Source organism: Polypterus senegalus, chromosome 13 (assembly GCF_016835505.1).
Source record: "Polypterus senegalus isolate Bchr_013 chromosome 13, ASM1683550v1, whole genome shotgun sequence".
NCBI classification, from domain to species: Eukaryota; Metazoa; Chordata; class Cladistia; order Polypteriformes; family Polypteridae; genus Polypterus; species Polypterus senegalus.
Genome location: NC_053166.1, coordinates 4,912,056 through 4,974,647, shown reverse-complemented (window position 1 = coordinate 4,974,647; position 62,592 = coordinate 4,912,056). Strand labels below are relative to the sequence as shown.

The following is a 62,592-nucleotide window of genomic DNA, read 5'->3' as shown; positions in this document are numbered from 1 at the left end:
GGTGAGCCCGACACCTCGGACACCGGAGAGTCAGGTCAGACTGTTTCTTTTTTTTTTTTGTTTGTTTTATTTCCTTTGCCAATTGTCTGCTCAGAAATGTGACCCCATGGTGGGCATCGCCAATCACCCTGTTGAAGTGGCCTGCGTGTGTGTGAGAGAGAGAGAGAGAGAGAGCTGTACGCTAATTAACGAGTCCTGGTGTCGTCACTAATACTGATGGCTGCCCTGCTCATGGAGAGGAGTATCGGTGACAGTCAGTGAGGGTTAGGGACTCCTCAGTGTAACGAGGTAAAGAGTCCCCCAGATGAGGTGCCACCGCTGCGCCCCGTTGTTTGACACTTTAACTTTATGAGGCCCGTCATTACAAGGCCCTCAACTGACCCCAAACCTCTTAATACACCAAAGGGCAGGCTGTGGGTGGCATACGTCACGCAGTACAGGCTTGGTGGCAACAGAGGAACAAAAGAGGGAACACAATGAGGAGTCGCAGTTCTGCCCGACAACACTTGTGGGTTTACTGAGCAAACAGCAATGGCTGGCCGAGATGTGCTATTGTGGTGGCCGGCCCACCAGCCTCTGCCCACTCCACCACACCGAGGCCACGGCGGGAAGTCGCTGCCTCAAAGAAGAAGAGCAGAAAGCGGAGAGGTGTGAGTGCCAGCGAAGGAGAAGGCATCCTGCTCGACTAGCTGCTCTAGAGCAGAATACGTCAAGTCCTCTAAAGCTCCGAGTCACGTGGAGCTCATGGTGGGCCATGCGGGTCGATGACGTCGAGGGGTCTGTGACTCGCTGGCCTGACGCGTCTCGCCCTCCCTTGGCAGGCCTTGGCGGTGGGCGTCATGAGGGGACAGCGTAGAGAGAAAGGCACTTCATGAATCCCGAGTGCAGCTTTAGATTTCACAGACGTGTTCAAACAAAGAGCGACGCCAACCCCTCGGATAAAACACAAGAATTACAAAAGAATCAAAAGAAACCGAATCCTCCGACTTGTCGAGGGTCCACGGGGTGCTGAGCCATCAGTGTGCTAAACGAGGGCTGCTGGTGGAGCGCCTGTCCCACCACCGATTCAGCTGACTGGCCGTCCCCGAACAGAGCCAAGGAACACATGGATGTGAGGAAGATGAAGAAGACTTCTAAGCAAAAAGAGCGTCTGCTCTGCCTCGGTGTTACCGGACCACCGACGTGGACCCCTGAGTGTGAATTGTGGGCCAGGCGTAGAGGCTCTCGGCTGCGATGAAAGTCCGCTCCACGGTTTGTGCCAACTGACCTCCGTGCGGCGCATCCCAGTCGTGCAGAATCGGAACTAAAGGTGGCCGCTGATGTCACCGAGTCTTTGACTTCTGTCAGTTGGCAGAGCACCACACTGGTGATGTCATCCATCCCGCTATATCCTAACTACAGGGTCACGGGGGGTCTGCTGGAGCCAATCCCAGCCAACACAGGAAGCAAGGCAGGAAACAAACCCCGGGCAGGGTGCCAGCCCACCGCAGGGCACACACTAGGGACAATTTAGAACTGGTGATGCCACTCCCGCCATATTCTTTGACTGCTCCCTTTAGAGTCTGAGCCCCCGTTTTTTAAGATGTCTTTCCCTGGAGCTGCGCTTTGATCTTTATGGCTTATTGTGTTTGCCACTTCCCATCTGCCCGCTACACGTGCGGCTCCTCCTGGCATTTGATGCTCTGTTTTCATCGTATTTGGCACGTCTGACACTGCATGGCGTGTTTGTCTGTCTGTGCGGCGTGGTGCTGCGTGCTGTTGATGGTGTCGGACACACTGGGCATGCGCGCTGTCGTGGACGGGCAGGAGATGTGCCCAGAACATCACCTCCCCCGGAACACTAGGTGGCAGCCACCCTGGGTGACCGCGGGACTCTGGTAAAGCCCTGTTGGGGTCCATGGGCACCACTAGGGGGGTTGTGGCAGACGCCGAGCCCTGGAGGGCAACACTTCTGCCACACCCAGAGCAGTTCTTGGGTGCCTCATATGAGGGGCCGATGGACGCTATTCAGTGAGGAAGAGGAGCAGGAGTGGAGAAGAAAAGAAAAGAGAGAGAGAGAGAGGGTTGTGCTTGCTGGAACTCGAAGGAAGGCGTTTCCCACAAAGGGAAAAAGAAAAATCTGTGTGCCTGGAGTTGTGCCTCCTGTGCCCATCTGTCTGTGCCAGGCCAGGTGGTCAGAGTGCCCCCTATGGGCCACAGTGCATCATACGCACTGACTGGGCTTCTTCATCTGCTGGCATTACGCAGTGCCTTTCACAAACCCGGTCGGGGATTCACGCAGTCCACTGAAGGTAGAGGGCCATCGTCATTGTCATCGTCATTGTCATCTTTTATCTGCTATTTCTTTTGTTTGTTTGTTTGGTTTTTAATAATTCTGTTTTTTTTTTTTTTTCTTACAGGTAATCCCAGCTCTCCTTGTGCTTTGGAGTCTCCCATGCAAGTTAAAAGGTGTATTTTAGTTTTTCTTTTTTCATTCTAAACTTTTTTTATGATTTATTTAAATAGCTAAACTGTATAAAACAATGGGTTGAACGCTCCGGTGTTCCCGAGGGTCTTCGTTCACGGCTGCCGGCCTTCCTTTTGACTGTTTGTCTGTTTGTGCCATGGATGTGAGGCTCCCTGTCTGTACTCTTCAGAGGCCCTGCTGCCCCTGCTGCCCACTGATGCCCGCTGCTGCCCTCTAAGTGCTGAGGGTTTGCTGTATTGTGTTCTCTTCTGTTGTTCATTATGACTTTTAGTGACGAGGAAAAATACGCCGAGCCACCGAATCCTGGGGCCCACCTTGTGACTGAAATTGTGTTGACTGAGAGGCGCATTCTGACCGTTGGCAGGCAAAATGAAACGTCCAGCAAATGTGCCTTTCCAGGGCTGCCAAACACTCCTGGGGTGACAGAGCTGTGACCCGGGAAGGCGCCTTGTCATCGTCTGAGCTCCTTTGTGTTACTCGCGTCTCCTGCTGGCTAAGACGTGACGTGCACTTCGACTGTGCAGAACTTCGCTCTTGACTACAGTGTGGTGGGAATATCCACGAGTGTCTGTCTGAGTTTTATATAGCGCCTTACAGCCCACCCAGGAATGCTGTCACGCGTGACCAGCCAGATGATTCCTCAGATACTCTGTGAACTTGACCCAGGACACAGGCAGACAGACATCGTTATTGCTCACCACACACTCGTTTTATTTACACTATTTACAGATTGTCCCGCGCTCAACTCCCCAGTGCCTCTTGTACCGATTCAACAACTCTAGGCCTTACAACGCCTCTGTCTCTCTTTCCAGGCCTTACAATGCCTCTTTCTCTCTTTTCTCTGGCCGCCTCCAGTCCTCCCGCTAGCTCCGTCCTCTTCCACCCGACTTCCGCTCCAGACTGAAGGGAGGCGGCCCCTTATATAGTGCTCCCGGATGAGCACCAGGTGTTTCCGGCATCCATTCCTTGGCCACGCCCCAGCGTGGCGGAAGTGCCGCTGTCCTCCCGGCAGCTCTCCGTCGCCACAATAAGTCTTCCCCCCAGCACTTCCTGGTGTGGCGGAAGTGTCGGGCTCCCGGGATAATTAGGTACTGGGGCGCCGCCTGGCGGTGGCCACGGGTCCCTGCAGGGCTGGGCTTCCATGCCCTGTAATCGAGGCCCCCTGCTTAACCAGGACGGACGCCCCACTCTGTCTGGAGGAGGCACTCGCCTCCTCACGCCCTCCAGCGCCCCGCCGGGCTCCAGCTCCGCCGGCGACTGCATGGGATCAACCGGCATCGGGCCGCCGCCTGGCGGTAACCACGGGCCCCTACAGGGTAGGGCTTCCATGCCCTCACCCGTGGCTCCCAACAAAACCAGGACGGACGCCTCGCGGTCTGGAGGAGGCACAAGCCCTCCTCACGCCCTCCTAGGCCCCGCCGGGCTCCAGCCCCTGCCGGGGGCCACAGTGCCCCACCGCTAGCGAGGACACGAGGGTCCGAACGGCGCAACCCGAAGGGCAGCACGCCCCGGAGAGGGTCCTACTATGTCCCCAGGGTCCATCACGGCACCCTGGGACATCTTCTTCGGCACCCCGCCGGCGAACGCGTTCTCCGCCTGCGCTGCTCGCCCCAGTTGTCCCCCAGCTGGGCCACCATTGGCCTCGGCGTGGAGCTCTCGCAGAGCGCCCGCTTCAGGAGGGCAGGTCCCTGACGACGCCGCCTCAGCGCCGCCGGGCTTCGACCTGTGGAAAAGAAAAAGAGGGCCAGAAGCACTGCCAGGACACTCATCCCAGCGCCCTGCCGGTCTCCGCACCGCAGTGCTCCCGCCCTTCCGACAGCCCCGACTTGCCTGCTGAAGTCCTCCGCCGCTGGTTCCGTGCCCGTCCGCCGTCCGCTGCACCGCTCTCACAGGCAGCTCGCCCAGCCGCCCAGGGGACTTCCTCTGCCCGCACAGAGGACGGCCTTTTTCCGGACGCGCGCACCCAGCGCAGCGTCCTCCCCTGTCCGAGGAACCGGCATTCACCCCTCGGTTCCTCCCTCTCTTCTTGGACGCCTTGACGGTCTGGGTCTGAGCATGGCAATAGCTCAAACCCAGCCCCGTCTGCGTCCCTGCAGAGCGACGGGAAACAGCCGCGGGCTTGGAGCGCAGGGCGCTAGGACCCGGGGCACTTTGCAGCCCTGATCCTCCCAGCCCCTGCGGGTAGCGACCTCCTCGCCTCGCCAGCCATCTGCACCACCGCGTCCGCTGTTGGGAAGTTGCCTACTTGAAGCCGGTCTTCCCGTGAACGGTCACGGCCATGTTCGCTAACCCCTACTTGCTTTACGGGGACGGCAACACTCACCACCCCCGCAGTGCTCCGCCGGCCTCCGGTTCCAGCGCCGCGCCGATCCTCCGTCTCACCCGACGCGACCGCCTTCCCCATCAGCTCCTCCAACTGAGCGGCGATAGCACTCAGCATCTGCATCATAGACGACTCGGCGGGCGAGGATTCCCCCGACACGCCGAGCCGCTGGTGGGAACAAAGAGACAGACGCCGGTGAGCCTACCTGTCGATCAGCTGCACTCGACGCCTGCCTCCTGTGGGCCACTCCTCCTGGCCCAATCGGGTCTCTTCTCCGCACGGGACTGGCTTTCCTTGGCCCCGCCTCTCTCCAATCATCGGCGGGCACGCAAGACACACCGGCCAATCCCGCCTGTCAGCGGGCGGGACCACCGGCCCGCGGCCATCTTGTCTCCCCTGCGCTGGGTACGGAGACGTGCCTCCTCACCGCGTTGTAGCTGCAGCGATTCCTCGAGCCGCAGCGGCTCCGATTCCGCAGCCTCCTTTGCTGCCTCCGTAGCCGCACTGCCGACAGCCCGTGGCCGGCGGCGCTCCTGCCACAGACGCTGATCCGGTCTGTCCCTCCCTGTGGAAAACAAGGTATGACCGACCCGGCGGGCCGATTATTGCAGGGCAGGGTACTCACCTCCCGGATCCCGTCTTGCCGAGGCCCCCACCTCGGTGTGGCCTTTGCGCCGCCACGCCGCCTGGCTGTCCGTGTCGACAGCGCGACTTTCGGAGCCCGCTGCGCTCCGGCGATGTCTATTCCTCCTCCGCACCCGGGGATATCCATGCCGCGGTCCGGCGGCGGTTTCCGGAGCAAAACGCACCCGCGGGGTTTTGCACGGGCCACACCTGCAACAAGCGTGTGGAGTCCCCTGCTGTGCCGGGTTATTCACAAAATATTTATCGTTATGGGGCCCCCGTCTTGCACCAGACGGATGGCCCCACGTTGGGCGCCATTGTGAACTTGACCCAGGACACAGGCAGACAGACATCGTTATTGCTCACCACACACTCGTTTTATTTACACTATTTACAGATTGTCCCGCGCTCAACTCCCCAGTGCCTCTTGTACCGATTCAACAACTCTAGGCCTTACAACGCCTCTGTCTCTCTTTTTCTCTAGCCCTCCAGTCCTCCCGCTAGCTCCGTCCTCTTCCACCCGACTTCCGCTCCAGACTGAAGGGAGGCGGCCCCTTATATAGTGCTCCCGGATGAGCACCAGGTGTTTCCGGCATCCATTCCTTGGCCACGCCCCAGCGTGGCGGAAGTGCCGCTGTCCTCCCGCAGCTCTCCGTCGCCACAATAAGTCTTCCCCAGCACTTCCTGGTGTGGCGGAAGTGTCGGGCTCCCGGGATAATTGGGTACTGGGGCGCCGCCTGGCGGTGGCCACGGGTCCCTGCAGGGCTGGGCTTCCATGCCCTGTAATCGAGGCCCCCTGCTTAACCAGGACGGACGCCCCCACTCTGTCTGGAGGAGGCACTCGCCCTCCTCCGCCTCCTCCAAAGCGTCCCGCCGGGCTCCAGCTCCGGCCGGCGACTGCATGGGATCAACCGGCATCGGGGCGCCGCCTGGCGGTAACCACGGGCCCCTACAGGGTAGGGCTTCCATGCCCTCACCCGTGGCTCCCAACAAAACCAGGACGGACGCCCCCTCGCGGTCTGGAGGAGGCACAAGCCCTCCTCACGTCCTCCTGGGCGTCCCGGCCGGGGGCCACAACTCGTATGTCATGTGCGTCCCCAGGACGCGCTGAGGGGGCCTAAACGCGTACCACCCAGTGATCGTCGTTACTCGAGGCTTATGTTTGTGGGGAGTGGAGCCCAGTGTGGCAGCCCCCTGCACAAGTCGGGTACCAGCCATGCATGCGGGCGGGCAGGCGGGCAGGCGTGCGGAGTGAGCTCATCTCACACACACACACGGCTCAGGCTGGCGACTAGAATGGTGACACGAAGCACAAGTCGACACTCCAACAAGCACGTGGGACACTAGAAGGGATTTTCTCCGGGCGGGTGTCCACTTCTCAGCCGCTCGCAGGACGCCAGACGTTCACACTGGTGATGCACAAGAAGGAGAAGGAGAAGAAGAGAGTATTTGTCTTGCGTGGTTTTAACGCACGTCCCTGTTTTGACATCAAGATGGAATTTGTGTCACCTGGTGATGAATAATTCTGAATTCCCATAGGAATGTCACCTTTACCGGTCTAATGACAGCCCCTCCGTATCGCTGATCCTAAGTGACGGATCATGAATCACAATGGCTTCAATTTCGAGATTTCATTGTCATCGGTACCCGAATGTCCCCTTTATTTTCGTATCCATCACACACATGGCACCTGGCAGTGTCACCATGTCCTCTCCTTCTGTGGGTGTAATTGTGGGACCTCCCTTTATGGTTTGCTGTCCACCGCATGACTTCTCCTAAGAGCGTTCACACTTTGGGTGGGGAAATCCTGAAAAGTAAATGATGACAAGAATTTAATAGAAGAAGAAGAAGAAATGTCAGATTAGCCAAAGTCATACACTGTCACGTAAAACAAAAGCCACAAGATGACAAGTGCTGATGCCACTGCGGTGCCTGCTGATGACAACTTCCTTCAGGACCACCAGCATAGCCCCCTGATTCTGATTATTCTCTTCATACTCGTCCCTCCGCCCCCTCCGTTTATTTGATGACATTACACTCACAAACGCGTTTAGTGTCCCATCTCATGACAGTGTGTGACAAAAGTCTACCGTGTAGCCTCTGCGTATGGCTGAGGGGTTTGTGTCCCTTGAGCGTCACAATGGCTCTGCTGCCTTGGCCTTTGCATCGGTCCTGGCCGGTGTTAGAATAGGTGACAAATGACAATGAGTGACAGGCCGCAGGTCTGCATGTATGACAGGAGCAGCCCCTGCAGGTCACCCGGCCTCCATTTAAAAGAGCCGGAAAGCTCCAAATGTATGACGGACAGTAAGGAGGATTTCAAGCAAGCAAACCAAACCCTGGTGCCCACTGGATTTTACCAAACCCCCGTTACTTGGCACTTCTCTTAGTCCCTGGCCGTGCTGCCTCCCTGCTCTCCATCAGACCTGGGGGTACCCGTGCAAATCCCACTTTGGGGGTCTTCTTTTAATTCCCTTCTGGGTTTAGCAGAAAGCCTTGATGTGCAGTGCCCTCTGGCGGACACTGGCGCCACTGCACCCTCGCGTCGGTCGGTCGGTCGGTCGGTGAGCAGCTCTGCCAACTTCCGCCTACTTTTGAGTAATGTCGGGCTCCGTGCCCGCTCCCCTCCTCCGCTGTCCTGTCGCTTCCCTCTGTCGCTGTCACTGTCAGGCACTTCATCACCGTCCGTCCTCATCTTCTAAAGACACCTTAGGTGGGCGCGCACTCCCAAATATTGGATTCTGTGTCGAGTTAAAAGTTCCAGCGGCAGCCCGCGATTGACATTTTCATTTTGTTTTGCAGTGCAGCTCAGATCGATGCTGCTGTAAAAAGAAATTACAGGCGAGTCGTCAACGGCGCCACAGGAGCTGTGCGGTGAAGCGGCTTGTCGCGTTTGACAAACATCGGCCTCTAGGTGGCATCGTGAGACCGCAGATTAATGGAGAGTCCGCGGCCGTGGGTAGGGGGGGGTCGGGTGGCTGCTTTCTTAATCTTTTGTCGGTTTACTTTTTAATTGTCCGTCGCTGCAGTCGTGCTCAGGTGGCGAAGGACTTGGCACTGCGGGTTTTGCCCTTTCTACGCTCGTCGTTGACGCACGTCACCTGTCCAGACGAGTCTTCGGGTGCCAACGGGACTGGAATTTAAGCCCCGCCCTGTTCCAGTTATCAATGCGCGACTACAGGAAGGCGCTATATAAAGTGAGTGAAGACAACGTGTGTTCTTTAAAATCCGACATGCAGATGTGAGGTTACGGACAGTAGCTTGTATTTTATGTGCTGTCATTTCTGGGTGGATGGCATTCGCCAAGTCAAGCGGCTGTGGCAGGTGTTGTGCCCAAATTCAACAGCCGCCCCCCACTTCGGTACACGTGTAAGTGCCAATGGTTGGTTCTGTCTTAATGTAAGGTGCCACTTCTTTATATTCTGCGTGTTTCAGCATTGAGCTTTATGGGCACTGATTATTAGACTGGAGCTGCAGCAGAATTTTAGGGTGGGGATGAAAAGTTCATTCGCTTCACCTCAACACACACACACTTAACTCTGAGTCAGGCCAGGACCCCTCTGCTGTCGCCTACTAACCTGTAGATGATGCCCCATTAATGCCATGGCCGCCACTTGGCACTCCCGCTCAGGACCCCCCATCTTTTGTCAGCACAGTTGTGAAGTAAAGACGACACGTCAGAGGGACTGCAGCGCCCAACGCGTCATTTCCTGCCAAGTGATGGCGTTTCGCTCCGACCGATTGATTGCATTGTCGTCCGCAAAAGGGTTGTTGTTTTTTTTTCGGTGAACCACAAAATTACGGAAAAGAATTAATTTAGGAAACGAAAAGATTAAAAAATAACCTCAAGTGATTGTAAAAAGCTATTCCCAATACGCTTTCCAGTTAGACTTGACTGGCTTATCGGAATAGAATTTCACTAAGAGTGTGCGGCCGACTTTAATATGCCAGGCCGGATCTACTTTAAGGGTGTCTTGGGTACGCACCCTGCCACCCTGCGCTTGCCTTACCATGTGTGACAGAAAAAGCCCAGCCGCCCCCAACGCACACCCGGTGCCCCTACACTCGGCCATAAAGAAGTGTGTGTGTGTGTGAATACGAGTCCGGTGGCTCCCCGCGAGCAGGTCACTCGTCTGACGTGTTAAAATACCACAAAATGAGAAAACGTCCGTAACTTGAGCGCACTGGTGCAGCGAAAAGAAAAGTAAAACGAGAAAGAAAACGGCCTGCTGTGCTGCAAACAATACCAGACATCCTCATCATCATCCTCCTCATCATCATCCTCATAAAATAACGATCTGAATACAAATCCCACTTGAGAGTGAAGAGAAGGACCTTACCGATAGTCTACTGACAGTCGCCACCATCTGCGGGGTCCTGAAGCCTGAACTGGTATGGTGGCCCCTTCGCCACCAGCACCAAGGTGTGGGCACCCACCGTTCCCTTCATCATACCAGCATGTGTTTTGTTTTAATTGACCACTACATTTTTAGACCCCCAACTCAATTCGTACTCACACTAAACCTTTAAGCAATGCGGATTGAAGCTGCCCCTCCAGGGTTTAGGGTCCCTAAAACTTAAGCTTCGTGATCTTCCACCACTGGTCGAGTGAGGGCTGGCAGTTCACTCCTGCATGTGGCACACCGCGGGGCGACATGCCAGCAGACGATACGACACACCAACGCCCCGTCACTTTGGTAGTACAAAGTGGCACAAGGTTTCTAAAATGTTTCACGAATGTCGTTGAACTGCGACACGAGAACGAAAGCCCAATTCCAGCGGAGTCCTCGCCCACCAGTCGGTCGTGCACATTCATACGCAGGAAGGTGAGGTGGAGCAGATCTGAAGTTGTGGACCCCTTTCTGCTTTAGGACTCCCACGGCTGAGGTTGGCCGTGTGTGACAGGAGAGCCATGAGAGTGAAGTCCCCGTCGCCTTCAGGGCAGCTGTCTGCTGGCACCGACCTTCTTATTAATAACTTGAACAGCTCGTTCTTGGGCTCCTATAAGTGAACACGTCACGTACACCCCAGAGATGTGCAAGTAGTTAACATTTAAAACACACAACGAATGGATATGAAGGTCGGCAAAATGACATTTTAAAAGAACAGCTGACCTGCGTTTGGGTGGCGAGAGGAGTGGGTGACGGAGGGGCACCTTACACTCTTGTGGGCGCCATTCTTTGGAAACCTTTTCATTGATTAATAGGGCAGAAATAAATCCAAAAAGCGCGCGAGCACGACACGTAAAGCTGAGACGCGCTCTTCGTCTTTTCTGGACCGGCGGGCACTTTTTATTTCTTGGTGACCGATTCAGAGCAGCGGGTCTCGAGGTGGAGTGTGGACTTTGGATGCGAATGTAACAATAGTTTTCGGATAGGATGATTAGGGAGTCCGCGATGGCCTGGCGCCCTGCCTTGTGCCCCGTGTTGGCTCCAGCAGACCCCCGTGACCCTGTAGTTCGGATATAGCGGGTCGGATAACAGATGGCCGATTAGGGAGTGGCGTACAGCGAAGTATTACAAAGGAAAAGTGGAAACGCAATCCAATGAATAGTATCGCCACCGTAACTCCAGTCCAAATCCACGAGCACTGAAAATCGAGTAAAAGTACATTACGTGTACGTGTTCACGATAAACGACCAGTTCAAGTCCCGCCATTACACAGATGTAAATGAACGTTCTCGCAGTGTCTTCGCTGTCCACATCGATGAATTGTTTCGATGCGCAGGACTATTTCACGACTGATTGGATTGTTGCATTGCCAAGTACTCGCCGGTCGGTCGGTCAGTCAGTCAGTCAGTCAGTCAGTCATCCAACCCGCCACATCCTAACGCAGGGTCACGGGGGGTCTGCTGGAGCCAATCCCAGCCAACAGGGCACAAGGCAGGAACAAACCCCGGGCAGGGCGCCAGCCCACCGCAGGACACACACACACACACACACACACCAGGGACAATTCAGGATGGCCAATACACCTGACCTGCATGTCTGTGGACTGTGGGAGGAAACCCACGCAGACACGAGGAGAACATGAAAACTCCACGCACGAACCCCGGTCTCCTACCACTGCGCCACCATGCCGCGCCCCAAATACTCGTGATGATGCAAATTCTAAATTTGCATAAGGATACACCCCCTTTGCAAATTCTCCCTTATAACCCCCCGACCCGATTCTTCGGCTTTGAGCGAAACCAACATTTAATTTTCTGGACGCTAAGGGTGTCGGTGCAGCCTGTCGGCTCTCTCGAAGTTTCTCACGCTGTGCGTCACCTGCGATAAACTGTCGCGACGTCTCCTTCTCCACGGGACTTGACGATGTTTAGAGAAAGTCCCATCCAGTGGCTCCAATTACTGTCCCTTGGCTAATTTGTCATATGTTAGCGTTCTTGTATGATGCTGGTCTTCGCTGACACGTTAGAGATTGGAGTGGTACTGGAGTTATACTGGAGGTGTACTGGAGTTTATACTGGAGGTGTATTAGAAGTTCAAAGTTACAAAAGTTGCCAAATTAAAACCCGATTAAAGCCGTTCAGTTTAATATTAATGAGGACACAATTAGAATTGCTATCTGAGTTGACTTCACGGTGACAAATCGCCCGTCGGCGCTCCTGACTGTTTTCTGACGATCTGAACTCCTCCTGTAAACTGAAGGAAGTCACACATGGCAGCCGTTGTACGTTTTTCTGAGCAATGACCACTCGCATGACCGTGAAATATTATAGGCTATAATTTAGTGAAATATTTAATTCCGACCGGCATGTGCCTGACTTTTGTAATCTAGTCAATCGTCCGTACATTTTCATGTATTTTCCATAATGAGAAGCTGAGTGGACAGGCAGGACAAGGGGACAAAACTGATGAGCACAAGTGAGGAGCTCCGCCACTTACACTTCCTTAGTTCCGAAACCCAATAGCGGCACCGTGATGGAGGTGGGCAGCTCGTTCACCCAGCCTGGAGCCACAGGCATGCACGTACAAAAAAAAAAGCCTCAAGTGAGACGTGATGCCATGCAGGGGTGGCATCGGCAGCAGGCCTCACCCTGCCTTCGTGTGCTTTACTGCTTATAGGACTGGAACTGAAAGGAGAGTTTCGCTAATGTCACCGCCAGTCCTGAATTTAAGGGGCACCATGCAGATTCGTACCCGCGCGTCACAACAACTTGGCTTCACTTTTGATGATTTAAGATGTGCTTTTAAACGTCTCGTGGAATTCTAGACCACCACCTGCAGCTCAGATCATTAAAAGGGCGGACACGCACGTCGGGCGATCAGAAGTGTCCGCGGCATTTTGATCAAATCGAGACACAGCCACACTTACCACTTCGGCCTCTCCGATTACTGCTAGGACTGTTTCTGAAATCGCACCAAGTGCTCGAATAGAGCAAGAACGCAGCGGCCATGCAGTGTCAATGTAACGCCAGCTGTCTATAACGTCGACAGGACTTGCCAACAGAATGCAGAAACCCACCTGACTCAGGGGGTCAACACAAACCAGATAACCGTCCACCTTGGGCATCACGTCAATTAATCGGGCGGGCGGGCGCGCGCCGGAGGAGCTGCTGTGCACGCGCCAATGGATGTGCGCTCGCGCCCGCTGCAACGAACTGAAAGGCGACACCATCTGCGTGTGAAAACATCCAGCCAAGGTGGGGAGGTGACAGCCGTGACAGGAGCCCGAGAGAGCGAGTGGGTGATTGATTGATTGAGTGAGTGAGTGAGTGTTTGCCGTTCACTTTCACCTCCGCAGTACCCGAAAGGGGGCGCACTTTTCCCGTCTGACAAATTTTACTTTCGCCCAAAAACGTGAAGCGTTCGTGCGCGGCGCCTCGCGGCTCTCGGCGTTTGGTGTTTGGTGCTGTGCCCTCTTAGTCATTATGGCACTTTTTATTGGCTAACTAGAAAGATGCCAGCGTGTAAAGCTGTCGAGGCCCCGGAGACCGGACGGCCCTGTGCTCACTTAACGGTTTTCCGATGCCCGGCTGAGTGTGCCCATTTGTGTCGATGCCTCTTTGAGTGGGACGGGCCGTCTTACCGGGCGCTGTGCTGGTCCCGTTTGTATAAACGCACTTTGTTCTTTTGTTTCCCTTACAGGTGCCAGCGCTTTAAAGGATTCCGGTCTTTGCTGGTAAGCCGGTGGAGTTTTCTCTTGCTTTGTAGAATGTGGCAGTCCGAGAGGTGCCAGCTGTGGCACTGGTGCTGTGGTGAGGGCTGCCTGCCACCTCTGCCTTAACTCGGGGTGAGGCCGTTCACTTTATAGCATAGAAGGGATTTATGAAGGGGTGCCCACCCAGTAAGTATTTCAATCCTCGGACCACCTCTTCACAGAGCTCTCATCCATTCAAATGATCACCGTGATCCCCCCTAGGCCACCCGGCCCCCCTTACACCCTTAAACAGTAAACTTGAGGAGTCGTTTGAAATTGAACTGCGGAGGGGCTTTTCCTTTTGCAGTCTGCAGCCCCATCTTTGCCCCCTCGGTGATGTTTTGGGCTTTCTACAACAACAACATTTATTTCTTTAGCACATTTTCATACAAACAGTAACTCAAAGTGCTTCTAGAGGTGCAGTCACAATCTTTTTTTCCCCATATGCCGTGTCCGAGGTGTCCTTTTTGCCATAACCGATTTGAAGTGAACTGCAGAGCACATATCAGAGATTGTAACCTTTTATCGTCACTTTTCTGAATCTTCCACTTTGTCTTTAATCCTCTGAGGGACCCCCCACCTCATTAGCACAGCTTCTTAATAGTAAAGGGTTAACCGGGCATCAGCCTTTCATACTGTCTTTGGAAAGTCCATTCTGAAAGCAATCCCATGCATAGCCTGCTTGATGCCCAATACTCGGTGCCACCTTACATGTCACCAGTCAAGTAGTGGCAAGCCCTGTGGCAGCTCACCCACATTTCTCCTGCTTCCATGATTTCTTATGTTTTTTGTTTTGTTTTTCCTTTCAATTGTGTTCTTATGCCACCGACCGTCACAGTGCCAGGAGGTGACCCTGGGTGTCTGTGTGCCCTGACTTGTCTAAACTTTATTTGTTTGTAGCCCAAGTTGATGTGCAGCAGTCCGAAAGTCGGCCCTCCTGTGAACAGAGAACGTCATCGAGAGCTGGGAGACCTGAGCAACAAAGAGAATGCAAGTGGTGTTTACTGGTGTTCAAGTGTGACAAGGTGGGGTTGGCAGGGGACGGGACACGAAAGTCACTTCAGCAGACAAAAGACAAAGAGCCTCACAATAGTGACGGGCGGTGCATCCGAGCTGGCCTCTGCTACTTGTGTTACTGTGCCCAGTTCACCAAAGCCTTCTGCGTAGAGTTATCGTAGACGTCCTAAATGTGGCGCTCCTTCTCCCCTCTAGGTGCCCTCTAGGTGCTTTGCGGCCTCGGCAGCGCTTTGTGACCAGGAGATGCAGACATGGGAGCAGGAGGCCAGTGCCATAGCGGTGAGTTTACAGGGCAGCAGACCCTCGCTGGCATTGCTCCTCTTCACTGTCTATGTGTACCCACTTCTTGTGTTGCCCTCAGTCATGTGGCGCTGGACCTCCCTTCTGTGGCAGTCATTGAGAGCAACAGAGCTGGGCACTCTATGTTGTGCAAGTCTTGTGCCCGCGACGCTGACCTTAGAGTGCACCCTCAGTAATACCTTATGAATGACTTCTATCTGTACATTATATGGCGCCTTTCACATTATCTGTCTATTAGATAAGGTGAAAGGCGCTATATAATGGATAAGGTGAAAGGCGCTATATATTATATACGCTATATATATATATATATATATATATATATATATATATAGGCGCTATATATTATATACTCTGTCTATCTATTATATGGCGCCTTTCACATTATCTATCTATTAGATAAGGTGAAAGGCGCTATATAATAGATAAGGTGAAAGGCGCTATATATTATATAGCGCCTTTCACTCTGTCTATTATATAGCGCCTTTCACATTATCTATTATATAGCGCCTTTCACTCTGCCTATCTATTATGGCGCCTTTCACATTATCAGTCTATTATATAGCGCCTTTCACCTTATCTATCTATCATATCTAATCCTTCCAACTATTCTATCCATCTATTATATAGCGCCTTTCACTCTGTCTATCTATTATATAGCGCTTTTCACTCTGTCTATCTATTATATAGCGCCTTTCACTCTGTCTATTATATAGCGCCTTTCACATTATCTATCTATATATATATATATATAATCTCCCCCATTTCTTTTTTCTCACCCTTAGCCTGCCATTCAAGTGACCCATTGTGACATGAGTCCCATCACACTGGAGCCATCCTCCCACATGGAGGTCTCTGCAGTCACAGACGGCTTCTCGGAGTTTCTCGGGGGCTACGAGGATGCGGTAAATTCTTCTTCTTCTTCTTCTTCTTCTTCTTCTTCTTCTTCTTCTTCTCTTTTGGTTCCTGAAGTCCCTAACCCTAATTTCTGTGTTCTTGTTTGGTGACCCGTAGGCAGGTACGAATGGGAGCATCTCTTCCAGCATGGCACTGCTGTTGTCGGACCCGCTGATGAGCCAGGGGACGGCTTGTGGCTCGGTGAGTGGGCTTTTTCTTGCCTTCAGAGTGTGGGTTTGTGCCGCTCCCTGACCCGAGCCTGATGTGTTTCCCCCCCTAAGGTGCTCAGACCTGCACGTCGAGTAAGGAAGGGTCTCTTCAGGTCTCCCTCCATGCCTGAAAAGCTCCACCGACCCCTGCTAAAGAGACCGGAGCGGGCAGACGAGCTGGAGACCCCTATGAGGGTGAAGCGCAGCCGGAGCACCAGCAGCCCCATTCGAGAAGAGGCAGATATTAAGACGCAGGTGATGCAAGACCCCCTGGCATCGTGTGGGCACTGGGTGCAGGTTTGTTTATCAGGCTCCTTTTTATGTCCATCTTCTGATCTGTAATATTGTCATCGTCCCCCACCCCCCCATTGTCCCCCTGCCTCCATGTAGAGAACTCTGAAGAAAACGCTCTCATGTGACATGGACATCCAGAACATTCTGGAGGAGGACATGGTGCCCTCTGAACTCATCGGCGACTTCTCAAAGGTCAGACGTTTCCCTTCCCCTTGTCCCGTTTCGCTTGCCTGTCATTTTGAGTGACCCTCGCCCTTTGGACCCCCTCTAACTCGCAGGTTCGGATCCTCCCTACGCTGAGCGGGAACCACCAAGACCTGCAGTACATCGGCGGCGAGACGGTGAGTCTGAAACTGTCTGGGCAGAGATGAACGAGCAGAGCCGGGCGGTGACGGCACTGATGGTGACGATGACATCATCGAGGCACTGCTGACCTCTGAGCCCAGAGTGATTCAGTGTGGCCCTGGCGCGTGGCAGGAGAGGCTGGCTGGCTGGCAGGTGGGTGGCGGGCGCACGCTCGCTCGCTCGTCTCGTCTCCTAATCTCGTTTCTCTGTTTTGCGTATTGATTTTGTAATAGATGGTGTCTCTGCTCTGCGGAGAATTCAACGGCCTCATCGAGAAATATTTCATCGTGGACTGCCGCTACCCCTACGAGTACGATGGAGGACACATCAAGGTCAGTTGGGCACGCGGCCCCTTGGAGACGCTTCACTTGTCTGTGTGTTTGCATTACGGCTTTGGGGTCCCCTATTAGCACTCGGGGGGGGGTAACCTTGGCTGGAATGGCCGCTTACTGGCACGGGTGGGGGGGCACCATGGAGGGCTTCGCTCGGTGGGTGGACAGCGTGGGGCTCGATTATTGTGCTCAGCTTTGAGAGCTTTCGATAAAGTTAGGAGGACGCGTCATTGGACCGTATGAAGGGTCAAAGGTCACAGAGCTCGGGGTCTGCTGCTGCTACCTGAGACCACTTTCAGGAAACTGGGAATACGTCAGAGTGCCAAAAAGACACTGAAATGTCCTAAATAGAAGAATATGGCCACCCTGTGACTGGGAGCGAGTGTGCGGGTGGCATCGCAGATTAGCCTTTTGCCCACCGCTGCCAGGCCGGCCCTCTAGTTCCTCTGGCAATTGCATTAAGTGAGTTTGAGTTGATAAAGTGAGAGTGGCGGCACCGGGCGCGTTGGCACTCTACACGTGACGGTAAAGGTGAGCTCTGCATAGACAGACAGACAGGTCGGCGGGTGGTCTTTATTGTAAAGTGAAGTCTGATGTGTAATCCACCGTTTGGCCACCAGGGGGCACTTAACCTGCACAAGGAAGACGACATCTGCAGCTTCTTCTTGGCTTCACCGGTGACCGCCAGCTCCGCAGAAAAGCGAATTGTCCTCGTCTTCCACTGTGAATTTTCCTCTGAAAGAGCACCCAAGATGTAAGGGCCTCGTTGACCACAATGCGGGCTGATGGGGGGGCTCTGCCAGGCTTCTGGGTGGGCTCACTCCTGCTCTCCGTCTTCCTCTCTCCAGGTGCAGGTTTCTAAGGCGTCAGGACCGCAGCGCCAATGACTACCCGGCTCTCCATTACCCCGAGCTGTACGTCCTCAAGGGGGGCTATAAAGAGTTCTTCCGCGAGTACAAGGTGAGGGTCCCCTCGTTGTGAGTGTGTGTGTGTGTGTGAGGGGCACAAACCAGTTGAGCACTGGTCACACCAGCTTCTCCGGTCACCCCCGCCCGCTGATGCCCTTAACGTGTGCTGTGTTCTCGATTGTCCAGATGTGGTGCGACCCCCAGGCCTACTGCCCAATGCATCACCAGGACCACAAGGAGGAGCTGCTCAAGTTCCGCTCCAGGAGTAAACTGCTGACTGGCGCGCGGCGCAGACGAGAGCAGATCTGCAAGATGATCAAGATGTGAGCCTGGCGCCTAAAACCCTTCATGGACCAGAATGTCTGCTGAAAATGTGCCAGCTGCGCCCCCCAATTAGAGACATTTGCCAAATGCACCCCCTGCCCACCTCGCCTCTAGCTAGGAGTAAATATGGGAGTGCAGCAGTTTGGGTCTGTGCACTTTCATGGTGGGCTTTAACTTTCTGGTGCCATCCCTATGGTGGGTATGCTGTCTGAAACTGTGGGCACAATGAGGACGTGCCTTTCATTCATTGGTTTGCTTTCAAGTGATACGGTGGTCTCCTGGGGGTAACGGGATGGGGGGATCGTGTGAGACCACCTGAGGGATGACTTTCTGTGCCTCGCTGTGTCCTTTCATTTTTTTTTTTTTTTAACATTTATGACATTCCATGCATTCCTTCATTGAACCTGATGAGTCTGTGATCTTCGTGTGCCCTCCCTGCACCCACAGTGCCCGTCTCGGTGGATTGTTGTACGTTTACAGCTGGTGCCCCCTCAAGTCTGACCTGCCAGGTGTTGGTGCCACTCTCTCCGCTGACGTGGCTATTAATTGTGCCTAATTGCCCTGCCGAATGGTGACGGGGCACCATTGTACGGGACTGGCATCCTATGGCTTCACGTGTGCCACGTCGCTTTGAGCGGACTCATTGACTCCGAAGGCAGCGCTAATTCCCATCGTCTCTGTTGGCACCTGATGATTGTCTTTGAGGCTCAAATTGGTCCTCAGCGGGTCTAATAGGAGCGGAGCGCCCAGGAACTTCATCTGCGGTGTGTGTTTGTGTTTACCGCACTCTGCCAATGCAGCCTGGCAGTGCCAGGTGTTTGTGGCGCGTGCAGAAGTGTGCTGTCCATGGTGAGAGGCAGATGATGTGGGGCTATATGGCATGACTGGGAGACTGGCTGCTCGGCAAAGGTGGGCATTGAGCCACCCACCCTTGCTTATTTCGGCGGGGGTCACTAGACTGCTGTCCACCCATGGCGCGTCTCTGCGACTTCAACTACATCGGTGGCAGGTGGCATGCTGCTGCTGTCCCTTTTCTTCCTCTCAAGGTTGGTGGCCATCGTCTGCCCTCCCAGCTCGACGCGCCTGCTTGGCTCCCGGCCCACCCTGGAGGTCTCCGCTGACTTCTGTACCCCCTTTAATTCCTTACTGTAGTGCTGGCACATTGAGAGAACGGCTCTGAGGTTTTAACAACGTGTACCTCACCTGCGGAGGAGATGATGCCCGCTGTGTGGCACATGTTGAATGATGACTTCTTGTATTAACTGATGGCTTCATTTTCTATTAAAGATGAAATGCAACCTTTATGTTGTGCAGAAGCTCTGATTTGGGGAAGAGGGTCCTGTCATGTCCTCCTTTAACGGGGGGGTTGGCACTTAACAGATATGTCAGCCCCCCTCCAGGTCTGGGAATGCCCCCCAATTGACGCTCACTTTCCATTTCTGAATCTCCAGATGGGTGACTCAGGTGGCTGCCACCATTTCAGTTGGTTCTCCTACAGTACGCCTTGGCATGTTTATGGTGCCTGCTGATGCCTTGTCACGTATGCTGAAGTGATCATCGTCACCTTTTGTCACGTCTCGAAAACCAGCGCATTGGCAGACATGATAACACGGGCATAAGCTTTGGTTTAGACTTGTGCATCTTAATGGTGAAATGCCAGGGGGCTCATGCCATGTGTGTGTCTGTGTCTGTCATGGCAGAGGTTTGTTTTTTGAACATTCAGGCACTAAACACGGGATGCCAGGACCAAAGACCTGTTCAAAAGCTGGCAGCCTCAGAGTGCCCACTCCTCAATCTATTTTTCTCTCATTGATTTTTTTTTTTTTGGCTCATCACTGCCACCCTGGCCCCCTGTGGTGCCAGCCCCTCATCTGCCACTGACAGACCTCCTGTGTTCCTGGGCTTTCCCCCCTTCGTCCAGCATTGTGTTCAATATGGCGCCTCATGAAAGCTGACTCCGCCAGCTGCCCCCGGGCACACGCCTGTCAAAGTACATAATAAGAAAATCAAATTCAGATGTCCTGTAGGAGTAAAATGAGATTGTGCTGTAAAAAGGAAAGTCTTTTGATTTAATACACCGGAGGTGGCCCAGTGCTGTCTGGACGGACCCCCGAGGACCAGCCTGAGTCCTCAGAAAGTCACCTCCGCGGGGCCTAACGACGACGACGAGCACACGGCGAGGACGGGCGGTCAAGCTTTGGCCCCTGGCACCGGGCGGAGACCACGTGGGACTAACGGTCGATATCTGAGCACAGAGGCGAGGAAGTGACGTCTTGGCACATCGTTGGCCGCTCGGGGGCTTCCTGACAGAGACTGGGCTCTTGCCTTCCCGGCAGCAGTTGGTCAATTTAAAATACCAGGCGAGTAACTCAATCAATCTGAACAGAATGAACGAACAAACGAACGCTGGCACACGTGGGCACGCAGGCCCCTAATCACAGATCAGCCACCCTGCTTATGTGCCAAATGTCAAACTGGACACTTTACAGTACAAGGACATGCCCTGGCACCCGGGGGTCTGAGATGTGGCAGTCTGAAACTGGGCATGTGACCACGGTCGTGAGTGAGGACCGCCTGGGGGTCTCTTGGCATCTGAAAGGGTCTCTCATGTAGTGTCCCTCCAGCTTTCCGTCTTTTTTCAGTTTTCATGGCCTCCCCAAGTGTCACAAATTGTGTGTTGGCGTGGCACAAGTGAAAATGGAAACAAGCAGCCCCTGGGGTGGTCCGGTCCTAAAAGTGCACAATTAACTGTCGTCTTGTTTGGGACGCAGTGGGCAATCCTCATCGATGTTCAGGGCACTGTGCCACCGTCGTGAACACAGCAATATAAAATGGTCAAAACAGAATCCACAAAATCCTGACCGAGACCCCCACTGGACCCCCAGACAGCTGCCCCTCCTCAATAAGGCCGGCACAGGTGAAAAACGGGGCCCTGGCTTTTAAAAGTCAAAGATACTTAAGGTATTAAAAAAGCACAAAAACACCCTTCAAGGGAAAGGATGCCCATAAAGCCCACAATGGCGCATATCAATAGCGGCTTTAATTAGCATAACAAAAGGAGATTAGAAAGGACAACATGAAGTCAAAGGGGAGACCAAAGCTAACGAGTCCAAAGCGACATCCACAACACTCGCCGGACCGAGGCTGGCCATCCAACGCACGGCCCTGAATGTAAAGGCGGGGAGGGGGCGGTGCCTCTGCAGTGAAGTCATGCTGGCCCCGCCTCCTGATGGCTCCACCCACAGAGAACTCAGATAGGCTCCTACACACAATGCATAACAGTGAAACAATACGTACAGAAAACAATAGGAGCAAAAATGACAAAGAGACACCCGAGGTTGGCATACCGACGACTTACGTAATGTGAACCAATCAGAGACAGTCGGCCCCCGAAGACAACTCGTCTGTGATTGGCTACGACAAAATCCGTCTGAGCGCTGACAACCAATGAATGCTCATCTGGAGCTCCAATGCACAGAACGTAACAGCGAGGAAGACGCGTGTTTTAAAGGGAGGCTCTCTGAGGTCTCGTGTTTGACCTCTTGATGAAGGGTCCGAGACTGCAGCTCCGCCCACCGCCGCTGTTAACCCTTCGAGGAGCGCCGGCTCTGCTTGGGTCATTTTCACCACCATTTTGGTTACTGACCTCATGGCCAGTTTTAGCAACCTGTCACTAGGCCACCTCTGCGTCTTCAGGGGGTGACACGACAGTTCAAAGGCTCGCCGGTTCAGCACTTCTTCATCGCGCTCGACGTTTCGACTTTGATTTGGCCTTGCTGAGGTGTCACCTGTTGCCCGGCTGCACTCGGGTCCCAATCCGGGTGGTCCGTTGTGTGGTGGGTGCGGCAATGCGCTCTAATCAGCACGAGCACCCAAACCAGAACCTGAGATGCGGGTGCCCATGTGCCAACTTTTCACATGAAATGAGAGGCCAACTTAAGGGGGTGCAGGTTAAGGAGTGCCTATCAAACAGGTCACCATGGCAACAGGCAGTCCCAGTAGTGGAGCCCACCTGCCAGGCTCTCGACTGAGTCCCAGAGCCGACCCCAACCACACCGGGTGCCAAAGCAGGGGCTCTGAAGAGCGTTGTGGCGCTGCCTGCGTATTGTGCCTTATAGGTTTAAGTGTCGCTGGGCGGGACTCACTTCAATGCCACATGCCACCTCGCCGGACCGCCGCCTTGCCCCCGATGTGGCAGCAGCATTGGGACTGCGAACAGAGCTCGTCTATAGAGTCAAAGCCCCTCACAAATGTCTGCCCAGAGACTTGGGTAAGAGAAGCACAGGGGGAGCACAAGGCAGTGTCCCCGTCACAGTTCTGACCCTAGAGGTCACGAGCCCACCCTCAGCTAGCTCAGCAGCCTCTTATTACAAATGGACACATTATTTCATATAGCGCCTTTCAAGCACACTTCAGGATGCCCAGGGTACTTCGGTCTGAAGGAAGGAGCACCAAGGTGTCCGTTAATCCAAATGACGAGGCTGAGTAGGGGTCCAGAGAGACGCTTTAAGCCCACCATAGGGAGGAGGCCAGCAGGCGATGACACGATGGTCACAAGGATGACAAGTCTGGATGACTGGTGGCAGCAGCCCCCCGGTGTCCCCAGGCTGTGTCCATTTCCGCTGGTGCAATGGCCTGGGTGCTTATAGCACCTTTCGTGGTGGGCACCGTCCTTTTAACTTTTCTTTTGACAGACTTGTCGCCATATGAGGGGGTCCTGGCCACACACCACGCACCACCTCAACCCAAGGGACGTGACGCCCACCTCCCAGGACCAAACGGCATTTAATTTCGGCGGGCAATGGAGGTGACGTGAGGGTCCGGGGCGGGCGATTCTTTCTGACAGGTGCGAGGTGGGTGGCGTCTGCCAGGAGACGCGTTCACCCCGTGACCTTCCTCTGCCCCGTTAGGCTGATGTGGTTTCTTCAGGGCTCGAGTCGAGTGCCGGGTATCGTGGCACAGCTGCAAACAGCTGGCAGCTTCTAAAATGTGCCGCTCTGGTTGCAGCTGGCGCTCAAGGGTAATAGCAGGGTGTCGGTAACTCGAGCGGATTAATGAGCCGCGCTTGTCGCCGTTTTGAAGGATTGTGTGGGAACGCTGCCTTTAATTGAGTTCACGGACGAGCTTGAGAGGCAGCAGCCGCAGCGCCGCGACCAGGGGAGGCATGGCAGACTGGCACCAATGAAGGTGGGCAAGCCATCTGATCAGGGATATTGTGGGGAGGCTAAGAGTGGCACCAGTCAGCTCTGGAAAGGGGAATGGAGGTGGGGCGGGGCATTAACAGCATGGCATCGGGGAGGGTGGGCCAGGGACAGAGACACTTGTCTCTTCAGCCTGTCATTGGTGGGGTAGAAACACAGAAATGAGGGAGCAATGGGGCCTGCGACATGACGGAAAGGCGCTATATGAAGCAAGTCCTTTATTAATCGGGACTGAAACGGTAGAAACACATAAATGAATTTGGCCGCTGGTGGCGTTTACTCATGAATGAAAGGCGCTATATGCCATCAAAGGACCCCAAAGTCAGCCCAGTGGCTCTCCTGGTGGTCCCTAATAAGTCATTCATTATCAGTGTAGAACCTGGGGGGCGGTCAGACCGCTAGCGCTGCTGTTCCCAGTGGAAAGGCGCTATATCAAATCACGGCAACAAAGAGTCAGGCTGGGCAGGGTCCCAAACGGGTCATTAATTCGAAATTCAGAAATAAACGGACCGCTATATGAAATCGCACCGCTGACTCACTGTGTGCCCACCTAAACACAGCAATTGTAATGCTGAAGTGCCAGCACAGTGGCTCAGTGATTGGCGGTGCTGACCCAGTGGGCTGTGTCGAGTTATGCTAATTGGTCAGCTGGCAGATGGGCCCTGCCTGGGCTGCCATCCATTCCAGGCTTGGTTCCTGACTTGTGGACTCCAACAGAAGGGATTCAGAAATCTGGATGTGGGCGTTTGTCGGGGCTCCGATCGGACTGCGCAGGCGTACGCGTTCTCGTGGGTGCGGCCGGCCGGGTGGACCGAAGGCTCTGTGCGCGTGCCAGTTCTCCCCTCCTGGAGGTGCGCAGGTGTGAGGCCAGGAGCGCGACGGCGGCGCGCAGACAGCGGTTGTCGGCCGGGTGAGGGAGCGAGCGCGCGCGCGCGTGCGTGTGCGTGTGTGTGTGTGTGTATGCGCGCAGGTGGTCTCGGGCTCGTGGGTCTGCGCATTGTCTGCCTGTCAGAGCTCCGATTGTGGAGGCGGCCGGTCGGCCAGGTGTGAATGCGGAGGCGCGCGCGCTCTCGCTCGCCCAGCACGTGCACGTCTGTCTTCAACAGGTGCGCTCGCAGCCCCCACTTATCGTAACTGACGACGTGGGCATTAGCGGAGTCCTTCAGATGCCAGGCGGGGGGTGGGCACAGTGGCCATTTCACTCGCGGGTGACGCGCTCAATTCCGTTAATTGCGCTCGGCTGTTTTCAATAAGCCGCCTGATTGCTGCGATTAATTAGCGCCGCCAGCTCTTCGAGCTCCACTCCGAGGCGACAGGCGACATGCGACGCGTCACAGAAACGGCCATTTGACGGCGCACCTGCTATGGGGTTGAAGTGTAACAATCTAACATGGTATATAGCGCCTTGCAGTTGAATCGTGTCTGGGGGTGGGGGCTTTCAGGAGAGTTTTTATTTTTCGGCTTCATGATGATGATGATGATGATGATGGTGGTGGTGGTGGTCCCTCTTCATGTCAGCACCCCCTTAGTGGCTGCTCACTGACTTGCCACGGTGGACAAGGTGCCTGTCTGGGCTGCTCAGAGGGCAGCCATCATCGCCTCTCACACTCCTCCTCCACCTCAGTGACCACAGCGTCTAAAACAAAAGGGGCACTCAGGCCAACCCGGGAACACAGGGCACCTCTGTGCTGTGGCCTCAGGAGCCCCTGGCACTCAAGGGTCCCGTTGTCTGCCCCATTCACACTGGAATGTCCCATCCCTCCTGACCCCATTTGGAATTTTGGGGGGCTGCCAGCTTCTGACGACGCATACCAATCAAACCCCTCTGACTCCTCGCTGAATGTCACTCTTGGAATGCGTCGCCTCGCTCGAAAGAATCGTCCCTTGTCATCCCTGCCATCGCCCCAGGGAGCTACCGTGACCCCTGCTGGAGCCCCCCAGTACACGATGTAAAGGGCTGCCTGCTGCTGGGATTGTGCGTGGACTGTGACCCAGTGTCCCCTCGCTGTCACACATGAGTTTTTGGTAGTTGTGCCCCTCCTGTCCCTCATGACGGACTTAGACAGCGCAGTGAATTGGGATCTGGGTGGGGGTCCGCTTCACTTCTGCTCATTCAGTGTGCTGTGCCCATGAGATGAGGCCTTGACGGGGTGCGACTGATTTGGGGTCTTGGCAGAGTGTTTCGGTGCCCGTCCTGCTCCTCTTCACCTTGTATTAAGAGCACATGAGTGGGGAGAGGGGTGCTCATCCCGAGGGTCCTACTGGTGATTGCCACTCCTTACATGGTGTCGTCTGGCCAGCGTGGGGGTCTCCTCTCATTATGCTGTCACAGGTCTGACAGTGGGGTGGCACCGCGAGGGGAGTCATCAGTGTGCCAAGGGAGGCTTACAGGTGGCCCACCAGATGTTATGAGGGCACCTCCTGGTGGGCACTCCAGCCATGAATTAACACAGAGACGAGTCCTGGTAAATTCCTCGATGAGGTCCACTTCACTTGTCCAGGTGCCCTTGGGATAACCAGAACTCACTGTTTCCTGGGCATACCAGCGTGGCAATGCCAAGGTGTTCCACAGTCATTCATGCTGATTCATTGTACCCAGTGTGCGGGTATGCAAATGCTACCACTTGGAGGCAGAATGAGATCTCTGTGACCCTTGCCACTTTGGGCACCCCCAACATGGCTCACAGCTGTAACCCTGTGTGTCAGGTTGGTTTTTCCTCCTTTCAGAGGGGCAATAAGGGGCACGGCCATGGGCACTGCTGCCTCCCAGCTTGGCGTGGTGTCTTCCTCCTGCGGTCTCCGATGTCCATGAGACGTGCGGTCACTCACGATGGGGTCTGAATGTTCCCCGGTGTCCCTTCCAGGACTGGTTTGTCACACGGTGTAGCGCCACAGCTTGGTGACAGTCCGCCGCTCGAGTCCGCGTAATGTCCTGACCCCCGGGTAGCTGACTGTCATGGCACCTTGTGATCTGACGGGAATCGCTCACTTTGGCTGGGACCCCAAGGGCATTGTGGGTTTCCCCGCTCACATGGTGGCTGCGGTGGGATACAGGAATGCGGCTGTCAATCCGTGTTTTTTTTAGATGCTCCTCAGGGACTTTCCTTGTGTTTCTCATCGGCTTCTGTGTGGGAGACGGGAAGCTGGACGCCGTCAAGGGGCCTTCCTCCTCCTCCTCCTCCTCATTGTCCTCGTCCCCTAATCGCTGCGTAAACTCTGACACGGTGCCACCAGCCACCGCTGAGGGTGTGTGCAGGTGTCGAGGACGCGGAGTGTGTCAATATTTGTCCTTCCAGTGCCTGACAATGTATGCCTTGTTTGCACAGCCACCTCGCTAGCTGGCGGCATCGTCACATCAGTGTCACGCCAGGCCTTGGCAGAGCCTTTCAGCGCCCCTTTGTTGTGTATTGAGAGAACGCAGGTGGCGGGGGGGGGGCATCTCGAGGGTCCTGACGGTGATTCCCACTCCTCAGATGGAGGCTCAGAGCTGCCCGCCATCTGCCCTGCAGTCACTTTGGCTCTCCACTGGCCCTCCGCCACAGTGCCACGTCTCCAGCCACCTCTGACTGGTTTGTGACGCGACTCGGAAACATCTGGGGGGGCCACAATGACAATAAGCTTTACTTTTATATAGCGTCTTTCACCGTGCACTAGAATTAAGTGACACCCTGCCGTGTGGGGGGGGCAGCACAGGTCCTAAAGGAAGGCCATGCCAACCCTGAACTGGCTGGGCAGAAGGCCGTCTGGACACATGGGCAAAAAAAATAAAAATCCAAGAGCCCCCTGGACTACCGGCAGAGTGGCAGGAAAACCAATCAGGACTAAATATGTAAAAAGAGCCTCTGTGGAGCCACCTATGTGGATGGCATGAGGGGCACCTTAAAACGAAAGAGACTGAGGCCAAGCCCCATGCCAACTCCTAAAGAGCTCAAGAGTAGGAGACCACTTGGGCAATCGCCCACCAGCTCAGAGTAGAAGGGAAGCCCCAGTGCTGACCCCCACGGAGTGCCAACAGAACCTCTGGCGAGCCCGACGATGTGGACCCACGCTGGCTCCTAAAGAGCTGCTGAGAGACCTGCAGACCTGGTGGACACGGGACAACCAAAGTGCCCCCTAAAATGCCAGGGAGATGACCAAAAAACACAAAAAAGAAACTCTGGGACCCACCTATGTGGACGAGAAGAGGGGCACCGTCAGCAGACCCTAACAAGACTGAGGAAATTAAAAAGATTAATTTACATAGCGGGGGGTGGCATCAGACAAAAAGTCCCTATGGAAGATGACAGATGGCACATGCGTTCATTGAGTGGTGCACCGTGACAGGCACAAAGTGAGGCGGAGGTAACATAAAACATGAAAGGCGCTATATGAGGTCCGATGTTATGTGATGTTACCCCTCCAACCTTCCACATGCATTTCAGGGCTGTTGGGGGTCCTGAGCCCACCCTGGCAGCCTCAGATGTGAAACAGGAATCAGCCATACACAGGGTGCCAGGCCACCACTCATGCCCCCTCCAGTTAACCTGCTGTACACACACACATCATTGAGAGGAGGACCACTGAGTGCCAACTCCCTATAGGCAACAGGGAATGATTTGCACCCGGGACACTGGCAGTGAGAAGCAGCAACCTGAACTGCTCTGGTGCCAACCGCATAAACTGCGGGTTTAAGGATTTCAGCTAAGGAAGTATTACCATGCAAGGCGCTATATGAAATTAAAATGCACTGCAATCTGTGGTTCCCTAAAAATCATCAGTGGTGGGATTATGAGGCAAGTTGCCTTCTCTGATGCCAGCTGGGCACCCTCACCTACTGGAGTTCACCAGCTGTCGTCAGAGGATGCCTGAGCCTTGTGGTCCTTGGCTTCTGCCCATCTGGCTGGCTTCTGTCCAGTGAGTCTGTGGCCACTGGCCTTGGCATCACACAGCATGGCAGGATCACTGTGCAAGGCGCTATATGAAACTAAGACTGATTGATGACGTGATTGTTCTTCAGCTGCACCTGCACTCTGCCAGGAGATGTTGTGACAGCTTTCAGATCCTGCAGTATTCTGGCACAGGTGGCATGAAGAATGACAGTGCCACCCGGTGCTGGCAGCAGGCAGTGGTAAGGACTAGTAAGAACAGCTGATCTTGTGCCCGCTGGCTGATGGATGCCCAGTGTCATTTGAGCCACAGTCCAGAGATGCCCATGCCAGTTTACTTTCTCTCAGGCTGGGCTCAGGTGATTGGTGACAGGACCGCCTTTGCCAGTCAGACCAGGATAACAAAGCAGTGCATTTTCATTGATGCCCATGTGTTACCACACAAACACACTTTAGAGCGCAGTACGCACACTGGTGTGCCACTTACACCCTGTGTCCCTTACACAGCTCCCTCCAGCAGCCCAAGGTGTCTCTACAACCCTGAGACCCCAGCCAGGGATCCCCCGCTATTGGTTGGGGGTCCTGCTGGTCATTCAGAAAGCCAACATGGCCTCTGTTGCCAAGGAGTTGTTTTATGCCCCTGCCAGGCCCTCCTGAGGCCTTGTCATGGCACACGCGCCCCCTTGTGTCCTGAAGGAGCACTGCACAGTCTCACACCCTGTTGCTATTTTGGGGGGCACCACAGCTGGAAGGGTCCAGAGGGCTTCTTAGCTTCCACCACCAGGCAAGACTGTCAGCTGTCCATTGAAGGTGCTGTGTGCCACCTCAGGTGGTGCCCTAACTTCAGCTGGGCAACTTCATACAACATTAAAGACTGATGCCCATTTTCTATTGGTAACACACACGCAGACCCCCTGGGTGTGCCCACAGCTGCCTCGGGTTGGTTGGGATGGCACAGGCCTCTGCCCGTATTCATCACTGGGGGTGACCCTGAGTAATGTGAGCCCCTCCTCCCCACTGACAGAGCGCCAGGGACCATTAAGTGGTACATTAAGTGTGACTCGCACGCTGGCGCTGAGGAGGCCCTGCCAGTCTTTAAGAGTCATAATTAAAGAAACGCCGACGGCGGGCGACATTCAAGCGACTCGCCGCTAATTTCCAGGAGGGCAGTGGGAGGGAGAATCCAGTGGAAAACAGATGACATAAGTAGCAGGCGCACGCCGTGCCACCAAAGACAGGTGTGGAGTGGGGGGGCCGGCGAGGAGAAAGCTGGCAAGCAAAGTTACCGGGTCACTGTGTGGGCAAAAAGGTGTCTTGAGACATTCAGCACTGGCACTGTCCCATCAGGTGGCATCCAGCACTGGTGTGAGCTCACCGGACAGAAAGGGTACAACATCAGGGCTTTGGGGGCGTCACCCCACCCCAGTGCCCACCTCAGCCATTTCTATCAGTGAATGAGGAGAAGAGCAGAAAACGAGAAGAACAAAAAGAAAAGCACAGCAGCAGCGGCCCCCAAAGGTCCAGGGCATCAGAGTGGCGGGTACAGAAGCAAAAGCAAGGAGCCAGCGAGGGACCGAAGGATGCGGACCACCGGCACACTGAGGTCCACCAGGCCAGTGCGACAGCAGGGGGCACATTCAGCACAGAAGGAGGCAGGGACGAGCACAGGGAGAGCACAAAAGGTACCAGCGAAGTTGAACCGAGACCCGCGACTCACCTGGGGTCCCACTGTGTCCTTTCTGGCCACCATTCCTCCCAGTAGTTGAGCTCCTGCTGACTGGAGACTGAGTGGTAAGCGTTGAGCGCCATCTTCATTCTGTCTGTAGCTATTATATAGTGCCTTTCACCTTTCTCTATCTATCTATGCCATGCCATAGCATTTTCTAAGCCCCCTTAATCCTGAGCAGGGTGCAGGGGGGCTGGAGCCTGTCCCAGTGAGCATCGGGCACAAGGCAGGAACAATCTGCAGACTGGACGCCTGTGCACCACATACCTACAGTATCTATCTGCGATATAGCGCCTTTCATGCCATCTATCACATGAATGAATGGCGCTGAATGGGTGGCAGTATTATTGATGCCATATGACTCTACAGATTGCCCTTTGAACCAGATGGCAGTGTGATAAGGTCGAGGATGTCCCAGATGTTTCACTGTTGCCTGCCGCTCGGTGCCCAATGTAATTTCTTGCTTTTTTTTCTGAATAAGGAATTCATCCACACTGGCATAGCTGGCCCTTCCTGCTCTCCCTCCTGCCCCCTTCTCTCCACTCGAGAACCCCCAGTTCAGAGCCACTCTTGGCCAGGTGGCATCGACCTGGACATCTGGTCCAGTGAACTGAACAGATGGATGGGCCCTGGCGACGGGGAGCTTTCCTGCACGTGCGGCCTTGGGCAGCGCCCTCAAGTGGCCGGGGCCTGGCACCCAGCTGGCACGCCTGCTCTCTTGCCAGTGATTACCTCTGGCCTTCATCTGCTTGGCTGTCACACAACCTGGAAGAAAGAAAGATGGGCGGCTCAAGACGCATATCCATAATCAGCACAAAAATCAAATTCAATAAGCGCGTCCATTAGGCCCGGCGATGTGCGCGCCAGCCTTTCTGCTTAATAGGCAAGTCCCTAAATTAGGGGCGAGGGGCGCCGCGAGTGATGAGCCAGCAGGGCCGTAAATCTGCGTTATCTTCATCTGCTGCCACCGGAGCGTGTCGGAGTGGCGCGCGCCTCACACCATGAATCCTCCTCCTGCCATCCTCTGCCACGTCTGAGGGGAGCCGCGTATGCATGGAGCTGCTGACCTTCAAGGGCTAGGGGCCGCTGCCAAGCTGCCCAAACGCCACCCCAAACCGGCGGAGCTCCAGAGCAACTGCAATCAGCGGACAGCATGGAAAAGAGACCCACAGCGGTGTCACTAAAACACCCCGGGTGACACCTGGGGTGAGAAAAGGGCATAAAGGGGGCAGATGAAGAGAGCGCCCAGGAGAAGATGCCCCTCTGCCAGTCTACATATGACAAGCTCACAGTGCAGGTGAACTGCTGACACCACCCTCCATATGTAGCGCTTTACCACCCCAAGTACCACCAACCGTGTCAGCTGTGCTCTGGGTCATGCCATCGCGCCGCTGTAACTGATGGTGTTATATAGCGCCTTTCAATTTGGCTTCCATTGCTCTGGGTGGGCTGCCAACACTGGGTTACATGCAAAGTGTCCTTGTGGGTCATCACTCTGAGACTGAAGATACTGGGCACCGCAGGGGTGCTTTAGTCCAAAAGAAAACCTACACAAGTGTGTACAAGTGTGGGACCACCAGGCAGAGAAAGGGGCTCACTGGCATGGGGGGAGGAGCATCAACATGGATACCATTGGCATATGGCAGTGAAAGTGGAAGGAGAATGAGGAGGATGAGGCATCCAGACCCACAGAGAGGACATGCAAACACCCCAAAGCCCTGCTAAACACTGCGCCACCGAGTCACCTGAGCTGGCACACTTTCAATAACAGCTGAGCAGGTGCCAGTTTGTGTTGCACTGCACTGCGCCATCCTAAACGTCTTTGTTATGAACCACAAAGAGAAGCCCCAGGCCTTTCAGGGGTCTGGTCAATCTGTCCACAACTGGGACAGCGGGCAGAGACAGGACGGGGTGCTGGTTAGTCACAGGACTGTGGCCAAAGTGGCACTTACAGGGCAGTTTGTGGTGAGGGAAAGAATAAAATCTGTCACCTTGGGACCACCCAGCACCAAGGGAATGACCAGCCCAGCGACCAGGGCCACATCCAGTGGCTTTCACTCCAGGCCTGAGCGCAGCCCAGTTCACCCACCCAGGTGACATACTGTGAAGGGTGACAAAGGGGGCCAAAAATGATGACAACGCTCCAGAAGCAATCTGAGGTGACAGTGACATCAGAAGGCCATCGACCTTCATTCATCCACTCCCTAAACTTCCTTTTCATTCCTAAGACCCCCTAAAGTTACTGTCCTTCTGATGATGTGCACCCAGACCTGCTTCTGTGATAACATCTGGAGAACACTCAGCCATCTGTCATGTGTCACTTTCGGTGACATGTGTGAATGTTAACGAGAACGCGCCTCACTCACGTGCGCCCCCTCCAGGCAGACCTCGGGGGCACCACAGTACCCGAAAAAGCGACAAAGCTCCCCGAGCCAATGACAGGGCTGGAAAGGGCCAAGTGCTGCGTCACCGCACACTGAGCCACCGGACGGCGACAATGAACAAGAAGAAGACAACGACGAAAAATACAAATAATAAAAGTGACCGAGGAAGAGCCTTTCATGCCAGGGCAACGAGCGGCTGTAAAACGGATGGCCCGACCGAGTCGACTCTTGAACCGGCAGGCCACTCACCTTTGACGACCACCAGACGAGCGAACTGGGGTGGTCGCGGTCCGCCATCTCCGAATCTCATCGATTGCGTTGAATGGCCAGCGCGCAGTTGCTCTCTACGAGGGGCTGCTCCGGTGGTCTTCCCTGGTCTCTTGCGGCTTTGGCGTCCCGATGGGCTGAGGACTCCGTTCCGTCACTTGTGTCACTTGTTCCCCGGTCCCCGGAGGCCGCACGAGAAGTTCGTATCGAGCGAATTGTGTCATCGCAGCCACCCCTCCCAATCCACCCCCATCTCTCGTCCCTCCCTCTCTCCATCCCCCCCTCCTTCCCCGAGCGCGTGTCACATCCCGGGGCTGAGGCTATATAAGCGCCCTCCCGTGCAGGGGCAGCTCGTAGGACAGCGACAGGCGCGCGGCTGCTCATCTGGACCGCCGGCGCTCGGTTTTCGTGTACGGAAGGACCGATCGGAGCCGCTGCGGCATGACAAAGTGACACTTGAGGCGAGCCGCGATGTGTCCTTGATCGGCGCGTCTCTGGGGGGCTCCAGCATGATCTTTCTGGGACTTCTTCTGCCCGCTCTGCTGGGGGGTAAGCGCCACCGCCACTCCGTCGTCGATCCTGTCCTCTCCGCGGCGGCCGCAGGTCTGGTGGGGAGGTCGGGGGGTTTTGCGCCGCGCAGTGTGCCGGCTCGGAGAGGAGCGGCGGAGACCCGGAACTTCCACGGGCGCATCTGTTGGACTGGGGTCGGGGAACACCGGGTGGGCTTCACAAGCTCTTGCGGTGGACTCCGTTAGACGGACCGAGTGGGACCGCCGGACGAGTGGCGCTCGAGCTGTGACATCCCGGGGACATCCTGCCGTGGCTCATCTTTATCCGCATCTGTCGCGGGACCCCCCGGCACGCACTTCGAGGGGGAGACGCTCGCAGTCGGGCAAAGTTGCGGACGCCGCATGGCGGAAACTTTACGGCTCGTTATGTAAGGACATGAAGGCGACCGGCAGCCGATCGTTCACGTCGCCGGGGATTTCTCTAGCCGTGCGCGACCTTCATCGGTCCTGGTGGTATAAACAGGAGGGGGGAAGACGAGCGCTCAGGACGCGGGGGTCCCGCCAGGCAGGTGTGTTGTGAATGAGTGCGTGCGCCGGGGGTCTCGGTGTGTTATGTGTTGGAGCCAAGCATGGCATAACGGAGCAGCTGGACATGCGGACACGACGCGACATGGGGAGGGAAGTAGCGTCCTGCCCGGGGGTCTCCTGCCTTCTGTTCAGCGCTGCCCGGACAAACGGAACCTGACGTCACCACGAGGATTTTATAAAAGTGACACTTTAGACTGATAACAGTGAAAGAGAAAATGAGCCAAAAATAAAAAAACTAAAAACAGGACGGCCAGGAGCGCGACGTGCGACATCAGAAACACATCAGGCGACAATTTCAAGATCGTTAAATGCAAGGCGCTGTCTATTCTATTCAATTCGATTTATGTTCTATCATAGCATATTATATTATTATATTAGGTCTGGGCGGCACGGTGGCGCAGTGGGTAGCGCTGCTGCCTCGCAGTTAGGAGACCCAGTTCGCTTCTCAGGTCCTCCCTGCGTGGAGTTTGCATGTTCTCCCCGTGTCTGCAGGTTTGGTGGATTGGCGATCCTAAATTGGCCCTCGTGTGTGTGTGCTTGGTGTGTGGGTGTGTGTGCCCTGCGGTGGGCTGGCGCCCTGCCCGGGGTTTATTTCCTGCCTTGCGCCCTGTGTTGGCTGGGATTGGCTCCAGCAGGCCCCTGTAGTTAGGATATAGCGGGTTGGATACTGGATGGATGGATGGATGTTTTGTCTTTCTCTTTTTCTCTGTTTGTGCCGCATCTCGTGTTTTGGTGTCTTTTGATGACGCACGTTGTCATCAAACATTTTGGACGTGCTTGGCGCCCCTGCTGACACACTTTGGGGGTCCTCATGACGTAGTCTTGCACGTTTCTTTTTATTCTCTTCTGTTTTGATGCTTGCACTTTTCCTTCTTGTGTGTATTATAAGGTGCTTTGTAAGTCGCTTTGGATAAAGGCGCCTGCTTAATCATCATCATCATCATCCTCATTATTCGATTCTAGTATCGCCCAACCCCGGGACCCGACGGCTGTCTGATCCTAGGACTGGTGGTCTACTGCGTGGTGTCCAGTGCAGCTGCTCGGATCGGCCTCGGCCCCCTGCGACCCCCTCGGAATGGTGGCTTTCAGGCTGACTGATCTGTTGGTTTCTTTCACGCTCCTCGCTAACTCGGCGACATCCCGCCATGTCCTTCGCCGTCTGTCACTTCTCGCGCTCTTTTTTTATTCCTGCTTTGCTCCCGATGCTTGCTTGGTTTGGCTCCGCCCTCCCCGCGACCCCCGTCTGGCTTCCGTTCAGTTCTACGAGGTCCGTACTTACTACGCGCTGACACTTTCGCTGCTCTGGTGCGACCCCTCGAGTGTCCGGTGCCGGACTCGCCCTTGAGCTGCTCTGCTCGGACGGACAGACAGACGGACACGTCCAGACGAGTCGCCCCCGCCGGTGGTCTCAGGCTTCGGGGTGCGCAAGTCGCCGCTCTTCTGTCCCAAACTTTAGTCAAGCCGCGTGTGCCGGGGGTCCTTGAGTGTGATTATTCACATTTACTGCGGTGCGGCGTTTATTGACGACCCCTTCTGATTTTTTATTTGATCTTTTTATTCTTTTCTTTATGTTTAATTTTTTATTGATCTTTTTATTCTTTTCTTTTTGTATTTTTTTATTTTCTTATTTTCACTTTCTTTCTGCCTCAGCGCTCCTCCGCTCGCCGTTTCGCTCCTGCCCCCTAACATCTCGGGGGTCTTTCAGGCCAGTTTCCAGATGGCGTATTGCTGGTGTGGTCTGAGACTGACCCCTGAAGTACCTCAGTGTCACCTCATTGGTCCTCCGGGCACACTGGGTACTCTTTGAACCCTGGTAGAGTGCCCTGTTATGCCCACCGTTTCTATCATTTTGAGTGTTGGGCGGAGTGCCCCATGTGTGCCCCTTAGGATTCTAGGCATTTTGGGTGGGCACAGTCTATGAAGGGTCAGGCTGAGTGTCCCTTTAAGTGGGAGGCAGTGGAGCCCCCTAGTGGCTGTGGTGTTGGCCACCAAGCATGAGGTCACCTACAGTGCAGTCCACACCACTGACGGACCCCCGTGTCAGTAATCAGCAGATGTCAAAGCGTTAGGCCGCACTTTGGAGAAAGTAGAAAGGCGCTATATCAAATGACACATGCAGTCCCCTTCACCCTGTGCCAGCACAGAATGGCACTACATACTCTACAAAGGGCAGCAAATTTGTCTCCCAGTTCTGACTACTCATGTGACCCTGAGCCGGTCACCTCCAATGCTGGCACACCTGCTGCAGTGACGTGGAGGGGACTGTCATTTAGTTCTGGGCTTGTCATCTTGCGCACTGCAGAAAGGCACTATATACAGGGACACAGGCCGCATCACCCCCCTCAGCACACCTGATGTACCCGTGGCATTCACTATGAAAGGCGCTATAAAAGTGGGCTCAGACTCGCTGTGTGACGCTCCCAGCATATCGTCCTGTGAGTACCTGGACGGCTCTCCTGCACCCGTCAAGTGTCCTGGCATGTCACCCGTCACTGAAAGGCGCTATATTGACATCATCAGGTCACCTCCCACAATTGTCAAATGTCCTGCCTTGTCACCCAAAGGCACTACTTACCCACTTTCAGTCCACCCATGTGACCCCTGGCCTGAGGCCAGCTGTGCCATAGGCGGTCCACTGTCATCGCTGTCCTCCTTTGCCCGTCCAGGGGGTCCCCAGGAGTGTCTGCCTCCATTACCAGGTCACACCCAGGCACTGTGTCCCTGTCCCTCAGAGCCGAGGTTGGATGGTCACTGTCAGGGATCGAGGGTCCAGGCTCCGCCTCCATGTTGCTTTTAGCTGACCCTGGCCTCCAAAGCAACTTCCAAATCATGAATTGCACCTGTGCTGTAGTGCCCGTCGTGGCGTGTTGTGACCAAAGGGGTCAGTTGAACTCGTCACCAGTGGCAGCCTTTACTGGAGTGGCACCCGCCTGGGCATTAGACATGCCAGCAGACCTCCATGTGGCACATCTACCAGGTGGGGAGCAGAGGCCACACAGGGGTCTTGTCACTCTGATGGTCAGACTGCTTTATATAGCGCCTTTAATAAGGCACCTTACAGGGCAATCGAGGTGTCCCATCAGCACCCATCCTGTGACACCCTTCTGAGGCCTGCCCGCACTAATATGTCACAAAGACACAAAAGAAAAGCAACACGGCAAACTGAGGGCTGGGGGGACCCTGCACAGCTGGAGACCCCATTCCAGACCTCAGCTTTAGCTGGTATGACTGGGTGACCTTTGACCTGCCTCTGGTCATGTTGCCCTCTGGTGCCCACTTGCCCATTGCTTCTTGATTTTCTCCCCACCAGGAAGCACGCAGGCCAGCCATGGCGGACCCCCACTTGACTGCGTGGATGCAGAGAGGCTCTGCCTGCTGGACCACCAATGCAACAGCAGCTACCGGGTACTGGAGTACTGCGCCATCGAGGAGGCCATGTCCCTTCTGGGATGGGACGCACGGAAGGAGTGTGTGACCGCCGAGAACGAGCTCGAGAGGAGCCCGCTGTCCGGGTGCAAATGCCACCGCGGCAGTAAGAAGGAGGAGCAGTGCCTGAAGGTGTACTGGACCAGCCGCTTCTCACACAGTAAGCCAGCGTCGGCACAGGCGCGGCAGGTGGGCACAGCGGTGTGTGGCACCCAGGCAGCCCTGAGGTGTGTGGGAGGGCGAGAGGAGGGGCTTAGGCAACAGTGGGAGGAGCTTCATTCATAGATTGGACAAAAGGTAACAATGCGGTGAAGTGTGCAGAGTGCCACTCGAGTGAGGGCACAGGGTGTGGTGGTCATTGTGGAGGGCGTAAATCGGGTAGCAAAGTGTGGAAGTTGTGAAGTGGGCTTTGGGGTGTGATGGTACAAGGTCTGCCCATCCAAACCTGCCTAACCTCGTGGTGGGTGCTTAGTGCTCATTGGGTGACTGGTAATGTGCAGCGTGATGGGCACAGAAAATGAAATGGGGTCTCAGGGTCTGGGTGGGAACTTTTAACACGAACCAGGGCAGGGCATCAGACCTGCAATGAGTGCCCTCTGGCAGCAAAGTGGCCAAAGTGGTGTGCCAAGACATAGTGTGCCCAATCCTGCACCTTGATGGTCAGGGTCCTGATTCTGGGAGTTGTGGCTGGCAGTCACAAGTGTCACCAGTTGGATGGAGATGTCACTGTGGAGCCTGGTTGAAGGCAGGATGGCAAGTGGGTGGGACAGGGACAAATGACCGAGGTGTGACTAATGAGTAGGCCACAGGTGTGACTGCCTTGAAAGACGCTATACATAATTACAATGCCATGACTCAATGCCCACGCGATGCCTCCCGCAGGATATCACGAGCTGGACATCTCGCCATACGTGGAGATGGACACGGAACCCACGTGGAATGGGGACGGCTTTCGGCTAGCGGGCATCCTCTCAGGTAGGCTCTTTATTGCCCCCGAATGCTCCCATACTCCATGACGCCCTCTGCTTGGCCCTTGGCAGTCACGCATTCCACTTCTCTTTCCAGGGTCGAGTGTGCCCACCGATGTGGAGAATCAGTGCTTGGAGGCGGCACAGGCCTGCGGCCTTTACGAGAAGTGTGGCAACCTGCGCTCCGAGTACGTGCTGGCATGCACCAAGAGAGCCCCCAACAGCGACACCTGCAACCGACAGAAGTGCCACAAGGCGCTGCGCCGCTTCCTGGACCGCGTGCCCGAGGAGTACGCCTTTGGTGTGCTCTTCTGCCAGTGCAACAACACGCTGTGTGGGGAGCGCAGGAGGAAGACCATCGTGCCATCCTGCTCCTACGAGGAGAGGGAGAAACCCAACTGCATGACTCTGCAGCACATGTGCATGAAGGACGACCTGTGCAGGTGAGGGCAGCCACGGGGGGCACAGGCTGGGCACTCTGGCCAGCAGACCCTTCACTCCATCCTACTTGCTGGCTTTTGGGCCAAACTGGCACACGGTGCCCCTGCTGAATGCCAGTGTGCTGCTGACGCTCTCCATTCAATCGATGGCAGGTGCTGTAAGTTTACGAGATGCCAGGCTGTCATGCCGCCCGCCCGCCACCCTCCCTGGCTGTTCGTGTGACATCTTGGATTTCTCCGTCCTCGCTTCATGTGTTCTGCCTGACGGCTTTCTGTCTCCTCAGGTCTCGGCTGGTGGATTTCCAGCACAACTGTCAGCCGCTGTCAATGTCGCGGACCACCTGCCCGAGGGACAACGCCATGGCCTGTCTGAGGTCCTACGTTGGTCTGATTGGTAAGGCTGCGGCGGGTACTGCCTCAGTAAGGGGGCGGGGCAAAAAAAGATAGATGGACAGGCGCCGTTCAAGAATGTCTGTGTGCCCCCAGGTACCATCGTGACGCCCAACTACGTGTCCAACAACGGCACCGAGGTGGCATACTGGTGCACCTGTGAGGCCAGCGGCAACCAGCGGCAGCACTGTGAAAAAATCCTGACCATGTTCAACCAGAACAGCTGTCTGCGTGAGTAACACTGGCACAAGGGAGCGGGCACCATGGGTGGGCGTGGCAGGACCCAGTGGGCAAGGCAGCGGGCAGATAGAGTGGGCTCAATCTGTGAAAAGCAACAGTGCCTGGAAATCTGCAGGCGAGAGAGCAGCCATTGGGGGTGGCACATGAAGAGGGTTCATTGTGTGCAGCACCAGGCACTGGCACACTACTGAATTTTAACAACTGACGGAGAATGAGGTAGTGCCCATGGCAAAACTAATAGCAGGACATTGGCATGGTGGGCAGTACCTGGGTGCCACATAGACAAAGAGTGCCATTGACAAATCATATGACTTATTGAATGACTTAAAGGGGTACCCGCTGATCAAATGAGACCCAGATAAAGTAATGCCACATGGGCATTGTGGAATAGACTTGCATGGCACTATGGACTGTTGGCAAATGGCTTGGAGTGACAGAGCTGGGCAAAGGTCACAAAATTAGATCACACTGGCACAGCTGGCACAGTGTATTTGTTCCTACAGTGCTTAGTATGTGATAGGTACATGCTAGTACAATGGGCTGCAGGCAAATGGCTGACGCTGGCACAGTTGGCAAACTGAAAGAAGTTGCTCATTAGTGTGACAATGCAATTTTTTTTTGCAGAATGAGTAGGAGCAGCATGCTGGCACAGTGATCTGCATTTAAAGAGTTGACATGGAAGCAGTGGGCACTGGCATCTCGATCAAGTGGTAAAAGGTGCCACAAGCACAGATGCCATCACCTGATCCAGCATCTACGGAATACTATGATCGGACTGTGCCCACTGCTGAATTAGCAATATGGTAGTAGTGCCCATCACACTGGGTTGAACTTCTGGACAGTTCTCCTTGTGTTTGTAGACATGGTGGCATATTAACACTTTGGCATCCAGAGTTTGTGCCAGTTAGTAAGGCAGCAAACTTGAGGTTCAAGGGGCACATACACTGGTGCATGGAGGCATTTGTTGTGTACTCATACTGACCATGCCATCATGCCCAGATGAACTCACTGGGGATTTGAGTGCCATGGCCATGTGTAAGGGCACACCGGGCCCAGAGAGAGAGAAAGTGCCAGCTGACTAAACTCTGATTGGCACAGCAGGCACTCCATCAGAGGTGGCGTCACAGGGGAAGCACACTAGGTGCGAGAAGGATGGCGCATGTGTTAATCTCCTCTCTTCTCCCTTGCAGAGAACGCTATCAAAGTGCTGAACAGTGGTGCCCATCACACCCTGGAGGGCACGCAGACGTCGGCCAGGTCCTCCCAGCACTTCCAGCAGGACGACATGAACGTGCTGCCAGGGATCGTGGAGGTGAGCAGCACGCCTAGAGATTTCAACTGCGTGGGGGGCCTGTGCCCACAGGCCACCGCGTCACGTAAGCTCATTAATATTCATGCCCATCTGTCCTCTGCCCTCAGGTAAAGCACGTCGATGTTGTCAGCGGTGGCGGTGGCAGAGTGGAGGTCAATCAGCCCATTTCTGAGAAGGCCATCGTGTCCAACAGCCAGTCCGGAGCCACAGGATTCGGGCAGTCGGCGGCGCTCCTGCTGCTGGCGCTGCTGCCACCGCTGCTGTAGACGAGGAGCAGGCTGGCAGAGACTGCGGGCGGCGGTGGCGTGGTGCCATCGCTGTGCTCTTCTTATGCTCTTCTTTTTTGCTCGTTTTGCTCTCTGAGACCCTCCAAGTCGCCGTCCTCCTCTCTTTGATTGGCATCTGCCTCCTCCGGACGATTCCACCTGGAAAGGTCAGAAAGCAGCGGACAATCACTGGCATCCATGGAGAGGGGCGGAACAGTCCAGCAGATGTCCTCATTCAGGGAGTGGGCATCACAAGGCCAGTCCGCGTGAGGGTACGAAATGGGACGGTCACTCTCGTGGAGGCCAGCTGCTGTGCTTTGTGCCAACGGACAGAACCTGAAAGTGGACACGAGTCAGAGATGTCAGTGCCATGCAGAATGACCAGAGAGACCCCTAGTGGACACTAGGGGTCAGTGAAGCCCAGTGAAGTAAGGAGGCAGCTGGCCTGCGCTGGAGGGTCGGCTGCTTTGACCTGCCCGGCCCCTGAGCTTCGTGCCCACCTGCCCATCCGTCTGTCTGCTTCAGGCGCCACACGTGAATGCCACAGGGATTCCATGTAATCAAGCGGGGCGCCCGTTAGCAGGCGTGTGAAGACCCTGAGGAGAATGAGCATGAAGTGAGGGGTCAGTGGTGACTGTGACAGTCAGGCTATGGAGGGGTCATCCTCTAAGGGGCTTCATCACTCAGCGAGGGGACGCGTCACATTGGACCTCCACCTCCACTCATTTGATGGCCTGAGCCGGTCAGCCGCAGGGTCTGCCATGAGACCCCTGCAGAGTCCAAGGTTCAGGTCTCCTGAAGAGAGTGGCCTGGGTCAGTGTGCCCTGTGCGGGACTGGACTGGCACATGGTTGACCCTGCCTTGTGCCCAATGGTAGCAGGATAGACTAAGTGGATTAGGGTTAAGAATGATTCAGAGTGGGCACTGGTGCCAGATGGGAAATACTGCCAGGGACACTGGCAGCTGGCTGTGACAGCATGTTGGACTGGGCACTTTAAGGCCCAAGTTGGTGTCATTCAAGCGCCAGGGGCACAATCAGGGAGCAGTAGCAGAGTCAGGTGTGTCCTTCGGGCTCGTAAGCAGACCTGTGACCAAGGCAGGCCCCTCAGGGACTGCCAACGTCTATGCCAAAGAACACATGCCAGACCCACGGCAGAGACATCACTAGGCTGTGCCATAGTAACTTTACGAGGGCTCGTGCCGGCAACCCAGGGACCCGCAGCAGGCCAGAGTAGAGTTTGTGTCACCGTCAGGCCCCACAGCGTCACTTGGCCGTGCCAGCTGAGAGTGGCATTCCGAGTCAGGCCATCTTGGGGGTCCCATGCGTCATGCAGCGCATTTCACTCGCAGGTCCCGTGTTCCCGGATACACAGCGCCAACCGCCATTCAGCTTCAGCTTTCAGCTTCCATCAGCGGTGGCAGGTGGCACGACGTGGATCCGCATATCGACCCGCCATCTTGTCCTTCATGGCTTCGTCTTTGTTTTCCGGTCCCGTCTCTGTTGTTTTATAAAAGTAGAAGGTCTGACATTGTTAATAAAAGCCCTTTTGATTGGCTCTCCTTGTCCTCTCTCGTGTCCTTCCTTGAGCACAAGTGCCATGTTTACCTCATCCTGGGGGTCCGGCCCCCCCGCGCCGCATAATTAGCAGCACTCTGTTGAAAGCGGAGCCCGTCTGCTAATGCACTCATCCAGGAGCGTCACTCCAATTGCCAGCGCTCCGGTCACAGAGGCCACGCGGCTCGAGAAGGATCGCTCCCCAGGGTACGCAGATGGTCTCGCCGCGCTTGGCGTGGGTGTCCTGATCATGGAAAACAAACAGGCTTTTAGTGGCCCTGTGGGCGAGCCCCTCCATCACAGACCGAGGAGGGCACCTGCGTGGGCATCAGAGCCTGTAGGCAAACTGGGCATTGAGATCTGAAGCCAAAGCCCCCGGCTAGTCATGGAACCCAACGCGACTTTGAGGCGATTCTCGGGGACACCCACAGTGGAGAGAATGTCAGGGCCGGGACAAGTGGGGACAACGGCCCAGAAGGTGACAGGGCACCTGAGTGGACTCCTCCAGGACTGTTCTTGGTCTCCACATCTTGAACCAGGGCCACAGTGCCACCGTCGGGGTAAGCTTTCTACTCAGCTGGGTGACGCCTCAGATGGACCCCTGGTCACACACTTCAAGGGGCATTTCAGCGCAGTACAGCCCATGGCTTATGTAGCGCCTGAGCCCTTTCAACTGTTATGGCTGGTGAGTAGCACAGAGGCGCGGCCGGGCACCCTGGCATATAGCTAACGTGATGTGGGCGCTCTCGCCTTCCAGCCTGGCGGTCGACGTCTCCATCTGTCCCCTCTCAGCTCTTCCAGCTGGAAGCCAATGGCGTTTCTGCGCACAAATGAAAGACGACGTCAAAACACGGGGGGCGCCGAAGTCGGACGACACAATGGTGAGGGATTGCGGCACAGCTGCGGGCGCTGGAATTCGGACTGGATGTGACACATGGCACCAGCTGCCAGACTTGGCTCTGGTACCCTGTCCCTGAACGTCAAATGACCCCGTCATCCAGCTGTTGATGTCGACGATGAGCGAGTCGAGCGCTGGCCACCGTCCCAAGCTCTGTCACCCTTAGGGGGGTGCTCTGCCAGGGACAGTTCCTTGAGCCTGCCACCCCACACAGGGAGGATTCACCCAATCTTGTTGTCTCATGCCCGGTGGCATCCTCTTCCAGTGAACACTTGGCAATCTAGTAGAGCTCCCATGCCCGCCCAAGGCTGGTACAGTCACACACATCTGCGCCCTCCCCTTGGTGACTCTTGTCAGGGGAGGCCTGCTTCAACCCGTGGAGGGCAACTCACAGTGGATGACATCTGGTGGTCTGTGACGATATGGCATCAGAGATCAGAGAGTGGGGTGTACCGGTGGCATCGGCATGCCAGTCTCGCCATGCAGTGTGACTCGCTAGATTTCTTTGCCTGGCTGCCACAGGCTACACGGTACAGGGGCTTGGGTGACCCTCCACTGTGACGCCTCCTGAGAGATGCTGGTTGGGTGGCCCCCTTACTTGACGACCTGCCCACGCCAGGGGCTGCCCAGCGGCGGATCTCCAAACTCCAAGCGTGGCGCGACGTGGTCCGGGGCGCGGCTCGAGTGACGACCTGCTGCCGCTGCTAATCTCGCGCCTTTGTTCATTTGCAGCTCATCCTGAGCGACACGAGCCGCTTCACTGATTCCACAGGCTGTCTTTAAGGGCCGTTTCCATGGGGATAAGGGGGCTACAGACAGCTGCTCCATGGCGCTCGACAAGAAGAAGCCGGCAATTACCGTCATCACGGCAACGACGCTCGCCCACTATCCGCCGAACTCAGAAAAGATCAACGTGTCCTGGGGACCAGGGTTCAACACCAGCTGGGGGGCTCCCCGGGTCCCAGAACTCAGAGGACCACTTCAGCTACAGACTGGCACCGGAAAGACAAATACGCCAAACTGACTGACAGAAGGGAAGATTACAGGAGTAGAGAAAGAAGGCGGACCACCCACTCTGACCCGCTGGGCACCTAGCTACACTACCTGCACCCTAGCCCTTCTCAGGAGACCACCCTCCATTGATAGCAGTGTGCACTGCACCCTGGCATCACTCCTAGCTGGCACTGTCGTTCACATGGCAGCCCTGCTATGCCTTTGAGACGTTAAGGGGTACCAGACTACCCCCATGGCATTTCTGTTAATGTGTTGCCCCCAGTATGCATAAGTGAGCTGCTGCCCCCTAGTGCCCCACTTTATCGACTGCGTCTCCTTTTATTTTTTTTAACATATTTGGCCATTCTTGATGCCCACTTGGATGGCCCGTCACAGAATGTGGAACATCAAGTATTGCAACTTGGGGGCTCCCTGGCTAGAGGGGGCCTTACAATGCAGCCTCCTAGCCACTAGGGGGCCACACTGTCGCCTTCTGCTGTGGGCAACAACAGCCAATCAGGATAAGCGCTGAGCTGGGACCCGAGTTCAGAGAGTGTGTGTGTGTGTGCCACTGAAGTGAGTGTGGCGGCTGTGCCAGGAGGTCAGACGTGTGTCCAGTCACGTTAACGTGAGTGCCGTGTTGATGTAACGTGACTGCCACAGAAAACTCAATGATGTGTCATCTGTCTGCCGATGACAAAACAAATTGACGGGGACGAGTTTACTGAGCAGCTCAGGACAAATCCACCTTGTCACTCTCTTGGGAACCCTTGGTTGGAGTGGACAAGGAGGTCACGTTAGAAATGTCATACAGTGGGCACCTCCAAGGTTTTTGTCATAATTTGAGATAACGTCACCCTGTGTGCCAGGCTGCCCGGTTTGTGTCGCATTCAACAGGGTGCCATACACCTCAGCGTGACCGTAGGGTATTGAGGTGCAACATGGGGTGGTCAAAGGGCTAACCTGTGCCCACCAGCTCTGAGATGGCCAGTATGGCTCTTAGTGAGCCACTGGGAAAGGCACTATACTGTATAATGGTCACTACTCACCTACCAGCAACAAGGATACAAAACCCAACAAAACTGTGGAGCTGTGATCCAAAGAAAGGCACTCTATGTAACTAGAAGGAGTGTGGTCCCTGAGTGCCATCGCTTCACTGGCATGACACTTAAACTGATGTCCCTGAACTTGTGACAGAGTGGCCGCCCATCCACGATGAGCTCCGGCCTTGTGGCCAGTGCTGCCGTGAGGGGCATTGGCTCCCTCAATCCTGAACTGGAGAAGTGGGCTACAAACTGGACAGCTGAAGGGATGGACTGGACCTTCACTATGAAAGGCGCTATATAACCCCAAGTTTGTATCTGGGCGGGTCTCCTCTCCCTGCATTGTAGAAATCCTGAGCCACACCTGGACAGACCTCAGGGTGGGGGGCCGTTTAATAAAAAGTGAAGGTCCACTGCTGCCCCCAAGTGGTGGGGCTCACAAAGTGCCCACACCAGACATGCCCAGAGCCTTTGGGTGGCAGTTACATGTGAAAGGTGCCATAAAAACCTGCGTGAAAACGTGCAAACGGCCAATGTCCACAAGTGAAGGCCACGTGGCGTCGGTCAGACTTGTGACATCTGAACTGCTTCTCAGTCTGTGCTCAGGTGACACATGGGGACCACTCTGATGTCCAGCAGCTCTTGCCTCTGTCCCATAGAAACAGGAGCCAGGTGACTCGGGTCACTTTGATGACCGCTGAGACTGAGATGGCCCAGGTGACTCAGATGAAGCCAGTGAGCCAGGTGACTTGGGTGACTGAGATGACTCGGGTCAGTCAGGAAGCCCCGATGACCCAGGTGACTTGTTGCTGAAGGCTGATGGTGGCTCTCAGGGGGCCGGAGTCACCTCCATACGGAGCAGCGGGTGGTGCTGCGTCGCGGCTTTGAAGTGTCAGCATGGAGAGTGAAGTCCAGTCTGAGGACATCAGGTTGTATGCTGACTCTGGGTGGGCTTCAGCACATGTGGGGGGGAGAGCTGACCGGCCAGCCGGTGGGTCCGATTGCTCTTCATCTTCACAAATGTTGATGACTAATGGGCATAGGTGGCCCAGGTGACCGTGGTGACTCTGCGTGAGGACTGAACATGGACGTGGTGCTCTGCTGGACAGACACTATGCCCAGGTAGCTGCTCACTTTGAGGACTGGCAGAGACCTGCTCAGATGGCTCATTCTCCTCCTTGACTCCCCAAACCCTCAGTGCCCCTTAGAAGGTGGGGTCAGTGCCCTGGCGGTGAGAAGACAGCATCAGATGGCTCAAGGATAGGGCAGGGCACCAGCTGGGCATCGACCTGTGAGGCAGAGTGGGCTTTATTGTGAAGGTGGCTGCAGGGTGTCTCAATAAGGAACGGGTCTCGTGCAGCCAGAGCTTGGGGGTTGCTGGACGGTCAGCTGATAATCGATTGATCGTCCCGAGTGGGCAGTTCTCGTGAATAATGAATCACTGCGGCTTTCTTCTTAATCGCACACTTAACGCTCGGCGGCTCCAAAGATTTGTTTGACATTTCGCCCTAAACGCTCCCTGGGCTGCCAGCTGCACATATCCGGTGTCACCAAGTAATGGCGGGCAGCCGCAGAGTAAAGTTTAGGCTGAGCCAATGCGCCCCCTAGTGAGTGACACTGGTATGACAGACCGCCCCCTACTGCCTGTCTGTACCAGCAGCAGCTCACAAGTCAAGCTTATGGTGCCCTCTGCCCATTTTCTGTCAGTCCATCTGGTTTACAAATTCACTTAGCAGCAGAAGGCAGACACCAGCCCTGGACAAAATGCCACCCATCATGGGGCACGCTCTTGCACATTCCCAGTTTAAATGTAACTGGCACATGTTTGGGATGAGGAGAACAAGACACTCTTAAGCTGCCACACTGACAGCTTCGCCACCCATCACATCATCAGCCAGGACTGGCATGCTACAAGCAATTGTGCAAGTGACCTTGACTGTGCCACTTCACCTGCCCTCGCTCACCCTGAGGTCATCTGGAATGACAGACATGCTTTCTTTGCACCTTTGGGGGGCCTTGATGGTGGCCACTTGGACAGGTGTGCCATAGTTGGCATCATTCACAGACAGGCCTAATCAGGGTCACGGGTGGCAGAGCTAACCTGGCGGCATCAGGCACAAGGCAGGGCCTAATCCGGGGCAGGATGCCAGTCCATCATTGGGCCAATTCACGTGCACACCCATTCTTCAACCCATGAAATGGCAATGCTGTCCACGGTGCCACCCACTGTAGAAGGATGGTGTATAAACTGCCAACGACTAAGGTTCAATACCCACCGCTGACACAGCGTGTGACCCCTTTGTGAGTCTCCACATTGAAAGACCACTGGTCCTGTAAGGCACTGTAGGACAAACGTTGCAGTGAAAGGCGCTATATAAAGACCAGTTCAGTGCCCCCATGTACCCCCTTTGGCAAGTCAGTTCATCTGCTGCGCCAATCTGTTAAACAAAATGGGCACCTACTGTACACTCTAGAAACACGCTATATAGAATGAGAACCACTAGGGGTCAGTTCCCTTTGGTGACACACCGTGTGACCCTGAGTGTGACTCTTGACGTGCCATTAATGAGATCACCTGGACCTGTAATGTCACAATGAGTCTCTCTCTCTCTCTCACATGGTGAAGGCGCTATATAAATGGTACATGAATTACTTGTCCATTGACCTGTCACCGCCGAAACAGTTAAAAGGTGACATACACATTTGTGATGTACACCTTTGAAAGGCACTAGATAATTGGTGAGAGTGGGCAACGTGGCTCTAGACCACTCTGTCTTTCACCCCAAGCCCCTCGAGGAGCCCACTGACCCGCTTGAATTCATCAGCCAACTTAAAGAAATGGAATCTGCAGAAGGAAGACGAATGGAGTGGTCAGCGGAGCCGGGCGCCACCATCGATTGGCGAGGTGATGAAGTCGTGCCCATTCATAACGAGGCCGCCAATATTCCAGATGGCTCTCCGATGCAAATCCCATTTCTCTGTCCACACACTCATTGATTTCTTGTATTCGTCGTATTCCACCGCTTTGTCATCCGGCCGCCTGACTGAAGACACCAAAGGTGTTAAACAGGTGAGACCGATGTCAGTGGGGGGCGTCACCGGGAGGCGGAGCCTATGCAGACAGGGGCGGGACACCAATCTGAACGGCTAGACGTCTGGCTCGGCTCGGAGGTCTTTTTAGGGGCCCCACTCACTGAGCTTTCTTTTTGTAGGGCATTTCCCGGGTTGAGGGCAGTGCTGTGACCACCTTAGGGATGGACCCTCCACCGTCATGTGTCACCCACCTGCATGTCAAGGCTCTACGTGGGACAAGATGGCTGTCCCCTGGCAGTCGGGCTAGTGAAGTGGGCAGTTGGAGGAGGAGGACCAAATGTAGAGGGTGGAGCAGAGCTGACTCGCTGTCACTGAGGGGCAGCCCAGCACTGGGGGGGCAAGCCCAATCAGGGTGAACGGCACATGGGCTGCGGCCCCCCAACAACACAAGGCCTGAATTTGAGCTTCAGTAGAAACTGAGAAAGAGAACAACAGAGATGGCAGAAGAATTGGAAAGTCAGCCAAGAAATCGCCTCAGAGTGAGTGAAGGACAGTGCGGGCACCCTGGGCACCTTGGAGGAGGGGCCGCACTGTCAATCTGTCTTGTATAGTGCCTGTCATATCTGTCTGTTATATGCCATCAAACTCATGAAACCCAATTCAGTGCCAGAGCACAGCATGGAAGGAAACATCCCCAGACCCCCGGTGCCAGTCTACGGCCAGGCACACACCCAGACATGGAATCACCAGTTAAGCCAACCTGCATGCATTTTGGGGAATGTGGCAGGAAAGATGGAGCACCGGAGGGACATCCACACAGACATGGGGAGAACATGGGGACTGCGTTACAGAAAATAATGTGGCACAGGACTTGAGCCCCAGAGGCGGCACCCCTGGAGACCCCGTATCTTCATAGCTATCTATTATATAGCGCCTTTCACACACATAAATCTACCAATCTGTTCCTTGGGTTCTGCCCATACATCGACCCACGCCTTGCTGGCCATGCCAGGGATGCCACCTGCCACCCGTGTCCTGCCACCCACCCACCTGAAGGCCAGGGCTCTGTGGGGGGAGAGGGGGATGCGGGGGTCCGGTCACAGTCGGACTAGTGAGGTGGATGACTGGAGTGGGTGGTCAGTGTGCAATCTGGAAAGTAGGAGGGTGAGTTAAGTTGATCATGTGATGTGAAAAAGTAAAGACCCCCTTTTGGGTGTACATCAGCACGCCATGTCGCCTTCAGCAACTCCTACATGTGACCCCAGGGGACAAATGCCACACCGTGGACTGTATATCAAACATGGAGGGGTCACTTGTGAAAAAGTAAGTACCCCCTTCGATTAGGAAGGCTCTTCCCCCACACGGCCCTCCTCCTGTCTGATGGGGTTGTCCTTCTCTTCGTGGTCTCACCCTCACATGCCCACTTGCATTCGGACCGCCACTGGCAGAGACTAAAAAACGCAGGAGGCGACGCCTGATGTGGGGGCTGCTGATGCCCATTTCTTGAAACTTTATGAATGTACGGCCCGCCGGAGTCTGGGGTCTTTCCATTCTCTTTTTCCTCTTCCTCTGCCGTGCCCGCTGTTACATTTGTTACATTTCTGAAAATACAGTTTTGTGTTTCTGTAATCGAATTGACCCGCCGCAGTGAAATATGAGAGGCGCTCTAATTGAATCAGGGGGCTGTTAAGAGCCGTCCGTGAAGGAGGAGGACGACTTGGGAGTGACATTTCACTTGAAAAATCTCCACCGTGACGGCCTGTAAAGGCCAGGGTATGATGGGGGCGTAAAAAGGGTCTTTGAAGTCAGGAGGGAAACCAACGACACGACATGGGAAGGTGAGGATGAGGGCGGGCATTTGAGTGGGATGGGAAATAAGAGAAGGAGCAAAAGGAGGAAGGAGAGTGGGAGGGGCAGGCAGATAAAAAAAGAACAGGAGTAGAAAAAAAGAGAGTGAGAAGTGAGAGGGAGGGAAGACGAGACAGAAAGGGAGTGAGAGTGAGAGAGCTAGCGAGACGAAAGAGAAGGGAAAACAAAAAGTGAGAGGAGTGAACGGAAAAAGAAAGAGTGAGGGAGCCGAGTAAGGAAAAAAGACAACGAGAGACAAAGCAAGTGACAGGGACAGAGAGAGTGACAAAAAAAGAGAAGAGAGAGAGGAGCAAACGGAAAGAAGGAGCGAGTGAGTCAGCAGGATGACAAAGGGCTACTGGGAGTGACGGGCGAATGAGTGAGGAGGACAAGAAAGAGAGCGAGAGAGCGAGCGAGCGAGTGAGGGCCAGCCAGGGGGTCCAGCAGCGTCCACCCATCCCTTGGCACTTCATGGATTTTTCCAGAAGAGCCACACTGGCCGTCCCAGTCCACCCCAGGCCCACCCTGTGACTTGTCCTCTAAACACTCCTCACCTCATATAGCGCCTTTCCTGCCAACTTTAATCAGGCCATGTGAAGAACTGAGTGGCAATCGGCACAAAGGTGAGGACGCCAAGCCTGACGGGCGGACACGGGAATGCTGCTGAGCAGACCAGAGAGTGGACATCAGACAGATCAGAACTGAACAGAACAGAAGAAATGGTGAGAGAGTGAGAGGACACCCCTGGGAGATGAGTGCCAACCCCAGGACCATTCACAGCGGGCATTTCAACATCACTGATCAGATCAGAGAGGAGACGAGAGAGTGGACAAGAGGGACAAGCCAATGTCACTGATCAGGATCTGGACATCTGGCTGCTGCCTGGGCAACAGAGTGGATGACAGAGTGAACATTAGTAACGTCCCCAACTCAGTCGAGGGCGGAAACTGCCCAACAGGGTGGACAGGGGTGGGGATTGGTGGACACCAAAATGTCACCAATGAGTGGACAAAAGGACAATCTGCTGAATGACCAGGCCGTTCAGTGGACAAGCTAACACGAGAACTGAAGTGGACAGCTCAGTGAGGCCACCTTCAATGGCCGGGTTACCGTTGAGATGGCACAGTACTCAGGTTGAGGGGGAAGGGATGAGAGTCAAAGTGGCGCCGTCAATAAGATGGCACGGCTGCTGTGCTATCAGTGAGTGGATGGAGGGTGCAGATAAGATCAAGGGCACCTGTGACTGTCCCCTGGGCCAGCTGCCCGCACACCTTCACCCAGCACCACTGCCAGTTAATTACGCGAGCTTCGCTGATGAGCCCGCCGGTCGATGCAAAGAGAATTAGGCGTCTTTGACGGCGAGTTTTTGACTTTTCAGACTGCTGCCCCCTGGCCACATTTAGCTACAATTCAATACGCATTAGCGGGCAATCAATAGGAAGTCCAGGCGGGCACGTCATGTACAGCCGCCTCTAATCGGCCGCATTATCAGGCCTGGGCAGCTGTGGAGTCCGCTCGCTCACGGACTGCCTGCCTGGGCGGGCGGGCACGCGGACGGGAAACCGAGTTACGGATACATTAAGACGCACCCCTCTTCCGCTGGCATCTGCTGGAGATGGCCGCCCGCCAAACCTCCCAGAACCTGCCTGTCACCCTGGATCAGCGCGTGGACCGAAAGGCCTGTGGCACGAGAGGCCTGACCTTGCAGTGGCATTGTGGGGGCATCCGAGTCTGCAATGACCTCTGTGGTTACTTGACATGACCTGCCTGCCCACTAGAGGGGTGGTGGACCTCAAGATGACCTCACAAGTGACCGGTGGCTTAGCAAGTCAGCTCATAGTGACTGACTGTCCACTGCAGTGACCGAGACCATGTGACGAGAACCTGTGAGCATCGATTTCGTGTTACTGTCACAAGGGGGCGCCATTCTGAGGCGTCAGGCCATTTCACACCCAGTCTCCTCCAGGTCCTCTGGAGTGCCACGTGGCCCGCCTTACCCGTAATTGTATTCCTTGATACAAGCGCTCCTCTGGTAATACGGCGCCTTATCTGACATCGAGTCCATTAGGCACATTAAACGCTGGAACACGGACGGCACGCCAGGACCTCGGTTATCAGGCCTCAAGAGCCCTCTGCCGGCAATCGGCGCAAATCTTCATCTAATTACGGTGGGCAGGTACAGGAGCGCTGCCAGGAGCGCCAAACAAATCCAATTAGGGGAGGCGGACAATGAAAACGCAGAAAACGTCGAGCAGCCCGGGCACACGCAACACTCAGGTCACACCTGACAGGTCCAGGCGGGCACAGCACAGAGTTCAGAGTACAGAGTTGGGGACCCTGACAGTCTAGACGTTACAGCGCCCCCTAGTGGAGAGACAGCACAGTGCAGCACCCTCACCAGGACGGCAACACCAGTGGGGTCTGATGGGAAGCGAAGGAGTAACACTTAAGTAGAGCAGACCTCGTTTGTCATGCCCGCCAGTTTCAACCTGTTTCTCCCTCCTGCCATTGCTGCCACAAGCTGTCCCCCAGAGTCCCCTGTCATCACCACACAGCGTGCCCCTCTGTTCGCAGTACAGCTCCCCCTGTTGGTGACAACTCCAAGAAGTGCCAGTCAGCCGAGTCTGCAGAATGGCCCCCGCTACTGAAATGTGGCCCAGACTGGGGGGGTACACAGAAGAGACTGCAGCACAGCTTTAACTGGTGCTGTGTGTCACTGTGTGTCACTGGTATGACGACCCCTACGGGGCTTATATGGAAGAATTCACACCACAGCCCCTTCCTTCTGGTGTGTCACCTGAGTGTCCCACACCGATTGTCATTGACGTGAAGATGTCTTTGACTCGACGCCAGGCTCTCTCTCTCTCTCACTTGCGGTGGGCACCTCTCCTCTCCTCGACACAGCCCACCCCAAGCCACCACTCGACTCCTCAAGAGACGCAGAGTGGGCCGTGCGTCCACCTGCGCCGCTGACCGCCGGCCCCCCGCGGCTCGCACCTCATTTGGTGAGTTATGGGGACGTCGGCTTTAGCAAACAGCGACAAGTAATAATAACGGCAATCCACAGACTATTAACTTGTTGACACTTTGGGGTCAGTTTGACACTCGGCTAATGCTGTGACTGACAGAGCGGAACAACTTTATTATCCAGCGCTAATGTTCCTAATAGCTCTCGGCTACCGCGGGGCTCGGAGAGTGCCGGCACGCCGGGGTGCGGACCGCCGTGGACGGAATATTAAGTGCCGCCGTGGCGCAGGACACGCCGTGTGACACGCTGGCTTGGGCTGGGCCGGACACTGCGTGTGTGTGCGTGTGTGTGCGAGATGAGCTGGCCTGTCAGTGTGAGGACGGTCGAGTGGTCAGCAGGGTGATACTCAAGGGAGCGGTCACCATGAACGGCATTCAGGACAGAGGTCACAGACCGGACAGCATGTGGGACCTGAGACCAGGCAGGTGGCACAAGCTGGGCAGTGTGTGTGTGCGGGTAAGATGGACAGTCGGTATTCAGCCGATATGTGAAAGAGCTGAATGGTGACTGTGAGCTACACATTAGGGTCCACTCTCACAATGTCACCAGATGTACAGTCTACGGTGACCCGCGTCAGGAGGTCCAGGCTGGCCAGGGCACTGAGTGCGTGTGACAAACAGGATGGACAGTGGTCTACAGGTTGGTCTGTATGTCACCTGGCATGAAGGTGACCAGAATGCAGACCAGGGTGGGCAAGCCCAGCAGACAAAGAGGTGGATGTACTGGACAGTCTGTGTGAGGTATGGGGACAAAGCACCGGACGGCAGTCGGACAATCAAAATGCAACCTGTGAGCAGAGCGGACAAGTCATAGACCCCCAGGCGTGGAAGACCGCGGCTCATTAGAGCGACTGACCACTCCTGCCTATTGGTGGGCAATGTATCGGCTAACGGTGCTTGACAGGGCTGGACAGTAAAAGCTGGTGCCACACCTCAGGGAGCAGGAGACACAGTCCTGGCAGTCTGGGCACACCTCCTCCTAGGTTTTCCATTGTCACCATAGCCAATGCGGGCACTCGGGCCTTGCTGCCAGTCAGTGCCAGTGCTGCCTGGACACCAACAAGAGCTGAATTGAAATTGGCTGGCAGCTTCACCTTGGTGAAGGGCGCTATATAAAACAACAACATGGCATTGTTAAACCAAATCAATCCAGGGTCATTCCAGGCTGCCAGCTTTGTTTGCATAATAGGAGCCAACCCTGAAGGGCGCTGCCAATCAGCTGTGGGACAGTTTGGGACGAGGGAGGAAAGGCCACAGCGACACGGGAGAGTCGGGCGTCAGTCTGAGCCACAAGAAAAGTTGACCGACGGGCAGACGGACTCCCTCGATGATGACGCGCAGGCCCGTCCAGGTCGCTCACTTGCTCCCCCTGGCGGCGGCCGCACTGTGACTTTAGAGCGCCCACCGGCCGAAACCAAACCCCCCCAACCCCCCGCGCGCATTATTTCCTTCCTCTTGAATTTCTCTTTGCGAAGCGCCTTTGGATGGCGGTGGATGCGGAAAGGCACTATATAAGATGCCTGCCCGCCTTCTCCCACCTGCCAACGCCACTGCTGTCTTAAAACGTCCCTGGCGCTGATAAAGAAGCCACTTAACGGAATAGATCCCCAGGACCCCGGCGCTGATTTAATGCTCCTCTCGTTCTCCCGGCGCGCTCTAATAAATGACTCGTCGGCTGTTAGCAGACCCCAGAGAGCCGCGTGGAGGTGCGCGTCCCCCCTCCCCGTCTAATTTGATGAGGCGTGCGGGGCGGGCGCGGGAGGCGCGAGAGTGAGTAATAGGACGGAGGCCTGATTTTCCGATAATGTGATGCGCCGGATTATCTCGGGAACGCCCCAGGGTGCACTAAAAGAGACGGCCTGTTTAACTAATCAAAGGAAGAGCAGGGCGACGGCGACGCCACCTGCCAGCTCCTTAATGGCACGGCAGAAGGCACACACGGGGGGCCCCCCGCTGCCGTTCCGCAGGAATGCGCCGAGCCGCCCGCTCCCACATTCTCATGACCTCCCGATCCGGAGCGGCCTGCTCAGGGGAATAAAAGATGATATCTGGAGATTAAATTTAGATTTTTTATGAGAAACGGGTTTGGGTCTCGTCTCATTTTGAGGGCTGGGGGGGTGTCGTGTGATCACAGCTGTTTTGGTGGTCGGATTCGACGTCTCGCCAGGGAAATTAGACGCTAGTCGAAGAGCGGCAACAAGACGAGCGGTAAACACGAGCTGAGGGGCTGCAGACAGTGCTGAGGGGGCAACTCGGCCGGGGCGGGACGCCGATCTCCAATTTAGAGCCACACGTCTTCGAGATGAATGCTTGGAGGAGATGAGGTCAGGACCCACCTCAGGACCCAAGATTAGGACCCGTGTGCAGCCTCAGCACCACACTAGTTCAGATGGAATGGACGGGTGAAGTTTTTATGGTGGTTGGAGTTCCAATGAAGCGACACGGGCAGGAAATTGAACCCTGGCCTCGCTGGACCACGGTACTAACTGCTGTGCCATCTGGTGGCCTACAGCGATATTACATGCTGAACACACGAACCAGCGCCCACGTCCGGCCACTCAAAGTGTGTCTCTCGGCGGGCAGTCTTAAGCTTGGCCCATTGCCGTATTTACCACTCATCCATCGCCTGTGTGGATTCTGCATGTTCTACCAGCATCTCTGAGGCCAGAGCATTGGTGACGAGTGGAGACTGTTGAGCCCAACAAGCTCGTCCATCCTGTTCACTGAGAACATCAACTGGAGATCTCAAGGTCGCCGCAGCTCTACTGTCCGCCACACTGCTTGGTCATTTAGGCAAACGGACGACTCCAAACTGCCATGCAGTGGACTGGCACCCCATCCACGACTGGTCCTTGCCTTGATTTACATTTGAAAGTGTGGCATAGTGGCCAAGACTGGGTTAGAATCTCAAACCCTGAGGTTGTGGGGTCACATCCTTCTCTCATATAGTGCCTTTCACTCACTCTATCTATCTTTAATATAGTGCCTTTCACATATCTAACTACCTTATTGTGTCTATCAGTCTGCTATACAGTACAAATATTTATCACTACTTATTATGTGGCACCTTCCACGTCTATTTTATAGCGCCTCTCAGACACATCTCTCTATTTTATAGGCAGTGTGGCACTTCAGCCCCTGCCATGGGCACCACTGTGTGACCCTGAGTGAGTGACTTCACCTGCCTGTGCTCCAAATGAAGGGTACGCGACTGTTGTGAGTCACCTTGGACTAAGCAGTCGGCCAAATAATAAAATCTGATTTAAATTCGTTGGGTCTGCTAACTATAATGTAATTCTGCCCGCTGGAAACGGCGCCAAATACAAAGTAAAGGGAGACAGTGGGTGACACTTAATGGCAATTCTTTCAAGCAAATAAAGAAGATGCCTCAGTGCAGCTCGTCCAGAGCAGAAGACGTGCCCACGTGATCTGTACCACTTATTTATTAGCCTTGGCTCACTCCAATAGGTTCTTCCGGGAAATGCCATTCCACTGAGTTGGTGGCCTGGCTGTCCCCCGAGGGGGACAAAGCACGTCACAGAAGGCCGCGCTCTCTCATCTTCTTTTAGCAATGCGGCCTGTAGATAACCTGCAGTTTGTGGCTGGTGAGCTGAGGCTCAGGATTGGTGCCAAGGGACCGCCAGGGACATCACTGGCTTGAGAACTGGTCAGGAGTCTGGGACTGAAATGTGCCATTGCAGTGTGACTGCCACCCCACCTGAAGACACAGGTGGACACCTGCTGTGCTGACAGATGACATGACTCCCTAAGTTGGGGGCACCGAGGCTCACAACGTGCCACCCTAGCCCCTAGAGGGCATTGCTTGCCCGTGTGGAGACTCACTGGATACCTGGCCACCAGGTTCACTGTGTAATTTGTGCCTTGAGCTTGGGAAAGGCGCTATATAAATAAAATGCATTATTTTGATTATCCTCATCTTTACCCATCATCCCTCCACATATCTATCCAGTTACAGTTTGTGGAGGCGGAGCCTATCCTGGCAGCATCGTCATTTTTATTGCTTTGGCTTTCAGATGCTGACGTGGGCGTCTCACTTTGTCCCCTCTTTGTCTGACTTGTCCCCAGAGTCTCCTGGATGTGAAATGCATTTCAAGTCAGTAAGGCAAGGGGGCCTCCAGGCCAGGGAGGAGACAAGCTGTTAGTATGAAGCTCAAGTCCTAAACGCTGTGACCAAAACCTCGAGGTCAATGACGCGTGGACACAGGGCACCCAGAATGGAGGCCAACCAGCAGAGGTGACCTTGGGGTCAACAAAACATCTGGGCTCAGCAAGTCGATGCTAAAAGGGCATCATCAGCCTCTTTCACCCCAAGGGTCTCATAACTGTCACACGTGACCTCAAGGCGTGACATGACACTTAAGATCAGCTGAGCCAGTGAGGTGACAGCTGGGCACGTGACAGCTGGCCAGGCTCGTTTGCTGGGAGTGGACACGTGGGGTCTGGTCAGGCACTTGACGGTCCGTTAGCATGGCATTTCATGATCTGTCCCCAAGTCCATGTGCTGCCACCTAGTGGGATAATTCACAGAGTTTCCCAGTCCACCCGTGTGAGGGGGGCTTTTCTTTAGGCTTTGATGGGACATGAGATCTACAGAGTGGACGGCGCAGGTGACTGTGGAGAAGTGGAACCTGCACTGATGGCCAAGCTCCTTGATGCCAGGCCTCGTGAATTAGAGTCTCTCACAGTGAAAGGCGACCCACCGTATTATGAAATGGGGTGAAGAAGGGCTGCCACTCCACCAACCGGCACACCAGGGCCACCATGAGGTCACCCGTAAGCGAGCGGTCATGTGGGGGCTCCACCCAGCAAACCCCTTTGTCTTGCCCACCCATAGTGGACTCTCAGGTTACCTGAGGCCTTGCTCTTGATGTCTATTCCTGTCTATGTCTCGTCTACTCTTGACGCCACTCGCTCGAGCCTGCTGGTCTTTGGCTCGCCTTCAGGTGGCGCCGTCATGACTAAAGTGTCTGTGGACGCCGTGCAGCTCATCAGAGGCTTGGCCCACAATGCCCGGTCGGCCCGAGAGCATGCTGGGATGTCACTGACCTCAGCCCGTTGGCAGCTTGGGGGTGCCGTCCTTTAGGGCAGTGTCTGTCTCGCTGGTGCCCCCGTGTTCATGTAATATTTAAAACTACAGAAATCGCGAATGAGGACCCCCGTGACCCCCCCGTGACTGAGCACACGTCTCCAAGTGGCCAAAGTTCTCATTTGAGGCTTTGGAAGAAATCTGATTGAGTTGTACAGTTTGGTAACGAGCGTAAAGATCGAGCCCATCGATTTCATTCCACTCTCGTTTATCTCGCTTGGCGCGCGCCAATAAAGCAAAGCCGGCAACTCGTTTACATTCTGAACGGCGAGGCGAGAGACGCACACGAGACCCCCATGTAGGTCACAACAGGGTCGACACTTCGGTGGTGTACGTGGTGGTCACTCAGTAACCTGTGAGGGTCACAGGACAAGACCGACAAGGGAGGAAGACGAGGGTCAAGGCGGGACTGGACGAGGAGGGCCGGGAGAAAGGACACGAGTGGCCAGAGTGTGGACATTCAGATAAGAAAGTGAGGAACCCGCGTCAACTGGGCAGAGAGTGAGGACTGGGCCTGAAGGACAAAGAGAAATGACACAAGAATGACAATGAGGGGACAGTAAGCAGGCTGAGGGAGTGGACATCTAAAGAAGAAAAGCAGGGGACTGAGACTGCAAGACAGAGACTTGACATTTAAGAGTGGCCATGGGGCTAAGAAGGTTTAGGGGCAGAGGAGACTTAGTCAACTGGACAGAGAGAAGACACTTAAGTGAGACAGACTGGGACAGAGAGTGGGCACTGAAGGCAGCGTGTGTGCAGACCACTGCATGGCGAGCTTATTAAAAGGGCGCGGAGGACCCTGAAAACTGGACAGTCAGGACGAGAGCAATGAACAGGTACACTGGCACTAGGGTGGTACATGACAGACGGGCACACCGGCAATGGGAACAAAAGCAACATGACCCCCCAGAAGTGACCGCCGTGCAGAGACCATGGCTAACGAGCGGAGGGCCAGATGACCTCCAGGTTGGGCGAGTCCTCTATGCAGTGGTGGTCACCACAATTCAGGAAAGACAGAGGGGCGCTTGATGCGGTCTTGGGCACAGACACCCAGTGCATGCTGGGACTAAAGCAGGAGACCGCTGGTCAGGTCTAGGGGATCAGACCAGTTTAGTCTTCAACACGGGCTGCGTGGGGACCTTATGGGGGTCTGCAGAATTCTCAAAGACAAAGTTCATTCAGTTCAATAGGAAGAGGACCCCTAGTGGTGACACGGTGGAAATGCACTGAGGACCGAAGCCCGGAATCAGGGACACCTGGGACAAGCAAGCGATCCCGATGGGCCGAGTTGTGGCGCGCTCTGTGCCCTTATGAGTCCCCCACTGGGTGCAGTGTTGCCCCGTGGTGCTCCCTTTTCCAGTGTGCTGACCTTCTCTCGCTAATGTCCTTCAGTCCCACTCACCTCCAAAGGCTCAATGCACAGGACAGGGCAGGACAGGACAGGGCGGTGACCGACGTGTGACCTCCTTACCCTCAGTTCTGCTATTGGACAGCTCAACTCTCCCCGCCTCTCCAGGACAAACGGACTCCCCCAAGTCCCTGGAGTCACCTTCTTCTCCACAGAGTCTGAGCCTCACCGAACTCCGATTAAGACCCTCGTGCCACGGCCCACGTTCAATAAGGGAGAGCAGCATGAAAAATGAGAACGAGTGACCGGCGTTGGCATTCGCTGAGGACATCAGTTAGAGCTGGCTCCTGGGGTCAGCGGCCCACCACAGTCAGGACGGGCCCTTCTCTGTGGGCTTGGCGCCAGAGCAGTAAATCAGTGGAACGGGCACAGGCGGCGTCACTTGAGGGCATCGGCTTACGTAACGGAGGGGCCTCAGATGTGCCGCACTTTGTGAGCTGCTCTGCAGATGAGGCCTGCCCTTTGAAAACATTCCCAGCGCTCGTCTCGAGTTCCAAAACGGCCGCCATACGCCTCTCGCCCGCAAGCTCTCCCCGGCGGCCCCGCTCGGCCTCTTCCACTTGACCGAGCCAACGCGGCCCAGAGCGGGGGGCCTGCCGAGGGTCCAGCTGTCACAGCGACCTGGAATGTGTCCAGAGGACGCCTGGAGGCCCTCGTCTGCTCCTGGTCAGGGTGTCCTGCGTCCAGACAGACTCGGCTCTCGTTGAGCCACCACGGCGCTATGGCCGCACTCAGGTGTTTCCATGGATACGGGGGGGTCAGAGAGCCAGAGATAATCACCGCTAGGACCCCGAGGCCACACGGCAGAGCACGCGTCCAGCAGACCGTTAGTGCCGAATCCTCATGAGCAGCGTGGGGACAGCAGGGGAGGGGAGAGGGGACAGCAGCAATAGCCAGCCCACTGCGCTCAAGATGAGGGTCCTGAGCTGTGGGTGTCCCCCGCCCGCCACCATCCCAGCACATTACCTAAACCTTGGGTCAAAAGTCTCCACACCAGCAGGAGACCACATTACAAGTCCCAATCCAGAGCCACAGCCCACCAGACCCAAGTGGCATCTCCATTTTCAGGGGTTTAGCGGTAGACTATCAGTGGGCTGGTTATGGTGGACAAGCGGCATGGACGGCATACTGCACCCAGGGGGCACCATGACCAAGGTGGCACGCAGCATCAGTGACCACACCGATGTCCTCGTCGTATTCTAAGTAGGAGTGACCACTAACAAATGGACGTCAGGTCAGGTCAGGTGCTGAGCTCCACATCTCGACGGTAGAATTCACGGGACCCCACCTGGGGTCACACACTGAATGTGCTGTCACACAAAGGGGGGGGCAGCAGTGGGATTTCAACGGCTCACCATGTGGTTGTGGCCACTGGCTCGCTCTCACCACGGACCCCCTGTTGAGCTGGACACTGCGCTATATAAAGTCAAGCAGAGCATCTCGACCCGTATGTGCCCGTATGCCACCTCCGTCACTGACTGTGTCCCTCTGTTTAGTGAACGGGTGGGCTGCTCCCGCACACGCTGGCGCAGTAAGGAATGTCTGTTCCCAAATGGAATATTCACAGAGGCGGCTTAGCGGCACCCACTTCACATGAATTCGATAGGGTGGGCATGATGGGGGCTGCTTGTGGAGTTCGCCTCATTCGTCTCAGGGATCAGAGCTCATCTGCATTTCTTTCTCGGCAGACTGATGCGCCAGGGTGGCGCTTTACTTTGGGCTCCTTTAAATCTCTGAGTCTTGTCCTTCAGATTTATTTGCGTGTTTCAGAGATTTCAGTCTGGCTAGCATGGCTGGCACAAAAGTCGCACTTGTGGTGACCGATGCTTCAGGGCTCAGTGACCCACAATGTCACATCAGTATTGTGGCACACAGGACCTGTGCTCTGGTGAAGAGAGAAACACATGGTGACTAAAAGTGCCAAGCAGTCTGTGCCCGCGCCACTCAGTACCACCTCAGCAGGAGCACAATGCCATCCAAGTGCCTGTGTCCACTAAATGGTGGGGGGCTAAGCAAACAAACAGATGAGTGACCTTGGAATGTCACTTGATACCCAATACAACCTAAAGAGCACCAATCCAACAGCAGTGCCCTCTCACAGATGTCTGCCAACCCTCTGTGCCAATGGACACAAACAGTCCAGTAGGCATGGCAGCTCCAGGCGGTGATCTTGAGCCCCTTGATCAACAGGACACAGCAAGAGGTCAGTGACTTCTCTAATGCCCAGACTGGGCAGACAGTTGACATGCTGGCACATGCCAAGGAGGCACAGAGGGAGCCACAGCTAGAGGCCGAACACCATGATTACAGTGGGGGTTCATCTGAGTGGTGCAGCTCCTGGGATGTGGGTTCAAGTCCCTCTCTGTGTTGTCACTATCTCCTGCTTCTCTCGTGAGGTGACGAAGTGACAGTGCGTGTGTGAGACCTGTGATGACAGACCGGCTCGCTTCTTAGTGCTCGACGTTGGACTAGGCAGGTTAGGGAGAAGGACGGGGGTTCAAATCTTCTAACACGGACCCCACTGCGCCCACTGGACTCTCCGGTCAAGTGGTCCACAGTTTTGAGGGGTTTGTGAAGATCTGTGACGGCAGGCTGGCTGAGGTCACCAGGCCACAACAGTCAAAGGCCTGGCACTGAAAGTGTGTGTGTGTGTGTGTGCCAAGAGGAGCAGATGAAGTGTACATGGCTGGCACAAGGGCTGGAGTGGGCCAAGCCGAACAGCCACACCCATAAAGCTGGACAGACCTTCGATGATATAGCGCCTTTCACAATAACACAGTTAGCGGGTGACTCCAGGTACAACACGGGAGACTCTGCCAAACACACAGCTGGCAGGATACGGAATTTGTTTTATTTTTTTCAGGGTCTCTAAGAGAGTCAGCAAAGGGGACAAAACTGGCAGCCTTCTGTGACAAG

General features: G+C 55.2%; 2 protein-coding genes across 2 annotated transcripts; both read left to right on the top strand.

Annotated features, from left to right (window-relative positions):
* The first annotated feature begins 6 nt into the window (after positions 1-6).
* On the top strand, positions 7-19,484 carry LOC120542019 (M-phase inducer phosphatase 1-A-like). Its single transcript, XM_039774098.1, has 14 exons — positions 7-34; positions 2,400-2,448; positions 13,505-13,538; positions 14,457-14,546; positions 14,769-14,852; positions 15,659-15,778; positions 15,888-15,971; positions 16,052-16,276; positions 16,370-16,465; positions 16,552-16,614; positions 16,852-16,950; positions 17,571-17,704; positions 17,799-17,910; positions 18,045-19,484. The coding sequence occupies exons 2-14, from the start codon at positions 2,435-2,437 to the stop codon at positions 18,183-18,185; spliced, it is 1,296 nt and encodes a 431-aa protein (XP_039630032.1). The 5' UTR covers positions 7-34; positions 2,400-2,434; the 3' UTR covers positions 18,186-19,484.
* Positions 19,485-32,988: 13,504 nt separating this feature from the next.
* gfra3 (GDNF family receptor alpha 3) lies at positions 32,989-42,321 on the top strand. Its single transcript, XM_039774507.1, has 8 exons — positions 32,989-33,174; positions 37,033-37,308; positions 38,031-38,123; positions 38,214-38,559; positions 38,841-38,950; positions 39,043-39,177; positions 40,377-40,498; positions 40,606-42,321. Exons 1-8 carry the CDS (start codon positions 33,135-33,137, stop codon positions 40,762-40,764), a joined length of 1,281 nt encoding a protein of 426 aa, XP_039630441.1. The 5' UTR covers positions 32,989-33,134; the 3' UTR covers positions 40,765-42,321.
* Positions 42,322-62,592: the final 20,271 nt, after the last annotated feature.

Excerpts from the sequence above, each read along its gene's own strand:
- LOC120542019 (XM_039774098.1), top strand. Across the intron at positions 14,547-14,768 it reads ACCTGAGCAACAAAGAGAAT|GTGCCCTCTAGGTGCTTTGC; the intron begins GCAAGTGGTGTT and ends TCTCCCCTCTAG. Across the intron at positions 17,911-18,044 it reads AGTTCTTCCGCGAGTACAAG|ATGTGGTGCGACCCCCAGGC; the intron begins GTGAGGGTCCCC and ends TCGATTGTCCAG.
- gfra3 (XM_039774507.1), top strand. The coding sequence starts at position 33,135 with ATGATCTTTCTGGGACTTCTTCTGCCCGCTCTGCTGGGGG. Across the intron at positions 33,175-37,032 it reads TCTGCCCGCTCTGCTGGGGG|GAAGCACGCAGGCCAGCCAT; the intron begins GTAAGCGCCACC and ends TCTCCCCACCAG. Across the intron at positions 38,124-38,213 it reads GCTAGCGGGCATCCTCTCAG|GGTCGAGTGTGCCCACCGAT; the intron begins GTAGGCTCTTTA and ends TTCTCTTTCCAG.